The sequence below is a fragment of the Zingiber officinale genome, chromosome 2A (assembly GCF_018446385.1).
Source record: "Zingiber officinale cultivar Zhangliang chromosome 2A, Zo_v1.1, whole genome shotgun sequence".
NCBI classification, from domain to species: Eukaryota; Viridiplantae; Streptophyta; class Magnoliopsida; order Zingiberales; family Zingiberaceae; genus Zingiber; species Zingiber officinale.
In genome coordinates, this window is record NC_055988.1 from 18,540,743 (window position 1) to 18,606,146 (window position 65,404).

The 65,404-nt window shown below is 37.8% G+C and overlaps 5 protein-coding genes across 9 annotated transcripts in view; 3 read left to right on the forward strand and 2 right to left on the reverse strand.

Annotated features, from left to right (window-relative positions):
* The window catches only part of LOC122044435 (WUSCHEL-related homeobox 11-like), an 843-nt gene extending 301 nt beyond the window's left edge, over window positions 1-542 (forward strand). The window contains exon 1 of the mRNA XM_042604914.1: window positions 1-542. This exon is cut by the window's left edge and continues 301 nt beyond it. Within this exon, the coding sequence (XP_042460848.1) occupies window positions 1-385 (385 nt within the window). The 3' untranslated portion in view covers window positions 386-542.
* A 14,780-nt stretch (window positions 543-15,322) lies between these two features.
* LOC122044436 (NAC domain-containing protein 2-like) lies at window positions 15,323-16,601 on the reverse strand. The gene is made up of 3 exons (XM_042604916.1): window positions 16,357-16,601; window positions 15,973-16,283; window positions 15,323-15,877 (listed from the first exon to the last, which is right to left on the reverse strand). Exons 1-3 carry the CDS (start codon window positions 16,538-16,540, stop codon window positions 15,446-15,448), a joined length of 927 nt encoding a protein of 308 aa, XP_042460850.1. The 5' UTR covers window positions 16,541-16,601; the 3' UTR covers window positions 15,323-15,445.
* Window positions 16,602-19,146: 2,545 nt separating this feature from the next.
* Window positions 19,147-24,139, forward strand: LOC122040891 (INO80 complex subunit C-like). 3 transcript variants are annotated; one of them, XM_042600373.1, is made up of 4 exons: window positions 19,147-19,381; window positions 19,478-19,684; window positions 20,917-20,984; window positions 23,767-24,139. In XM_042600373.1, exons 2-4 carry the CDS (start codon window positions 19,510-19,512, stop codon window positions 23,896-23,898), a joined length of 375 nt encoding a protein of 124 aa, XP_042456307.1. In that variant the 5' UTR covers window positions 19,147-19,381; window positions 19,478-19,509; the 3' UTR covers window positions 23,899-24,139. The 3 variants fall into 3 exon arrangements, with proteins under 3 accessions (XP_042456307.1, XP_042456308.1, XP_042456309.1); XM_042600374.1 differs by having other exon boundaries at window positions 19,483-19,684; XM_042600375.1 differs by having other exon boundaries at window positions 19,151-19,305.
* A 765-nt stretch (window positions 24,140-24,904) lies between these two features.
* LOC122040892 lies at window positions 24,905-37,182 on the forward strand. Of its 3 annotated transcripts, none has more exons than XM_042600377.1 (5): window positions 24,905-25,536; window positions 25,609-25,690; window positions 32,198-32,325; window positions 34,702-35,058; window positions 35,141-37,182. In XM_042600377.1, exons 4-5 carry the CDS (start codon window positions 34,742-34,744, stop codon window positions 36,969-36,971), a joined length of 2,148 nt encoding a protein of 715 aa, XP_042456311.1. In that variant the 5' UTR covers window positions 24,905-25,536; window positions 25,609-25,690; window positions 32,198-32,325; window positions 34,702-34,741; the 3' UTR covers window positions 36,972-37,182. The 3 variants fall into 3 exon arrangements, with proteins under 3 accessions (XP_042456311.1, XP_042456310.1, XP_042456312.1); XM_042600376.1 differs by having other exon boundaries at window positions 25,609-25,684; window positions 34,699-35,058; XM_042600378.1 differs by lacking the exon at window positions 32,198-32,325 and having other exon boundaries at window positions 25,609-25,684.
* Window positions 37,183-59,334: 22,152 nt separating this feature from the next.
* Window positions 59,335-60,345, reverse strand: LOC122044437 (protein LURP-one-related 8-like). Its single transcript, XM_042604917.1, has 2 exons — window positions 60,025-60,345; window positions 59,335-59,893 (listed from the first exon to the last, which is right to left on the reverse strand). Exons 1-2 carry the CDS (start codon window positions 60,298-60,300, stop codon window positions 59,504-59,506), a joined length of 666 nt encoding a protein of 221 aa, XP_042460851.1. The 5' UTR covers window positions 60,301-60,345; the 3' UTR covers window positions 59,335-59,503.
* Between the last annotated feature and the right edge of the window lie 5,059 nt (window positions 60,346-65,404).

A 65,404-nucleotide genomic window follows, 5' to 3' on the forward strand; every position in this document is an offset into this window, starting at 1 on the left:
CTCACCGCCTTACTCCTCCTCCACTGCACGTTCCACTTCCGCCTCGCCGTCCTCCTCCTGGCCGGTCGCCGACGAGGACCTCTTGTCGATCTCTCACCGGATGGGAGGGTTCATGGAAGGCAATTATTCCATCTTCAACTGCACGAAGCAACCCGATCAGTATAGCCCAATTAATGAATCGATCGACAACACGATCACGGTGTTCATCAACGGGATGCGATGGGAAGCGCCGAGAGGGCCTTTAGACATGAGAGCCATGTTCGGCCAAAGCGCGGTGCTGGTGCATTCCTCTGGACAGCCGCTACCTGTCGATGAACATGGAATTCTGCTGCAGAGCCTGCAGATGGGCGAGAGCTACTTCCTGGTAAGATCACTACTGCTGTAGTCTGTAGACGTCTTCGATCGATGAATAAACTAATTCTGTTATAGCTTGTGCACCCGGAGGCTGGAGCATGTGTCTAGGCGCAGAAGGGATAATGGATTTGTACATTAATTTGTTCTCCAAATTGTCTTCTTATGCTTGTTTTGTATGGAGCGGTACGTACCAGTCAATTTCTCTATTATTATATTTAAAATGTAAGATAAATGATCTATTTTATTAAATTTAGATAATTATTTTTCACTACACACTATATCAACTATTTTAAAATTTTTATCATCCTTAATTTTTTTATTATTTTATTCTCTTTTTTCTATTTTTTTATTATTATATTTATGGAATGATTTTTAGATAGAGTAGTTGATGTGGATACTCTTAGGGTGCGTTTGGTTCGGGGTTATTCTTGATAACCTTGATTATCCATCCAAGGTTATCAATAAAAATCTTGTTTGATTTAGGTATTCGATGATTCCCGAGTAATGTTTCATGCCCGACACGTCAGTAAAAGGGTCATGCAGCTCGGCATCGAAAAATCTCATAAAACTAAGATTTTTCTTGATTCCGAGATTAACGAATTTTTTTTATCAAAAATACCCTTTGATAAGAAAAAACATGGAAAAAAGAGAAAAAATGTAAAAAAAAATATTTAAAAATAAAAAAAATGTTAATTTTTTTAATTTTTTTTTTAAAAATAATTTTAAAAAAAATTAAAATATATAAATTTTAAAAATAAAAAAATAAAAAATTAAAATTTTAGAAATTTTTTTAAAAAAATAACCCCGGAGGAATGGGTTAACTCCAGCTGGATTATTATATTTTTCGGTTGACTTGGACCACGTCAGTTGCTACTGGATCTATCTTCTTTAGTCGGATCGGGTGCACTTGCAGGGTGGAGATGGGATGATCCAAATTTTGACAAATCAACCCCTTCCTTGCCTTGATGAGCACTCCACTGCCTGGCTGAAACAGACCGACGGAAGGTTAGGAGGGAGCCAGGTGCACTTTGGCATGACCTCTTCGGACGTTAAAGTTAGAGTTCGAGAAATGAATGGAGAAAAGAACGGAGAATCATAGTAGAAATATTAGTTTTGCAGTTAAATTGAGCAAACTAGTCCCTTGCCTCCCTTTTCGTTGATATCAACGCCTTATATGCAGAAGAAGCTAAGGAGAAGAAGGGGCGTTTGTCTTGTATCGGCAGAGTTTTTTCTTCATGTTATGCCTTTTATTTCAAGCAGCTGTGTAATTCTAGGGTTTGTAACTAATGTAATCGACGCTTCCTTTTTCTCATTCGTAAAGGACGCCTTGTTTTCTACATTTGTAACTGTCATCCATTGATGTCTGCTTCATAATTAACTGACGCCTTCATGCTCATCCGCGGACAGAGCATCGTAGCTATATTGTTCGGGATTTTATAGTGTTCGGGACCATCACCCACTCAGGCTTGAGGATGCTCGGGCGCTATAGTATTCGGGTGCTAGTGCTCAATATCATCCCCACTCAAGCTCTAGCACTTAGGAACGCCACCCACTCGGGCTCGAGCATCACCCACTCGGGCTCAGGAATGCTACAGTACTCAAGCGCTATAGCAGCGTCTCCCACTCGAGCATAATACCACCAGCGCCACTAACACTCAAATTCCCCGTATCATACAAAAATTTTTTCAAGGAAACAGTTAGTGGCGAAATTGTTCAATTCGACACTAAGTCCAATTTTCTTGGATTGCACATAATGCTTTCTGATTGATCAACTAATCGATCGAGAAATCCGAATCAATCAGGTGATAAATCAGGATATCCGAATCGATTAGGTGATCGATCCAAATAAAGGGTTAGCGGTTCGCAAAACCACATAGTCTCTTATTAGAAAATATCGAATGTTAGCGGTGAATATGGAATTATCACCTCTAATCAATTTGGTTAGCGCCAAAAAGCTCTAACTCGCCACTAATAAATGATGTTAGTGCCAATGGGGTTAGCGACGAATCATGTTAAATTCGTCGCCAACCCTATTTTTTTTAAAACAGTTTTTGACTATTTAAAAAGCATATCCTGTATACAAATATACAACAATCACATAATACATAAATATATCTATATGCACATCAAATTCATAGTATATCAAAAATTTATAAATCCACAAAATACACAGCATTAACATTATCAAATTCACATATCTAATAACAAGTTCATCAAGTTCATAACATCATCAAGTTTATAAAACTAACAAGTTCATAATATCATCAAGTTACCAAAAGTTCACAACAAATGCATCTAAGATCGAGGAGGATGAGGTGGAGCTGAAGAGGAATCATCGATCAATGATTATAATGCTCCAAGTGTCAACCGGTTCCAAATTTGTTCAATATATCTGGTCTCGATTTCACTGATGCCAACTTAACTTGGGTTCTTGCTAATGTAACTCAGGTTTTTAATTTGTTAACTCTTTTGTTGTGTCTTGTAGTTGTTACTGGGTGGATTGAAGTTGTTCCCGCAAAGCTATGTTACTTGATCGAGATGAAGTGACATATGAAGAAGTTGACTTAATTGACTTTGATCCACTTCCAAGTCCTCTAATATAGCTAAAATGAGTACCGATGACCTATTAATGAACAATCAGAATAGATAGTGGAGTATTTGATTTTAAGTTGTCTAAATCAATGAAACAAGAAGCTACAATAATGAAAATAGTATCTATGATATAACTACTAATACATCAATATCATTTAATATGATTAAGCATAAGATATATCGCTAACCTGATCACAAACAGTATCAGCAATTTAGAGTGAATCAATGGCATTTTCTGAACTTCCTAAGGTTTGAACAAACTCATCATGAAATCTAACCATATCATCCTAGAAATAATAAACATGTTAAAAATATCATCAACATCTAATTATACAAGTTAAGAACAAATTCACTAAAAAATTCATAACATACATATGTAGTATGAGTCATCTCCTCAATTCACCATTTTGCCGAGCTATAATAACTTTCATTAAAGATGGAAATCTAATCTTTTCTTTGTGACTTATTGATGTGAAAAAATAACGTGTTAATATTTTAATATTAAATAATATACAATAACTATAAAATTAGCTCTTACACAATCATAATTATACTGAATGAATGATTTTGAACCTCCACGATGATTATTTGGGAGTTTCCCTCTATTTTCAACATTATCGCAAATCGTTTCTACAATACAATACAATACAATATATATATATATATAGAACAAATAAATAAATTGCTTCTTATATACAATGAGTTACCTGAAATACCTTTGATTCAAATAGAGTACACATGTAGTCCCAATTTTTTTGTCCTCACAAAACTCGATCGACATATGTTGTTAGTGCTCAACAGGAGGAGTTGCAATTGCTTCTTATAGTATCCATACATTTTAGTTCGATTGTCTCTATACCTTGAATTCATTAACCGGTCGGTCTCCTTTATGATCGACGATTCACCCTCCTGAAACTAATATTAAACGCAACCTGAAAAAATAAATTTATTTTGCAAGTGGTTAGTAATAAAGGAGTGGTTATAAAAATAAAACTTTAGTCCTACTTACTGATAATCTATCGTATATCATCCTTTTATTGTCGACAAGGACGTGCTTCCAACTTTTGGCTTGTAAAGTTGCAAACTTCGTTACTGACAGACCTAACTCAATCATAAAAGAAGCAGCGTTTGGGCCAATTGGATGCCCATCACTCTAACAAAATATAACAGGTAATTTACCCCGTTCATTGATATGAGGTTGTAGCAAATCAGAATGTGTGTCATGTGTCTCCCTAAATAGCGGTCGCCCAGTGTCTGCAAAAGTGTTAACAATTAACAAATAAAATACCTAAATAAATAGCAAACTAAATAAAACTTTTGTAAATAGCAAAAGTGTTAACAACTAACTACTAGGAGAACTACTATCATCAGGTGTCTCTACAACGGGTAGATGCTCAATCTTCTTGGGCGACATGACTATCACAAATTCATCAAATATAGATCAACAATTATGCATCAACATATATAGAAATCTATAAGTAATGAAACTTTTTTACATGAAGGAAAACATAAATATCATGTAAATAAAAATTATTCACTATCATCATCTAAAAGAAATAAATGATCATCTGTGTCACTATCAATTTCAGTATCTTCATCCTCATTATTAAGAAAATTTTGAGCATCCTTAGCCAACTCCACTTGATTATTTGATATATTTAAATGTTGATGTTCAACATCTAAACAAAGTTGGGAAATCTCTAAGTGTTCACCAACTATTGAAGTTGTTTCATTAGAAGATATATCTTGGTTACTCTTAATATTGTCACCATCTTTAGATATTTCATCAACTTCAGTTACTTCGTATATTTCTTGACGTTAAACATTTTTATACTACCTTCCAACGACCTCCACACTTTATGTCATTTATATAATAAACTTGGTTTTCTTGGTTGGCTAAAATCAATGGGTCATCAATGTACCATATTTTGGAAGTGTCAATACATAAGAGATCAAACTCTTTAATCATTGATTTTTTTTTTTGGATTACATCAGAACCATTTACACCAGAATAATTGTACTTTATACCTGAACTAGTAAAATAATTGAACAACATCTTTTAAGACTCCAAAGAAATCCAAATTTTCACCATCATCATATGATGGTACGCAAACCTTACTATTCTAAGTAGTTCTGCGAGAATCGCAAGATCTCGTATGATATCGAATACCATTTACAATACAAGCATCACACAGTTGGACTTCAATATTATGCCCCATTGTTAAATAGTACAACTCTTGTGTGATCTATGAATTTGATAAATTCTTTAATTTTATCATTCTAACCCTGAACCACAGTGGAAAATCTTTCTCATGATATTACAAAAGTTGATTTGCATCAACTTTATGTGACATAATTTGTAGATGTTCAATACATAAATAAATATTTAATTTACTATTTTTTATTGAAACATAAATAATAAAATTAATTAATGTAAAAACTTATTTCCAATATTGGTCAACTTCTTTACAATTGTTGAGAATATACCAATGTGCTTTCATATGCAAAGTAGGAGAAAATTTCAGATTATGTTGATTGTCAAACACTCTTGTTTATTGTGAGAAAACACTTAAATTTAATGTTATTGGTTGAATATATTTATTTCATTGTGGTCTACAGAATCTTGTCTCAATTTGACTCATATATAAAGAACTAAATGTCAATGTCTCATTTACAATATACCCCTCTGCAATAGATCCTTTAGGTATTGCTTTATTACGAACATATTTTTTTAGTTTGCCCAAATATCATTCAAAAGGATACATCTATCATGACGAAACATGTCCAACTAATATGGCTTGAGGGGGTAAATGAATTGTCAAATGAACCATAATGACAAAAAATGCCAAAGGAAATATGTGTTTCATCTTACACAATATCAAGACTATTTCCTTCTCCATTGTACATAAGTCCGCTATATTTAAAGATCTTGTAATTATCTTTTAAAAAATTACATAACTCAATCAGTACACTGCACATGTCATTTGGGAAAAATTTATGTACAACCACTGGAAGTAATCTTTGCAATAAGACATGACAGTCATGTGATTTTAGTCCATATAACTTTCCATCATTTACATTCACATTTCTAAATATATTAGAAGCATATCCATAAAGAAACTTCACAGATTTTAATAATTGACAAAATTCACCCTTTCTTCCAATGTCAACATGTAACTTGCATATAGTTTAATAAATTTGTCTCCAACTTTCTTTAAATGTAATTCCCTTCTGATCCCTATAACCTTCAAGCCTAATCTTGCTTTAAATGTATCTTTTGACTTTCCATCTATATTAAATAATTGTTGGGACCGAAATGTAGCTAGAGTGGGGGGGTGAATAGCTCGTCGCGTGCTTGTGGTCGGCGTTGCTTGTTTCTTCAAAGATGTGCAGTGGAAATATACAAGAAACAACACACACAACGCTAACAAGTAGATTTACTTGGTATCCACCTCCAAAGGAGGTGACTAGTCCAAGGATCCACACACTCACATACACCTCCACTAATGAACACTCCTTTTCGGTAACTACCGAAGGCGGACATACCCTACAAGTTCACACTACAAGAAGAAAGGGAAAGGATACACAAATACAAGCAAAAGCTTACAATGAGTATAGAAAACTCTAACCCTAGCTTTCTTCTTCAGTTGTAGATCCGCCTCTTGACTTGGAAAACCTCCAAGAATCTTCAAGAACTGGTGATCTGAACTCTGTGGAGAAGCTCTGGGAGCACAGTGAAGATCTGAGATGAATCAGTGAAGTTCTGCGTTGTCTATGTAGAAGGAATCGAGCGCCTGCAGCTAAATACGACGCTAACGGTCGGATCCCGATCGATTGGAATGCTCCCAATCGATCGGGGAGGCTTTGGATCGATCAGTGGATCGATCCAGAGTGCCTCTGTGCTCTGCGGGAAATGCCTAGATCGATCGGCCAATCGATCCAGCCTTTATCGCATAAAAACGCGTCACCCCAATTGATCCACTGATCGATCCAGAGGCATTCTGTGCACTCTGCGGCTTGCCCACTCGAGGCTTGTTGCGGGGACCTTCCCAATTGATCGGTCGATTGATTGGGCATCAGCCAATCGATCGGCTGATCGATCCAGACTTGGTTTTTGCCCAAAACCAAGCCCCAAGCCTCCAAACCAACATCCGGTCAATCCATGACCTGTTGGTTCATCATGCCTAGCATCCGGTCATCCTTGACCTGCTAGGACTCTCTCACCAAGTGTCTGGTCAATCCCTTTGATCTACTTGGACTTTTCCTCATCGTGTCAAGTATCCGGTCACTCCCTTGACCTACTTGGACTTTTCCCTTCTTGCCAGGTATCCGGTCAATCCTTTTGACCTACTTGGACTTTTCTTCATCGTGCCAAGTATCCGGTCACTCCCTTGACCTACATGGACTTTTCCCTTCTTGCCAGGTATCTGGTCAGTCCTTTTGATCTACTTGGACTTTTCTTCCTCGTGCCAAGTATCCGGTCAATCCCTTTGACCTACTTGGACTTTTCTTCCTCGTGCCAAGTATCACAAGATGTCTGGTCAACCTTAACCCATCTGGATTTTCCCGTGCCTGGCTTAACTCACCAGGACTTCCCTTTTGCCTAGCTTTATTCACTAGGACTTCTCTTCTGCCTATCTTCACTCACTAGGTCTTTCACCTGGCTTCACTCACTAAGATTTTCTCTCTGTCTGACTTCACTCACTAGGACTTTCACTTAGCTTCACTCAACAGGATTTCCTCACTGCCTAGCTTCACTCACCAGGACTTCCTTTGCCTAACCTCCAAGTTAGGACTTCCTAGTCAAGTATCTGGTCAACCTTGACCTACTTGACTCTTCTTCAACCAACCTGATCAGACCCTGATCAGAGGGGAATTGCACCAAACAATCTCCCCAAATGAACAGCTACACCTGCACTTGTCCATATCATCGAAGTCTTGTATTGTCAAACATTGAAACCCAAACCAAGACTAAAGCTTGGTCAACCAGGTCAACCTTGACCTGAGAGATATTGCACCAACAATCTCCCCCTTTTTGATGTTTGATAATACCTCATTTAAGTTAGGCTAATTCTCATAGCCTCAACTTCCTTCATGCCACTAGGTAATGAAGGCGTAAGTTAAACCCTACATTCTCCCACTAAGAAGGCAAATTCCCTCTTAGATAATGAAGATCTAACTTAAACCCTACATTCTCCCCCTATTGGCACACATCAACAAATTCACTTGTTAAAAAACTCTCCCCTTTGAGACTCTCCCCCTGAAGAGTTGTTCATCGTTGTTCACAACGTCACTCGTTGTGATCAACACGATAATGAAGGTCTCATACCCTTCATTATCCTTAACCCTACATTCTCCCCCAGTGTAGACAAATGCCCAACCTTGAGCATTTATAACTTAAACAATGAAGATATCCACTCTCCATTGTAATCCAATGCTCAACCTTGAGCATGTTCTTAAAAGAAGGTTAACCATCTTCCAAGGTTCATGAAAAATAGTTTTCATGTCTTTAAAGAGTACCTCCCCCTAAAGATATGGTCGTATCTTCTGTCATTGCACCAACAATGACTTGGAATCCCTAAACCTTTAGGAAACCCAAATTTAGAAGTTTTGAGGTTCAAAAAGTTCAAAATTTGAATCAAGCTCAACGTAAATTTCTACTTAGTCTCCTTTAACCAATCCATCTTTATTTTCAACATGAAAACACCCTTTTTATGTATACAAATGTATTTTTAAGGGTTTGGAATGGTTACCTAGACTAAAATAGGTTCAAAATGTTGGTTGCTACTCGGAAAACCTAATGGTTCCACTGTACAAAAATTTTGTACAAAGGCCTGAACCTTTTCCTAGCTACCATGTGTTATTTTAAATTAAACTTGGATCGCCTGCGGAACTTAACACGTTTGATCCAAAATTTAATCTATTTGTTCTTTTAGGTTTTGACTTGGATCTCCTGCGGAACTTAACATGTTCGATCCAAATCACCTAAGTTATTAATTCCATTAAATATTAATTTCCATAATTGGTTCCTAGTACTGACGTGGCGAGACACATGACCTTCTTGGATATGGGAGCAACCACCACCGACTGACAAAACCTTTTAAGGAAAGCTAATATTTAATTTCTTAAAATAACTTTAGGTCAACCGAAAAGAACAATCAAATCACAAGGAAAAGAAAAAATAAAAGAACACTACATCGAAAGCAAATTCGAAACACTAAAATCGTATGCCTGAAAATAAGATAATTTGTAATTAAGTCCAAAATCAAGACAATGCATGAAATGTGATGTAAATCTAGGTTTTATCTATGAACATAACATCAAACCATGCATAAATGAATCAAAATAATACAATAAAATCATGATTATCAACCCTTACTTACATCCATATCAATTAGTAATATATATCTATCATTCCGTGTGTTATGGTTTGACTTAGACACAGATTGAGCACAAAGTCTGATTAAAATTTGAATAGACAAAGTCAATATTTAAGTTTTTGGTCAAACTAGATGTCTTTTGTCCGTATGGTAATATTGAGACTAAACATTGACAATTATGAATATAATAGAAATACAAGATGAGTGTCCTATTCCATCTCTAAGCTCGATGAGTACTAAGAATTATTGAAGGTACAAACTCTTAATTTAAAGAGTGATGTTGCGGCCCATAGAGGGTGCCACGTGGCGTAAAGAAGGCAGTATAATAGGTGAAATGGAGCCCACCATCGGTCATATAGAGTACTGGTCAGGCATTGGGTCCCCGCTTAGGTATACGAGGTATCAGTCAGGGTAGCCACAACACCAGTCAAGATATCTGAGACACCGCTCGGGCATATAAAAAATTCAAAACCTTACCTAGCCAAGGAAAATAGATCGCCGCCACCTACATTAAATACCTAGCACCGCCTACATTAAAAGCTCATCGTTGGCCTTAAATGCTTGAGAAGAGGAATTGCTTAAAGAAGTAAAATGATAGTCTTTCTCATTTATCATTGTTTTATTAATAGCTTCATTAAAAGCTCAGAAGAAGACAAAACAAAGATCCCTTGTGATAAATGTAGTATTATTAAATGAAAAGAAGATGAAAGGTCTGAGAGGAAATGTATAAAAGGATAGTAATAGAAAAAAGAAAGGGGCTCTTTGAATTCAAGACATTTATTCTATTTTCTTCTTTCAAAACTTTACCATCTATGCATCTCTAAGGGTAGTCGCTATAGTAGTAGTCTATTCCCTTGCCAGCGCACCGACGAGTCAACCTCGAGGATCTTAGAGCCTGATCAAATTGACACAATCTGTGGGAACTCTATACCAGAACTGAGATACTCATGCAGGACACCGAACATGTTACTCTGACTCAAGCGGAGCTAGCCAAAATTGTAGCGGATGCTGTGAAAGATGCCTTAGGGCAACATCAAGTAAATCAAGTACAATCAACAATAAGTAAATCAAATGCAACAACCGCAAGTAACAGTGCCTTAAGAGTGAACAAATCTATCTCCACCTGTACCTCCCACGTAAGTGGAGTAGTCCCACTTATCCCAACTGACATCAAGGCAGAATGGGGACTCGGGAATACACTCAGTTAGGAAGCTTGAGGGTGCCCAATCAGTTGAGTCATCTGATGGGAATACTCCTCCCCACAACACCGCCTGGCCGAAGCAACAATGAAAGGTTGATCAGGAAACTCGGTTATTTCACCTTTCAGCACCGATATCCTAGAAGATCTTCTACCTCATCATTATCGACCGCCTGCTACCGGAGAATACCATTGGCCCACGGATCCTAAGGACCATATCTACAAATTTAAAAACATGTCACAATTGCATCGGTTTTCAGATGGAGTAAAGTGTAGAGTATTCTTAATTACATTCTCAGGACCAACACAAAGATGGTTCTCCTAACTCCCATTAAATTTCATTCACTCATCTGAAGAATTTCAGACTATATTGCTACATGACTTTGCCAGCAGTAGGAGGTATCACAAAACCTCCATGAATCTCTTTGCATTGAAATAGAAGTTGAAGGAGACGCTGACCATATCTACAAATTTAAAAACATGTCACAATTGCATCGGTTTTCAGATGGAGTAAAGTGTAGAGTATTCTTAATTACATTCTCAGGACCAACACAAAGATGGTTCTCCTAACTCCCATTAAATTTCATTCACTCATCTGAAGAATTTCAGACTATATTGCTACATGACTTTGCCAGCAGTAGGAGGTATCACAAAACCTCCATGAATCTCTTTGCATTGAAATAGAAGTTGAAGGAGACGCTGAAAGATTATATTCAGAGGTTTAATAGGATGGCGCAGGTTGTTCCTTCAGTCACCTTAGAAATACTTATGAGTGTCTTCTCATAATGCCTTTTGGAGGGAGATTCTTTCAGATCTATAGTGAGAAAGCCTTCAACTAATTTTGATAACTTACTTGGCCGCTTAGTCAAATATGTGAATGTGGAAGATGTTCAATTCGCTCGAAGAAAAGATCTTGTAATTCCAAGTCAATCCAAAGTTTAGCTCGAGCGGAAAGCACCTCCTCTTCATGTGAGAGCAAAAGAATCTCATTTATACAAATAGAGGGATCCTCGACCAGAATGAGTTATTCAAAATATAGAGCCAGTCTCCCCGACTCAACATGTAGTTCCTCAACCTCCAAGCAAAGAGTGTTTTTACACTTACCATTAGTCTCGAAGTCATGCCATTGAAGACTGCTATACCTACAAGAATTAATAGAAATGAGTTGTTGCTCAAACATAGCGTAGAAATGCAAGGTATGTTCCCTCTTGGTCTAATGAATCCAGTTAGGATAGCAGCTGATCGACATAGAAGGAGCAACAAGAGCAGGAGCCCCAAAATGAGCCTGATAAAAAAAGACCTTCATTTTGAATGATAGAGGTACAGTTGAAGCACATGCCGAAAGTATCTCTAAGGGTCATAGACACTCGGGGTTCTTCTTGTACTTATCAAGCGGCGGTGGTTCAGCAGTTCCTTCTCCATCCGAGTGGGAAAGTAAAGGGAGTCGATGACTTTAAGTAGAAAAACTCACTCTTCTAAGCTTTATGGGACAAGAGCTTGTCTTCCAAAAACTTACACCCTACACGGGACATGAAGTAGATAGAAGGCTCCTAACTTGACTCTCTTCGGATGAAAAAAGTAATGGAAAAAGGTGGGGGTAAGAGAAATGTCATACTAAAGGAAAATCACTGCGATTCCACATAGAATCTTGATAGCATTCGACACCAATTGGTACAGTAAGATACTGAAGTATGAACAAACATCTCTGAAAAATTTAGGGATAGGAAAGCAAAGGCCACTTTTGACTTGACCATAAAAAATGATGGTGAAACCTGGAGGAGGCATTTATGTTATTTGGTCTCCTCTTAGTATTCAGATTACGTAATCAGTAGAAATACCATAACTTATCCTAAGTTCTCCTCTAAGTCTTCTAGTGGCAAATGAGTGAATGGTTTTATACCAAGGAGCAAAAGCCATGGAAATTACAGTAATACACGAGGAAGTCTAGGGCTAAAGGGAGACTAAATACTGGGAGTTAGAAAAGAGAACTTACAAGAAAATGAGGGAATACAGAAGATGAGAGGGCGAAATCACTGGAGTTTGCAGAGAGGACAATGCCACAGGCAGTAAAAAAAGTGAGGAAGAGGACAAACACCCTAACCCTAATATACCTTTGATCGCTCAACACTAGCCGTTGGATCAAGAGTGCCACAACAGGCGGGATTTATTTGAGGTTGTTAGATAAGGCGCAAACATACAAAAACATCCACTACATCATCATCCGCATTTGCGATTTCAAACCGTAGTCCGTCACATCACTTGATGTAACCTTGACCCGTCATGCAACGACTCATAAAGCTATTGGTTCAGTGAGGTAAGCACATCATCAATCATGGCACTTGTTATTAAATGAGCTCCGCGACTCATAACTGCAAAGATCTCTCGGGTTATTCGGTAATAAAAGGAGAACGCGATAATCATGACTTTTTGACTAAGTCAAATCTCCAGTCAGTCCGACTTACACCTCTTTCTACTGGACTAAAAGGAGAGGCTTGTGATGTGACGGTCCGCAGAAGGTGCCATGTGGCGTAAAAAAGGTAGTTTAACGGGTGAGGTGGCAGCCACCATTCGGTCATATAGAGTACTAGTCAGGCGCTAGGTCTTTGCTCGGGAATATGAGGTACTAGTCGAGGTAGCTGCAGTATCGGTCAAGATATCTGAGACACCACTCGGGCATATAAAAAAAAAAATCCAAAACCTTACTTGGCTAAGGAAAGTAGAGCGACGCCTCCTACATTAAATGCTTAGCGCCACCTACATTAAAAGCTCATCATTTGGCCTTAAATGTGTGAAAAGAGAAATAGCCAAAAGAAGCAAAATGATAGTTTTTCTCATTTGTCATGGTTTTATTAATAGCTTCTTTAAAAGCTCGGAAGGAGACAAAATGGAATATTCCTTATGATAAATGCAGTATCATTAAACGAAAAGAAGGTGAAAGGTATGAGAGGAAATATATAAAAAGATAGTAATAGAAAAAAGAAAGGGGCTCTCTGAATTTAGGAGACTTCTTCTGTTTTCTTCTTTCAAAACTCTACCATCTATGCATCTCCAAGGGTAGTCGCTACAGAGTAGTCTACTCCCTTGCCAATGCACCGACGAGTCTACCTTAATGATCTCAGAGCAGAATCAAAGAGTATTGCTAACCACAAAAAGGAGATGATTAAACCTAATTGCAAGGGAAAAACTAATATTCTGACAACTCAAACAAAGCTCGATTGAACAATTAGTTATAGATCATAGTTGTAACTTAATCATGAGCAAATTTATTGATGTTGCATTCGCAAAGTATGAAAAGTGTAATATGTTGGTGACTATCTAAGGAGGATTTAGGAGCAAGAATAGGGAGACACGAGAAGCACTTAAATGAGAAAGTTGCAACATATGTTGAGGAAGTTTTTGTTGATTGTGTATTGATACGGCGAGTAAGGTGCAGAGATGGGTTCGATCTCAAGAAAGTCAGTTGAAATGGCGGTCAAAGTCAAGAAGAGGTCAACTCTCGGGTCGTATCGATATCATGCCAAAATAAGTCCAATGTCACCACCAAGTGCTCTAGTCGATCACACCAAAAGGTCGATCGGACATGCTTGGCTGGACCGAACTCTATATTCAAATATAGCGGTCGAATGCAAAATGAACCCCTCGACATAAAGTTCGACCATACATATTGTCCGAGCAGATTCCAAATCCCCAATATAAACTTGGTCGGCTCAAAGGCCAGTCGAACCTTAGGGGCTCAACTCTCCACTTCTTCAAATGCAAGACTCTCAATTTACATCCGTTCGACCTTAACGCCAGTCGAACTTATAAGGATCAGCTAGCCACTCATGGGCATAACCCTCAGCTTACATCCGCTTGCCCCCAGCATTGGTCGAACATCCAGGGCCCAATTCCCCACGTGAGCATGACTCCGAGTCTACAGCTGGTCGACCCAAAGCCGATCGGACTCTCTCTAGAAGACAACATTGTCAGAGCATCGTGAAAAACCTGTTAGAGAATGAATATGTCATTACTATGACATATGCATGCAATGGAGTCTTCCTCGGCCTATAGGAAGACTGTCATACATACTCCACCACCCGACATACTCTGACACCAGATATTCCCTGCCGCTTCATTAATGTAGAGATTATATGAGACATTATAAAAAAGGGTCCTCTTCATTGGCCAGGTATGCACATGAATGCATACGCATCTGCACACTCGCACATTTACACTGTTGTTTTACTGTTCATCGTCTTCTCCATTTCGTTCGGTTATTGTTCTGACTTGAACGTGAAAGTGTCTGTGCCAGGGACCCCTTTCCTAACTCTTACTCTAATGTTTCTATTGACTCTGTCTATAATGTGCATAGGTCCGTATCTCTTAGCTCCAGAATCATTTTGCATCATTTTCTTTCCGTTCAAAGTCTTATTTCAATTAACATATAAATTACCTCGTTGTCACCCCTAGCCATGCATCATCTCCTTTATTTTCAGTGAAGAGAATGTATGATTGAACAAAATCCTTAGCTAGTGTAAATCGACTCTTTTGGAAATTAGTAACATGGGAAATTGAGTTTCCTCTTTTGTTGTTGATGGTTTAATGAATAAGTTGGTGATTAATTTCTTCCAAAATAAAATCAAGTAATCTCCAATAATTCTTTTATTCTTTTATTTTATTTTATCTCCACACATTTGAATATGGCAACTCCTCGATCTCTTCGTTGAGTTGTTTATGTTTTTATTTTAATAAATCCTTCTTTTTTTTTGTGTGTGTTCTACGCATAGACAAGGAGATGCATACAGAACCACCCAAAATATTATAACAACAGCTTTATATCCTATAAATTATCTATTATTTATTTCAGTTTTTAATTTGATTCAAATTAAATCCCTATTAATTCCTCTGCTCTAGCGGAGCAGCCGCAAAACTTCTCTACTGCTTAGTGGAAGCCCAAATGCGATCGATCGATAAACGGCTGCTCCAAGAAGCTCGAGCTGTTGCATTCCAATAACCGTTCCACGAAGTTAGCGCCGTACGCAGATTCACAGTTTTGTGCTCTCTCCGACGGCTGAAAGATCCTTCCGCCGCCGTCCCAATAACCTCCTATCGTCGTCCTCTGCCGCTTCGTCGAGCTCTCGCTGTAATCGCCGGCGACCAGCACAGATGGATTCGTCGGCGGCGCTTGCCTTGGAGCAGCAAAGTCGGCGATCCCATTGATTTTCTCGGGCGAGTAGTCTTTCAAGCTCCACGAGCTGACGAATTCGTCCAAATAGGTGTTCAGTGCTTCTTCCTGGCCCGTCGTCGCCGGCGTAGCCGCTGCCTGGAGGCGATCGTTCTTCTTGTAAATCCGGCACAGCACCCAATCGTCCAGCTGCATGCGTTTCCAATTCAATTATGCGATATAATCGAGGAAATTAATGGAAATTTATTACGAAGATGTGTAGATTGTATTAATTAATCATGTACCCTCATGGAGGAGTCTCTGAGTGGTCTCGTGGGCTTGTAGCTGTTGCGGCCGTGTGCGTCGGCGAGGCGGTACTCGTGCATGATCCAATCGGTCTTGACTCCCTTGGGCGGCCTCCCCATGTAGAACACCAGCGCCTTCTTCACCGCGAGAGGCTTCTCATTCCCTTTGCCCGATCTACAGATCGGCTTGTCGGTCCCGGTCGCCTTCCAGTACCCGGACACCGCCGCTCTGTTCGGCCGGAACCCGTTCGGGTATTTGCGTTCGCGCGGGCTGAAGAAGTACCACTCCCGCTCGCCGTACGTCGCCTTGGCTGCAAAGGAAGGAGAGTTCAACGTGAGGCCTACCGGAATATCGTCGAACACGCTGCGCGCCGAATTACTAACCGGGAAGCTCCCAGGGGTCGTACTTGTAGATGTCGACCTCGGCGATGATGGAGAGGGGAGACGGGGTAGCCGCGGCGGCGGAGGCGAACCGGGCGCGGAGGTAGTGGAGTACCAGCTCCTCGTCTGTGGGGTGGAAGCGGAACCCCGGCGGCAGCACTACCGAGTTCGACGGCGGCGGCGGCATAGCAATTGCTGCGCTCAGAGAGGAAGGAGGAGGGGCGGGTTTGAAATTTCTCAAGAATCGAGGGGGAGGAAGCTTTTATCGCTGCCTTTTTTTGTCGTTTAGTGGAGAATAATCCCATAACACTTGTCGACCGACGGAGCTACTTACGATCGACCCGACTCCGGTTCGGTTCAACACTGGAATAATAAGTCGATTAGTCATCAAAGCATTCCTCCTATCGTATACAAAGTCCATCATCCATGTACGTAGAATGTTAGCTCTCAAGTCTCATTGGCTGCACGTGTAGGCCAGATGCATGCATGCATGTATCAAATGTAGTGATCTCATGCCACCTTTTGTTTGATCATAGATTGATCAGTGTGGTTCTTATCCGAATCTTTGGAGGAAAAAAAAGGAATGTGGACTGTTGTGATAAGGTTATTTAGTGCATGTCATTGGCTATAGTTTGGATGGTTTGACAAGTTAGTGACCAGATGATTTGCTATGGATGGTTTAAAGAATGGAGTGGTGCTCGTGTAAGTGCAAGTGAATAATGAATTGGTGAGAGGTGTCGTTCCTGAGCTCCACAAATCTTCTAACTACTTCGAAACAAAGTTTGTCACGCATGCATGTGTGGTGGATGGACTGTCTATGATCCATTTAGCAGTCATCTTCGTAGGAGTTGGATAAGGATGTCGGTCACACGCGTCTATATGGTAAAAGATGATTTGTTCATCCCAAATACTTTTCATCGTCGACTCGCAGCGATATAAAGGACAGGCAGTCAAACACGTACATGATGCTTGTAATGTTGTGATTGCTAAGTAAAGTTCTGTTCAGAATTAGTTAACCAAATTGGATGGATAGCTTTTTTGTTGATCGTTTGAAAATAAGATAAATAATATCTAATGAGAGAAATAAACAAATAATGTATTTTTTTTTTAATGTGGTTCGAAAATTTCGATTCCTACTCCACAACACAGGACGTTTCAAATTTTCAATGGGTTATATAATCCTGATAGCATTATTATCATTCTCCTTTTCAGATTCTTTTTAAAAGTGAGGAAACCTTTAATTTATTTATACTTCTTCCTATAGCAACACCACAATCCAAAAATACAAATAAATACCCTAAAATAATAACTCAAACCAAACTTGAATTTGATCAATTTCAAATTATAATTTGATTTTACTCAAATCAAGGTCCGATCGACGGGAATAAGCTCGAATTTCATTTCAAATCGAACTTTGAATCGAATTTGAATATATATGACATCAATTTTTAAGTTGATGTCAAATATTAATATTTTTATATTATTTGATTTGATTAGATTTGTTTACCCTCTAGACTCATGCCACACTTCACTTGCCCAAAAATCAATTGCTTAGAATCAACCTTTATTTTTGTTAGGAATTCCAAACTTACATAATATTCGGTCACTCTTAATTTATTAGGATTTTTTCTCATATCAAACATCTAGTTCTTCATTTTCCATGACCGCTACAAACAATTTGGGTGGACTATCCATCGACTACATGACTTCTAATTTTTCATGACATGTTAGTATTACTTCCTTGCTAACAACTAATAGTGGCATTCAATTTGTTGGCCCTTAAACGGGTTGATGAGAATGCTAGAGATAAACATAATCATCTTTTACTATCATAATATTGACACTCAATTACTAAATGCCCAACTAACCTTCTTGATTTATCTCTTACTAACTCCCTATTAGATTTTCAATGGCTAAGTATGCAAGAATATCTCCAACGGAGGATATTTGGAGAGGATATTTCTCAAAATATCTCTCATCTCAAATATCCTCTATTGTGGAGGATATTTGAGGGGTGATTAGAAGTAACCGGGCATAAATTTGTACCCAGTGATTTTCTTCTTGTGAGGTTCACCAAAATGGTGGGTGTCATTGTTTTTTATTTTTTTTTTAATTTAATTAAATCTTGTGGACCCCACAAATACTAGGATATTTGGGAGAAATATCCTTAGCCATTATGAAAGTTGGGATATTTGAATAATAGAATATTTAAAGAATGATATAAAAGTGGAGGTCACTAATACTTGGAAGAAATATCCCTAGCAATTATGGATGCTCTAATAAGCCTTAACTTACTTGACAAGTCACTCAACTAATAACTATATCAATTAAACATCAAAATGAACTTGATCAACCTTTGATTAAGGATGATTGCGCCAACATTAATAACTTACACATCTCTTAATGATAAAGAATTATTAAATAAACCCCACCCCCTTTTATTTGATATTCACCTAAATGAGATATTTGATATTCCTCACCTTTAGTGAAGGTTTAGTATTCCTCAGGCTCTATAACCTTAAGTAAAGGTTCGATATTCGTAAGTCTCATGATACTGTCCTCACCATAAAAAAACTATAATGTCATCGGAAAAAAACAAATCTGTTATCTTAACGACAGTTCTTGAGAGTTAACTCTTATCAACTACATCAGAATATCATATACCCATCGCCTGCATTTGCTACACGCCGTGGACTATAATGTCATCATCAAAACGAATTATATAATTATTGACGTGTTTTTGAAATTACTGAAATATCGGGGTGTGGTCCGAGAAAAAAATATATTTTGGAATGGCGAGGCAAGTTTCAGGCGCATCATTTCTTGCGGTGCGGTTAGAGAAATTTGGCTAGAGGAGACAACTTCGGAAGTACGCTCTTGCCCCTTCGTCTTCAATCCCTAATCTGTTTTTTCGTCGCCCGAAGCAGCCGACGCCGGCGAAACTTCGTCGAGGTCACTTCCGCTCCCATATCTTTGTCCAGTGGAAAGCAACCGTGCTCTTTGCGGTTCCTACCTTCAAAGATACGCGGTCCTCAATTTCTTCTTTCTTCGCTTTGTGTTTGATCCTCTATCTTGGTCGAGTCGGTTGGTGATTTTGTGTTTTAATCCTTTTTTTGTTTCTTAGATTAGGACCTGCATTGTAAGGAGGAGGAGAAGATGGAGCCAGAGGTTGCGAGCTCGGAGATGGTGCTGCCAGTGGTTCTGCCCTTCAAGCGGGTGCAGATGTCTGACAAATATCCAAAAGGGCAGTCGAGAGGCCGCCAATGGAAGCATCTCAAGCAGATCCTCCAAGCAGAGAATTATGCATCCCTCCCTGCCGACGAACCCAACTGTCCGACCTTCGTCCTACAACCTTGCTTTCTTCACCTATTTTCTTTTTAATAATATTTCGTTTGCCTTGTTTGAAAGCATCTATATTGATTTTTTTTTTTTTTTAACATCTAATTCACCAATCTGAAGACACAAAACAAGGCTAGGGCTAGAAGATTCTTAATGTTGTTTAGTCAAAATTTTAGTTTATGTTGTGCTTGTCAGAGCTGTTTTCTCTTACCAACGCCCTAAATTTGGAGTATAGATTCTTTATATTGGGTAGGATAATGAGTATTGATGTGTAAGACATAGGGAAAATGAATAGGAGTGCTTGTAGAAGGGGGAAGGAAGTTGATATACATCTGTGAGACTTTTTTAGTAATTTCTTTTGGGAATTTCATGTCATCTTTGCTAGATTGACATGTTACAAGAGATGATACCTTTGAGAAAGTAAGGCTAGGGAGCTACGAGAACATCAAGGGACACATGCAATGACTCTAGTTAGATCATTTGAAGAGAACTGGAAGTTATATTGTTGCTTTGACTGTTTTGATTGGAATAATGTGTAAAATAGTTAGGATATAGACTCCTTGTGAATAGAAATGGTGTTGACTTGGAGTATTGCAGTTTTAGCATAAAATTGTCTAGCTACTTCAATAAGGGGGAAAGCTTATAATGTCTGCATCAGATGGAATAAAAACTCTGCCTAGAAGGTTATTGATTGAATGCTGATCAATGCTTGTCAAACACAGCATGAAAGATGATGGTGCTGTTTACAACAATAAAATTATTGGCACAATATTTTACACCAATTAATGCTATTTTCATGAATCATGTTGAGGAATCAGATATAATGGTTGTAGTAGATTCAATTAGAGTTCATATTAGATTCTTGTAAATAGGATCTCAGTTACTATGGCAAGATAAAAATTATAAATTTATCTAGCCCTTGATAGAAAATATGGATGATCTAGATTGGTTAAGTTGATCACAAATATGCAAGCCTACCCCACCTAGTGGGATAAGGCTTGGTTGTTGTTGTATTTATTGGTAGATAATGATTGGTGGTGATCAATTGATTGTTTAGAACTGCAACACTTTGATTTGAATGATTGTAGAGAAATTGGATTCAGTTTTCTTATCATTTTATTTCAGCAATCAAAATTCATTTTATGAAACCAAAACTTAAGCGTATTAAAATCATTTATCTTTCTATTCAGTTGATTTTTATGACATTTATATTTTTTTTTTCAGATTTAAGCATTGAGTCACCTCCTTCTATGTACCCATCAAAGAAATATTGTGATATAACAGGATTCGAGGTAAATACTCTTATCTAGTTGCTGATCTAGGCACTTTCTATGCAGTTAATTATTCCAAGCATTTATTTTATACCCTAATAAACCTCACAATGTGTTAATTAGGATATTGCAAAATTTATCATCCGCAAAAAACGTGTTCTTTAACTGACTTGCTATGTCACTCACTAAAACTCTAAAAAATGTTACCAACACAAATGGGGTTAGCCCCACAATTGAGTAAGGTTTCCCTGAGTCAAGATCAAAGCATGGTTATTGTATAAATGTCATGTTTGAACCTATTAATAATAAGCATGAAGGTTAAAGAGTAAAGCAATAGTGGTGCAGTAGATACAACAACAACCAAACCTTATTTCAATAGGTAGGGAATAGTGGTGCAGTAGATACAACACAAGTGACCCATTAAGAATGACCTACACTCCTTACCTCCCAAAGTGTGCCATGAATTCACCATTGTCCTTGTTGGACAGTGAGCAGTGTGCTACGAATTCACTATTGTCCTCGTTGGATGGTGAGTTTTGTTGTTGTCTTGTCTGACAACTCAGATTCCACTAAAGAACTACCACACAACACATGCTACCAGTTTTGTCTCTCACATCTTGAGAGCTAAACAAGTTTTCAGCTATTCCAGAATAAGAGTACAATAATGATCTTCGAGAACAAGATGATATAGCAAATAAAGGAGAAAATTTCAGTTTTTTATGCTAAATAAATTGCTAAAGTTATGGGACAATGGATGGATGGCCAATTTTCCAACCTATTTTTGGGTTCGATTGTCTCTAATGTTATTTCTGTTTATATATACACAATACTTGACAATAGCATAGGTGATTAAATTATTTGTTCAGGTAATTAACCATAATTAATTGACAGTCTTATAATTATCAGAACCATTTTACTAATCAACTAATTAATTAATTAGGGTTAACACATTAACTAGTTCAATTTAATTCAGAAGATTAATTTTACAATCTAATTGAATAAATTTTCATCAGTTCAACTTAATCCATCGAGTTAATTTTACAAGCAAATGTAATAAATTAATAAAGTTGTTAGTCAAGTCTAATTCTGTTAATAAACAACAGATTTATCCAATAAATAACATACAATAATTCATGGAGGACATTAGTCAAAATAAACTAATCAAGCATATTAGTTAATGAAATACAAGTATTTTGTTTAATTAAATCCAAAGCTAAGTATTTTAGATTAATTAGTCAGAATTTTTGTTCTTAACCACAAACCTTATGTGCATTTAAAAAGAAATATATATTTTTTAATGTTTTTAGTTCGCCAAAAAAAATCTTATAGTTAATTAATTGAGACCTTAACAGTTTAGATAATTGGTCTGAGACTTTATACAAACTCAGTCTACCAGATGAAAAAAAATCTTATGTTTTATGAAACATTTTTTTCTAAAATCAATTCAAAACTAGCGTTGTCCAAATTAGTTGATTAAGCTAATTGAATAAGTTAGTTAACAATGACCAAGGAAAATATTAGAATTGATTTGATGAGACACCTGTGACCAAAGTTCTAACTAACCAATCAAAATATGAAAATTGATTTGATGAGACATCTGTACAATCTACATGCGTAAAGGGAATAACATTTGAGTGAATTCAACCCATGACATATAATTGGAAATCTAACAATCAAACCACTGTACTATAATTAAATATTTTACTTAGCATAACTAAAAATGAATATCTCTCTTTATTTTATTTTTATATCCTATTCTTGAGGATTCTTATTGTTCCAAACTCCTTTTGCTTCATGATATAGGAGACTAGTACAGGTAGTATGTGTTATGTGGTCAGTTTTTAGAATGTGAATTGCAGACATCTAGTGAGGAATGGTGAATTTGTAGCACATTGTGGCATATGTGCATAGCGCTCTGTAGAAGTGCAGGAGTTTCATCATGAGCCACTTGCTTCTTGGGTTTGCAATATATTCTCTCATATCCATTGTATTCATGTTTTGTATGTAATGATCTACTATTTCTTTGCTCTTCCTCCATATTAATTCTTAATTCCTTTTACTTAATCTCTATCATCTATTTACTTTGAGAAATCCTAGTGTCATGTTTCCGACCTCTATTACCTTAATATTTTTTTTCCTGGATTCTATTGAGTTGCCTAGAGAGTTAACTATAAAGAAGAGCAAATTGTCTCTGAGTAAATATTTTGCTCTGATGACTTATTTTTAGACGCTGTTAAGATTTTCTAAGTTTTGCATTTTAAATAATTCTCTTCTCATTGATTATGATCTCTAAGTATGCATATTTTATGTGGATGATAATTATTGTAATATTCTAATGATACACATTCTGAGGAGTGTTGGGTTGTGAGAATATATTCACAAAATTGATTATTGATCTCATTTAATTAACTAGGGATTAATTGTTCTTCTTATTTGTGAATGATGTAATTTTCTTTGGCACCTCTGCAAAATTCCATGTGTCAATGGTATGTGAGATGAGGGGATTTTGGTGTACACACAATCGATGGTTCAGTCTTGATGGCTAATTTTTATCCAGCAATTCTGCTGAAGTCGGTGTTAATTTAATAAGGTTATGAAGGTTATATTACTTTTCCTTGCTCAAAAGGTGATGATCAATACAATAGATGCTCGATATTCTTGCTTCTGCACTGTTTCACGCATAGCCTCTTCATGTAAACTTTCTTTGCTCTTTTTTTTTGGCTTGAGCTTCTATTACCTTCCAATGCCGTAGAATTTATCTTACGAATTTAGTTTTAACTAGACGGTGAGACTGTCCATGCAGGCACACTACGTTGACCCAAGGACGACCCTACGCTATGCAAATCCTGGTGTCTTCAAGCGCATTCGAGGGCTCACTGATGACCAGATACAAAGATACCTGGCTTTGAGGAATGCAGTCATCGTTTTAAGATAACTATCAAGAGGCATATCCCGATCTTACACTGGTATTCAAAAGCCTTAGTTGCCTATTATGTCCACCGCTGCTTTGCTTTCTTGTAGTTGCACAACTAATGCAGATCAATGCTTGGGAACCCAAATTATTATAAGATTTTGAAGCTTTCTCAGTTGACCTTGCTGGAATTTGCTGTATCGGATGCTGTTGTAACCTTTTAATTTAATTAATGGATATGGGGAAACGCCTCCAATAAACAGCATCCTTAAATATGCTTAATATTCGTCTTTCAACAATTATCTTAACAATTTTTGATTAAGATTTGAGTTTATATATATATAGACACCGCCATCTGGTGTTCAATTTGGACACCACCGAGAGGCATTCACGGTGATTTTATTTATTTAAAGTGTTTTTATTATGTCAATAAGTTTTTATTTTTAGTGCTTAGGGGTTCGGTTTGATTTTACGAAAATTTTATATCTGTTGTCAGAGTAAGTGTTTACAATGAACGATTTATTAGTCTAGTATTTTTAGATATTCATCTATTATAAAAAATTTATGACTTTTCTTATATTGGCATTGAGACTTAATTCTTATATGTTTAGAAAATTGAGAAGAGTTGTACACTAGGCACACCTTTTTATTGGACTTTACTAGATTAAAGTGTCTTACAAACTATTCAAAACTTAATTCAACTAATTTAACATATTATAAATATATTTGAATGCAAATTTGAAGAAACACTGTTATTGACCACATGTACATGTCTGTAATTTATGTAACAATCATATTATATTTTTCTAGTACAAATAAGTCCTGAGCAAAAGAATTCATGGATATTTTTTTTTCTGATTCATTCCCAATTAAAATTTGAACGAGAACAAATCTCAAAAAAAACAAAAAACATTTTATCGAGAACAAGATTTGAGGTTCAATCTAAGGCGCGCGAAATGGAAACCTGTCGGATGAACCGCTCTGAACCATGAGCTCAACTGAACCAGGCCCGGTTTATTTGAAATTCTAGGGCTAGGGTTGCTGGTTATGCTTGGCTGTGGATTCCAGGAAACGGCAGCCACCCGTGCGCTGCTCTTCCTCTCGTCCTCGCGAGTTGCTCGCCGGCGGGTGACAACTCCGGCCTTCAATCGGCGATAGAAAACAAAGGAGAGTGTTACGACGGCCGTGATTAAGCTGCAGGGTGACATCTGAACCCCACGCTTAATTTTCTCATGACTCTGCGCAGTTACTTCCGATCCCCTCCTCCCTTCCTCCCGTCGAGTTCGGTTGTTGGTAGCCTCCTTCAACTATAACTTCGATATCTTGCGTGGGGACGAAGAGACTTGCGAGCATTTTAGGTCGAAGTTCCATCCCCTGGGCTTGGGCATCAGCGGCCGCAACTTCTCCTCTTTCCTGACGACTCGTAACACTGGTGACGGAATCATTTTTCTCTGTATATAGAAAAGAAAGCTTTGATTCTCCTCTGTCTGTGAGCTTCAGCGAGGGATTATGGGCGAGGATCTGTGAAATTCAGCAATAGTGTAACCTCCTCGTCGTCAATCCGCAGCGAGTGCCCCCTTCGGCTAGATCTGAGTAGTGCTCGACTTCCCTGGTCGGTTTTAGGAACTGCAGCAACTGTAGAGCCAAAATCTTATACCTGAGGTAGGATCGCTTCTATCTTGTTGTGCGTGAATTATGTGGCTGTTGTTAGTTCTTATTGGAGTTTTGTGTTAGGACTGTTCGGAGCCAATAGAGTTCCAACAACAGTGAAGCTTCATATTTGATAGCCCTACATCGTACTTCAACGCAGGCATTGGTCTTTTCCTCCTTTGATTGAATTGTGCTTTGTTCATTACTAAATAATATGATCAATTTGCTTTTCCAGTGATATGTTGATGAATATTGTTAATTCTTTAGTGATCTTCAACTTTTGCTAGAGATTGTTATTGGTAGTTCTCCTTGTACTCTTTTTAGAGTCTATTATTGGTGTTTCTTACAAATGACCAAATTCTAACTACGAGAAAGTTAATGGACGGTTGTCCTTTCATTCATTCCAAATTAAAGGGGTACGCCATTAATACTTGAATGAACCATATGAGTGAATTTCATTCTGAAGATAAAAGGGCAGTGGCTTCTAGCCTAGTAGTCATGTATTGATATCTGGTTCATCTTAAGAGTTGCTGGACCTTATGTTTGGCTCAAGTAATACGATGAGGTTTACTAGTTGGCGAGTGAAGTTGGTGTTGAGGATAACTGGTGTGTACTTTACCCTTTGTGTATATGGATTTGAGTGGTAGTATGTTTAGAGAAGTGTCTATTGGCCTGATTGTTGCTTAAAAACTCTAATCTGATAAATAAACTCTCTTTATTTTTTTTTTTGTGGTTTGTGTGTGCATTTCCAAATTTGTTGGTTTCAATGTTTATATTCCTTTGTGACTAGTTTTATAGGGCTAATGATATTGACATATAGTTTAGATCATGAGATTATGCCTTTTGAGTTGATAGATGCTTGTTATTCTAGATAACACATACCATTAGTTTGCTTATGCCAAACTTTTATATGCTCATTAAGCTAGTTGATCCACATCATACTATATGACATTTGTCATACATTGGTTAAGTTGTTCATTCATTTTTTTTTATTTTTTTTTATCATATTATGCCATCATTGGAGTAACTTACAAAATATCACGATAGTCAAAATTGTGATTTGAACCTTAGGATCCTCCAATCCAAACGAAGTCAAAAGATTCAGATTCCAAGTATGATGTCAATTGGTCTAGGATTTTAGGATCCTACGATTTGATCCTAGATCTTCGTATCATTCCTAGATTGGATCTTGGGACCAACAATTTGACTAAAATATATTTATAATATTTTATTATTTGACATTTACTAATATCTTCGCAAATAACTTTTTTTGTGTCATATCATTTGTGAAAAAATTCAATAATATAAGATTCTTGTTGAGTCTTAAGTGGATGAACTCTTTTTAATCATTATTATCTTCCATCATATAATTATGATCTGCCTTAGAGAAGTTGCATATTTCAATATAAGATGAAATATTAAAAATTATATTGTATTTTTCATATATTTACTATATGAAAATTGTATTGAAATATTTAAAATATTCGTATTAATACTATATATTGTAAACCAATAGATATAATAAATTATAAACATCAAATATATTTTTGAATATTCTTACTAAATTATAGCATTTTATGGTCTTACGATTTAGATCTATGAACCTCTTCCCATTCCTAAGTAGGATCTTAATGTTGACAACCTTGCAAATATTGTATAATGAAAAGTTTTCAAAAATATTTGAAACTAATAAAAATAAAATATTAGAATGAAGGGTAGCCTGGTGCACAAAGATTTCGCCAATGCGGGCCCCAGGGAAGGGTCGGATCATAGTGGGTCAATTGTACACCGTCTTACCTTGCATTTTTGTAAGAGGTTGTTTCTGATGGTGACAACCTTGCATTCTTGAGTAGGATCTTGATGTTGACAACCTTGCAAAATATTATATAATGAAAAGTTTTCAAAAATATTTGAAATTAAAAAAAATAAAATATTTATTGAATTTAGTAAAATGTTGTAAATGAATAGAAGTTAGTATAATATAAAATATTTATTATAATAAAATATTTGAGAAAATTAATAATCATTGTAAATTAATAAAAAAATAAAAAATTACGAGATGGACCATTTATATTTTCTTTTCTCTATTAAATTCTTTCCTTATATTTTCAATAAAAGTACTCCCACCATATCAAAGACGTTATATTAATCTTGTATTCACTAAAATATTATGCAATCTATATAGAAATCACAACAAGTTGACTCATTGTATCACACTGAGGAAATGATTGGGCTGATTTTCAATCTTTCACCTATTCAGTGTAAAAAAAAATCATACCATTGGCTATCCTAAGCATTACATATGAAAAAATTACCTCTATTAGAGGTATATGAAGTAGATGACTATAACATACCAATGAGGCTTACCTACATGAGTTATGGCCTCTATGATGAAGGCTAAGTGGGAGACTAGATTTTAAGGTTTGAGAGGAAGAAGTTGCGGAGGAGAAAGTTGCAATCTCAGTATATTGGAGTCAGTGATCTTCTACCTATGGGCAGACAGAATTTTTTGTCTCTGTTCTTGACTTGTCAATTGTAGAGCTTGTGTGTAGGCGAGTTTTGTGGTATTGCTTCGTAAGAAATGAAAATTTAGTCACATGATTTCATGATGGAGGTAATTTCACATTTTAGGCATACTGATTTCCATCTTTATGGAGCGGTTTGTGATGGTGTATTGCAACATCTATTTTAGTAGGATTGATCGAACTGGTGATGTCTTAGTTAATGTTGTTTTCAATAAATATTACTAGAGCTGTCTAGACCTTGACAATTTTACCACCTAAAATTAGGGTCTAAAGTTCATAAATAATGTGTTGCATTCAATTATTCCTATATCAGATTGGAAGCACAATTAGGTTTGTTTGAGAATATGTAGAACATAATATGAATAAGAAAGAGAGATTGATGAAAAAAAAAATCAAAGTCGTCAATTTCATATTCAAGCTTCATTAGATGAGTCATGTCAAGGTTCATATCATGGATCACTTTGGTGATTCTGTGAATCATGAACATAAATAATTAAATGTTATTATTTTACAATTTTTTTTGTAAAAATGTCTTATTTAACACCATAGTATGATTGCCACAAACATATGAATTCTTAAAGAATTAAAGACTTTTTTAGATTAATGTCACCAAAATCCACTTTTGAAATATAAAAAAGTAACTAATATAAGAAATACATGAATCACAATTGCCCTATTTCCTCTCCAATTGATATCTCATTATCCTCCTCATCATCTATCATAATCATTTCTTCTTATTTTGTTTTCCTCTTTGGTTTCTTAATAGTTTCTTTCTCAACAACTTTAACCTTTTCCTTTTCCTTTTCCTTTTCCTTTGTTATCATTGTTTACATTTAAATTTTAAAGATGATTATAAAAATAAACATTTTTATAAGTTCTAAATACTTAAAATAAGTTCATCATTATCTATACACCTCTCATTCTAAACTTTGAATCCATTGAAGCATCTTTTGGAAGACAAGATTCTTCAACTTTATTATTCTACTCATCATCTGTTTCTATACTTGACAAACTAATTAGATCATATGGATCTCCTTTCTCTTTCTCTTGAACTATTTTTGTCTCAAGTTCAATTGAAGATTATATTTCATGAACACAAATGCATTAAATACTCAATTAATTTATTTCTAGAATGGGTATGCTCAAAAAGTACTCTGTTTTTTTTCCACCTGGAAGCACTACATGATAGAGTACCACGGAAAGTAGTTGAAGTATATGATATTCTTCACCATAACTCTTATATGACGTTTTCACCATCACTCTTGTATGACATTCTTCACCATAACTCTTATATGTGATTTTACCATCACTCTTGTATGAGATTCTTCACCATAACTCTTATATGACATTTTTCACCATAACTTTTCCACCAAAAAATTGTAGAAATGCTAAATCATAAAAAATTATTCTAAACGATGAGAAATAATTTTACATACCTGATTGTTTTCTATCATTTGTTGGTATTTCCATGCTCATGCCAACTATCCCTTCTCCTCTTATTCCTGTCTCTACATCTAGGTATGTTCTCTCTATCTTGTACAAATCAATATTAATATTTGTAAGGATTAATGTTTGGCTTATAATGAAACCTATAAGTTAAAATTTTAGAGTATGTTTGATATTATGAATAAAATATCATAGTAGATGGAAAAAAGAAAGTAGCATTGAATTAAAAATGGATACTGAGGATTATATAGTAGGCTACTGCATGCTTAAAAATTGATATACAAATTCAATGCCATCGAAGTTCTTTACAATTTGTTCGTATGCTCTACCCAAACTAAATGCATCTCATAGTCGTTCTGGCCTCACCATTCACAAGTTGAAACACTTTCACAAGGGGAGTCGCACATTCCAAACAAAACTTCATTGCTTTTCTTGAATCTTTAATCCCATGGCATTACATCTTACTTTTTCACTTTATATTGGCTTGCAAAGGAAGTTTAACTCATAATTCAGAAGCAAACATAGATCTAATTACAATTTTCTTTTCCATCTTTGTTTTTATATACTGCAGTATGCCATGGTAATTCTGGTTTCTACATGTCTTGCCATATCACCTCCCTTATCAAATTCTTATGCAAATTGAGAACCAAGGTGTGACGTAAATAAACATTGTGATTTGCTTTGCTTTTGTAATAGTATAAAATGTTGGAATTTTACTAACTTCAGCACAATCAAATTTAAATAGTGCAGCACAAGGAGACAAAAACAATTTTTTTTCCTTCTAACGATCTTCCAAGTGCTATTCCAATTAGATGCATTGTCTGTTACAACTGAGCAACATTTTGTTTACTTATATCTTCCAGTATGTATGGAGTAACTGAATATCTTGTTCACACCTTTAACTGCATTTGATGTATCAATGGATCTAAAAAAAAACCTACACTTGGACTATTATGCAGAAAATTTGTTAAGCGACTTACAAGTCCATTTGTGAGACATATAGTGCACCTTGTCTTCTACTGGATCCAAGTTTAGGATTTTCAAGATTTTCATTGATCAAATATTCTTTCTTTAGATTATGCTAATAGTAATGTTTATAGGTGCTGAAGAAAAATTATATGATGATGATGACAAGAGTTACATGTTAAAGGATTGTGATAACAATCATTTACTGAAAATGAGTCTATCCAACCGCCACTTTCATCACTTCTATCATGTTGTCCAATAGAATGAACAACATTTAAATGAAAAAAAGGTGCTTGCAGATGCATAAGCTAGGGAAGCACACACTATACATGCCAAAACCTTGGGGAGGGACGGTACTGTTGTATCCAAAGTTGCTATGATTGGATGACGTTACAGGAATCTTCAAGAATAGATTAAAAAAAAAAACTGGCTTTCTAAAACTTTTTGCTTTGATTCTTTTGAATTTTGAGATTAGTCAAGGGTATAATGCTCATCCCGCTTACTTTAGAGAGTGAAAAAGTATTATCTAAACAAATGACCATCCTATTTTAAATAAAAATATAGGCTTGATAATTGCAAATGAAATTTTGCTTATGAGGGCATATATAATAGAAAATCTAGTATCTTGATATGGTGGAGGAAAATCATGGAAGTGACTGGTCAATTATCATGGCTGAGAACCCGTTTAGACAATGATATTTGCATTATGCCTTGTTGAATAAGTTGTATCATTCTCATTTGGATGTGGAGAAGTGAGTTGACTATCCTCCCTGTGAGAGAGAAGAATCTTGAATGCCAAGGATATAATGAGAATCATTGTGTTGGACAATGGTTCCACTAATGCTGTTGGTTGAACACATTTATGGAGGACTATGCAGTGAGTGATGAAAATGTGACGAGAACAAATAAACAAGAGGAGGCAGGGGCATGACAATACTGGGCTATGACTTGTGTATCCAATGTCTCTAACCAAGAGAGCTTAGCTCAAGACCCAAGTCAATTCTCATAGTGTTCATTGTATATTTTTAATTGTGATTATGCCCAAGCATGCAATCTAAGAGATAAATGCGGCATTAAGCCCTATTACGTCTATGCACTGTGACACCCTTAACATAGTATGTCGAGTCTATTTTTTCATTGAACACCATCTATTCACTTTTTTTTTGTGTCTACGATTCCAATTGATCCCTTTCTTGGACATGAAGTCTTATTTATATCGCTTGATGGATTTTTTTTTACTACTAATAAATGAATTTCTAAGAAATAAATTGTGTATCGTTATTATCACCATCACCAATCTTTGTTGCTGCCAACTATTTAGGATTGAGTATATATGGACTTTCCCTATTGATCGCATGGTTTTCAATATAGCTACTGATGTTGAATGTTATGAAATTTTAGGTATTGACCATATTGAACTAGTGGGATCAGAATGGGCAGAAAAATTAAACATTTTTCAAAATAATGAAAAAATAATAAAACAACAAAGAATATGTATCTTATATTTGATGAATGAGATATCCAAATACATTGGCAAAAAAACCAGAGAATAATGTATCTTATATTTCATTAAATACCAGTATTGTAGAAGTAAAATTTCTTAAATTTTCATTCTTTATAAATCAATACAATCATTTCTTTATATCAAGCTAAATGCTCCTTCTGTATGATACTCCAGAATGATACTTTGGTATGCAGTTTTTGCATCATTTGCATTTAATTGTTTTATGTATTAGATCTTCACTCCGCCGGTCCTAAGCTCACAACAATCACCTTGTGTAATTTTGTTGGTGGAAGTAGAGGCTCAATTCTCTTGGAATCAGGTGTCTTTCAACAGAAAATATTCCCAGCTTGGATCGTTCAGGTAGGCGACAAATAAATCGATTTTGAAAAATCATTGACTCCTTGCTACCTTGATATGATGCCATAGATTTTCTGTCACAAATCTAAGCAATTTTTGCTATTCCTACAATTGAATGGTCCCTCTCAGGTGGCTGAAAATCAACCTTGATTGAATTGGCTACTATCGATCTTGATCCAACTCTGCCGATCCCAATTCAATCTCCGCTATTTGTGTTTTTCCTTATAATTGGATGATCCTTCAAGACATGGCTGATGAATTAACCTTGATATAATAGGCTATAACCAAGCTTGATCTAACTTGGTCAATCTCTTTTGGGATTGAGTTTGAAACCATGCTCCATTGAACTTGTAAAATTGTATTACTGATAATATTCAAGATCAATGAAATGCTTTTTATTATATTAATTAGAATTTTCCTTAGTCTCACACAACAAATTACTCCTTTGACATTGATTTAATTACTTTAGCTATAGAACTTATTAGTTATCTTTGAACATGTTTATACTATCACAATCTCTTTCCTCATTTTATCATATATACGAGCGACACCCAATTGCTCTTGGATAATTTTTGACTTTATCCTTTCTACCAACTCTTTCCATTTCTATTGCATTAATTATTTGTGTTATGCACTAATGGATCAATGCTCTTAATTCATGAAGTCACTTGCTTAGGTTTCAAGGTGTTAGGCATCAACTCGCTGTATAGTGCATAGGAAGGTATCAACTACAACAGTGCGTAGGAGCTAGAGGGATATGTAGTCAATATTTTAAAAATGAAAAAAAATCTAAGAATATTAATATTAGTAAAAAAAAACTGATGTATGTCCAACAAAGCATACTAGTCAATTCATCTGATTCATAATTCTATTAGGAAAAAAAATAATACAACCATCATCTAATGTGCAACACATAATATAATAATGTAGGATATTTATGTTTATTAGTAATGCATATAATTAACCTCTATAGTGTTTATCACTTGCAAAACAAATGCTTAAGTTAACATTGACAAGCTAAGTACTAGCACATTAACAAATTGGTTTAGTATTTCATAATCATAAAAATTGATCCTTCTTGTTTTTTTTTTGAGAAAATCGTCAAAAATTTCTTCATTAGTTTCTGGATCATCAATTGAACTAAATCATTTTCTTCTCCTTTAAGTTGGATTAATAGCTCGCCCATCTTGCATATGCATCCAGCTGGCCTATATAAGGCTCGAACCGCCTAAACAGATTGCATATCACATATTTGATGCAGTTTTTTGGCTTTCAAATTCCTCGGCAACCACATATGAGTTCACTTGGACCATTTTTAGCTATATTCTGTCCTATTAATGTCATTCATCAATATCGCCTTTAAATCGACATTAGTTTAAGAGATCTATCCTTCTCATTGATAGAAATTTCTTATTCATCTATCTTAATTGTTTCCTTAATTCTTTCTTATCATTGAAACTATATTTTATTTATTTAGTTACTGATCTAATTTTTAAGTTTGTAATGTTTTTCATTTTTTGAATTTAATTTATTTACACTCATATATTATTATAATATTGTCTGTAAATAATATATATAAAGGGCAAATAATATGCAACATGGAGCTTGATCTTGAATTCAATTGTGTAGCTTGTCTAGTATTATCACAATAACATATGCAAATCATTCTGCCCCTTTTTTGTTAATTGTTTGTTATCTATGGTTGATCTTTCAGATGCAAAACCAAATTGATTCAAATTGATTTACAAAATATTTGTTGTCTCTTAATCTCCTCCCATTAAGCTTTTCTGCAAATTTCATGGTATGACTTATGAACTTTACTCCAATGTAATTATGACATTGTGTACAACTTAATTCTTATAAATAAATGCAAAAATATTTCCTGTTATTTATCATATATCTTCATAATTTCTAATTTTTTTAGAACATTATTAAAATTTTTTTATCTTAGCACCATTGGATCTTCTGAAATTCAACAGGAATGTTATCACCTACACTTTTATTCCATTTTCCATGAAAACATCTTTATCCTCATTCAATTTAAGAATACTTGCAAATATATGATTTCTAAACTATTATATTTGGCGTCCTTAAAACCAAGTTTTATGTAGACGGTTTATTATATTGTTTATAAAAGAATGTTACCTTTCCTTCACCAACAAGAACTTTTTGTATTTCCTCTTTTATGGATCTAAAAAATTACCTAAATCTCTACAATTTCTCGATCTTTTGCAAAATAATAAATGACGGCCTCTCATTTTTTTTGGATTGTCATTGAATTTTTAATAATATTCTTTTTAAATGGATACTGATTTTTTCTCTTTATGCTAATTAAATTCAACCATGGTCTGATTCACTTTATGCTACTTTTTCCAGCAGTTACTCAGATTTCTGAAATAACAGTAGAATTATCCACATAATGGCAAGTGAGAAAATTTTAACTGTTTGCCAATCTGGAGGTGAATTTGTAAGAAATACTGATGGATCCATGTCTTATTCCGGTGGTGAAGCACATGCAATTGATATTGACAGTGAAATGTCTCTGGAAGATTTGAAGTCAGAAATAGCGTCTATGTTTAACTTCAATGATGAACCTTTCTCAATTAAGTACTTCCTGCCAAGAAACAAACGGACTCCCATAACAATATCCAATGATAAAGACTTGAAGCGCATGATTGCTTATCATGCAAATTCAGATACAACTGACATTTATGTCACAAAGATCAGCGAAAGCAGGTATTTTATTTTATTTTTCAATGTGTTCTGGGTTTTATTGCAAACGTTTTAACCATGTCATGTGATTCAAAACTCTTTGTAGGATAATTAGGAGCGATGTAGCTGATTCAGGTACCTTGATTAATGCTGACATTACACCACTAGCCAACTTTAATGAAGCGAAGCGGATAAAGGTATGCAGCGATTGGGACAATTTAATCACTGGTGTGGGGCAGGTATTCTCTACTTCAAAGGATTTCCGTGACGCATTGCACAAGTATGCCATTGCTCATAGTTTCATGTATAAACTTGTTAAAAATGACCAATCTCGTGTGACTGCTGAGTGCACTGTTGAGGATTGCCCATGGAGAATACATGCATCTAGGTCATCAGCCAAACAAAAATTCATGATTAAGAAAATAAATCCTACTCACACATGTGGAAAGGAACTTACTAAAGAAAGTCATAAGCTTGCATCTCAAAGATGGGTGGCTAGTGTTATAAAAGACAAGCTGCGAGAGATACCTAACTATAAGCCGAAGGACATAGCAAATGATCTTGAACGAGAATATGGACTCAGTTTGAATTACTCACAAGCTTGGCGTGGGAAATCTATTGCCAAGAAAGAGCTTTACAACCCATTTGAGGAGGCTTGCAATCAACTTTCGTGGTTCTGCGAGAGAATAATAGAGACCAACCCAGGTAGTGTTGCAACACTGCACAAATCAGATGATTTAAGATTTCGTTTTTTTGTTGCCTTTCATGCCTCACTATATGGTTTTGAGCATGGTTGCCGCCCTCTTCTTTTTCTTGATACTTTCTCACTGAAAGCAAATAGACATTTGAAGTTTTTAGCTGCAACTGCTGTTGATGGCGAGAACGATATATATCCAGTTGCTTTCTCAGTTGTAGATATTGAGAATAATGAGACGTGGCATTGGTTTTTGGAACAGCTCAAGTCTTCTTTTACTCTATCCCGTGCTATAACCTTCATATCAAATGATCAAAATGGCATGGAAGAGGAGTTGTCCAAGGTGTTTGAGGACAGCTTTCATTGTTACAGTGAGCAATACCTCATTGAAAATTTTCAGAAAGCGATGGAGAGCTCCTGGTCACAAGAAGTGAAGGATAAAATGATTGATCATCTTAAAAGTTCTATTTATGCTTATACAGCGGACGAGTTCAATGATTGCATAGAAAACATCAGGAGTGAGTCGAAAGAACTTGCTGAATGGGTACTGGGCACCAAACCTGAGACCTGGTCTGATGCTTTCTTCAAGGGATTGAGATATGGGAAATACTCATCTGTTGCTGTGGAGAAATACAATGACTGGCTGTCAGTAAGATCTGAACCATCAGTGCTCCAGATAGTTGATACTCTGAGGTGTAGCTTGATGGAAATGATGTATAGTCGCCGTGTCTCCTGTAATACGTGGACTGAGGCTCTTGTACCCTCTGCCAATCAGAAGGTGCAGGAGGACATGATCAGAGCCCATTCTTTTGCATTAGTGCGTCCAACTGGGACTGTATTTGAGGTAAGTGACGAATCAACTAATGTCGTCAACACTGAAACCAAGGAATGCACATGCAGAAGGTGGCAGGTGAGCGGCTTGCCTTGTATCCATGCTCTTGCTGTAATGGAGCACACTAATGGATGCATAGATGAGTACTGTTCCAAATACTTTTCAAGTGAGTGCTATCGCATAGCTTACTCATTGTCCATCAACCCCATACCTGATGTTGGTATGCCGGTTTGCTCTGACCCTTTTCATATTCCGGGTGCATGTTCCCTCCGTGCACGCCGGCTTGCTGGCCGACCAAAAGAAAAGCCAGAAGAACCAAGGATTGCAATTAAAAGACCTCTTCGTTGCAGCAAGTGCCAAGCCATTGGCCACAACAAGAGGACATGTGAAACAGAAACACAGTCTGTGTAACCATGTAGCTTTGCAGTTGATGTACATTTTCTATGTTTCATTTGGAAAAATGGAGTTCACTTATTGTAAATGTACTAATGGAATTTGTGATGCTTAGACACGGTAGGAATTGATATTTTGGTCTCTTCCGGTTCTTTCTTTACCAGCCCGAAGGCTTGTAGCTTCCAAAAATATTTAGCTTTTGCTAATATCAAGTGTAGTTGATTGACAAGTGACGACGTGTTTCTCATTTGAAGGATGCATACTGTTGTTATGTAGAACTTGGATTACTTTTAATAGCAGTCTATTGTCGTTATCTTCTGGGAATAGATGCATCATGCTTATAAGATCAATTACTTAGCATAAGGAAATTAACTTCTTAGTTGTGAAGGTCCTTTTCTTCCTAGTATTGTCTTATTTGAATGTCTAGTCGTCTGATAACTATCAATGCTAAAAATATTCTCTTCATGAATTGATGTGGTGGAATCTTACGACTGTGTCCTCTGTGGTCAAAAGTCGTGTTGAGTTATTAGTCAAAGTTAAGTTACGGTTGATTAAACTTGACCTAAAGGGAATTATACTGTCTAGATGAGATAAAGGGTTTGATCGAATTGATCAAACCTACTCAACGTATTCATCCCATTCCTGATCGGAGATAAGACAAGTACTTAGATTTGGCTTCAGTCGTCCATCTCATTCCTGACTAGGCTTTGAACATGACAATATCCTCTCGGACATCATCCATATCTCAAGCTCCAAATCTTGACATCCTCCATATCTTGGTTTCAATCGTTGACATTATCTATGTCTCAGCCTCAGATCCCGACATCATCCAGGTCTCGGACTCAGTCGTTGACATTGCTACTATCTTGCCCTCGGATCCTAACATCATGTATGTCTCAATCTCATATTCCAAACACCATCCATGTCTTAGTCTCAAATCTTGGCATCCTCCCACCACTTTAGTCGCCCACGCCCCCCATGCTTTGGCTTTAGATTCCAACATCATGTCTCGGTGACGACATCATACCTAGCTTGACCTCAATGGTCGACATCATCCCGGTTTCAACCTCATCTACTGACGTCATCTCGAACTCGGTCTCAGATGCCAATGCCATCTTGAACTCAGCCTCAGATGTCGACACCATCCCGACCTTGGTCCTTGCCACCGACTTTGTCTAGGACTTGGTCTCAGATCCCAACATCCCCTTGTCTCAGCCTAAGTTGTTGATTTCGTCTATTCTCAAGGCCACTCAATATTGATCTCAGGGAGATAATAGCCGTGGAGAATACTAATAGGGAAATTACCACAAAGCCCGAGGAGATGGTACAAGAATTCATGAGATATTTCCAGTCTCATTTTGGGGTGCAGGTGGACCGTGCTCTAGTCCAAGCAGACTGTATCCAATTTGGGAGGGTACTTTTAGCAGATTAGCAAGTACAACTTACGAGAATTCCTATTAAAGAAGAAAATAAGGAGCTCTTTTTGACATTGGAGACTTTAAGACACTTGGGCCAAACAGATACGATTCCAAATTCTATAAGCAAACCTGGAATATAGTCAAGCAGATTCCATCACAATCGTATTGGAATTCTTCTCAAATGGTCAGTTACTCAAATCATGGAACCATACATGATTTCTCTAGTACCCAAAACAACACATGCAAGCAAAGTACAAGACTATAGACCCATCTCCTATTACACAGTATTTTATAAGGTCATATCCAAGCTCCTTGCTAATAGATTAGTTGATGTTATGGAGCATTTTCTATACCCTGCTCAGATAACTTTTGTCAAATGACACATCATTTCAGATAATATCCACTTGGTAGAAGTAGATCTATAGAAGGTCTTTGACTTAATACACTGTGATTTTCTTCAGGAGCACTACAGTTTCTTGTCATATTCATCACATGGATCAGATAATGCATCACCACCACCTCCTTCTCTATAATGATAAATAACATTATGCATGATTTCTTCAGAGGTGGTAGAGGACTTAGGTATGGAAATTCTCTCTTCCGTACCTATTTGGCCTATGCATGGAAGATCTCTCTTGATTCTTGCAAAACGGTTTTCACTTCAAACCTAAATGTGAGAATTTTAGGATAATACATTTGGTGTATGCATATGACGTTTACTCTTGTCATGTGGAGATGTGTCTTTAGTTGACTACCTATCACAATTTACTCAAATGATTGACTTTATAGCCAACCTAGATAAATCCAATATTTAAATGGCAAGGATAGATATTCTCACTCGAGAATAGCTGCTTACTATCACGAGGTTCCAAGTAGGGGATATGCCTTTCAAATATCTAGAGATCCCTATAGCCTCTTAGAAGTTGAAGATCTTAGACTATAAACACTGATGAACTCTCACCCACTGGATCAATTCATGGCCAAAGAACACCCTATCTTTTGGGAAGACCTAGTTCATATTATCAATCCTTCAGGGTGCAGAATGCTATTAGATGTCTATATTGCTCCTACCCTGTGGAGTTATAGAGCGTATATACAGTATATGTATATCCTTCATGTGGACTACCAAAAGCCCTCCTATAGCATGGATAAAATTATGTTGGTCTAAGAAAGAACGTGGTCTTGGCTTGAAGGACTTAACAGACTGGAACATAGCTCTTTTTGGCTAAAGTTCTCTGATGTACACAAGACAAGTAAGACATACTATACATACGATGGGTACACAAACCATTCATACTTACAACATGGGGCGTATGAGAGTGACAAGTCAGAGGACTCCCTACTCATCAAGAAGGTATTGCACATTAGAGATAGTATCTTGCCCACTGTAGATAACCTAGAAGCTACAAGGCATACCCTAGCTATATGGTTCAGTCAAAGGAAAGGGGGTGTCTAGAGAGCTTATGATCATTTTAGAGGCATTATGTCCAAGAAGCCATGAGTGAAGACGGTTTTGTAGAAGTATCTTCAACCAAGCTATGCATTTACTTTATGGATGTTAGCACATGATATACTTCCTACACGAGCTAGATGGGAATACCTTGAGGATAGACGATACACTTTCTACCGACAAAAGGAGGAGATACTAGATCATGTGTTTTTCAGATGTGGTTCTATCAGCCAACTTTGGGGGAGAGTTAAAGCATGACTACAGATGCATCCTGAGATGACTACATATCGGTGTATGCTATGGATTTTTAAACTCCAATACTGGAGAACCTTTGCCCTGATTAGGGCACGTCATATTGTCATGTTAGCTTTAGTGCATCATATTTGAAGGGCAAAGAACCATGGCATGCTTGAGGGGATGCGATTTGAGACAGAGTTGATCTTCAAAAAGATCCAGATTTATGTCTACATGACCCTTGATGTCTACTCGGATTAGGTACTTAAGCAAGGATGATGTATTTGAGGGGTCTAAAGTTTTTTAGTTATTTCCCTATTACACATATACATTCATAGATCCCCCTAGGAGCATGCATTGTACTACACATATATATTAGTTAGGATTGTGAGGGCATGCATTTTGGTTGTCCTATGTATGAGATTGTATATTTGGTAGTATAATGATAGAAAGCATTCATTTTGTGTTGATAGAAAGCATGTATATAGATAGACCTTGACAGAACCATTGACAATTTTGGGAGCTTTCATTCTGCATATAGATCGAGTTTTGTAGTGTCTCAGTGATCTACTGGGTCTCGGTAACTATTCGGCTGAATCGTTTGGATTAGCATGAGTAGTTGGCCTAGGTTGTAATAGTAGTCGAGTCCTCATAAGGTATTTTGGTACATCAATTATATAGAGGTTTGTCAGACATACATTTTCCTTCTATAGATTATATAGAACTAGGGGACTACTTTGAATTGACACATCATCAATCTTAAGTAAATGCCCTTGTAAAAAAAATCATCATTTTGTGCTTAGTACCTGATTCGGAGGCATTAGCAGCATGGGATGCCACATGGAGGGATTCATGCAGAGGCAAGTGGATATTGTTGGAGCAATCCCAATGGTCCGCGGAACCATGTGTTTTGGTGTTTGGGCAAAGGGTTTAAGTTAGGTTTACCCTTGTTATTTGATATGTGTACTTGAGTTGTGCAGGACTACAGGTGACACATGTGACTCAGGTTGATGGCTTCGGGTCCGGTGAAGGATGGAGCATCCGAGGGACCGTGGACAAGGCAGCAAGGACAATGGCCGAGGGAAGCGACTTCGAGGCATACGCGAAGGATGGCATTGGAGACAAGCCGCGGGCTTGGATGCATCCGAGGGACGAGAGCCAAAGGAAGTGGGCTTGAAGACAAAAGGTCAAGGCTGTAAAGAAGAGTCAAATGAGTCGTGAGGGTACGAGTGCATGAGAGATTGCACTCGGAGTAAAATTCTAGTTTTAGGGTTTTACTGTAGCGCATTGTAGCAGTTACTGTAGCGCACTGTAGCAGTCGACTGGTGATGGATCAGTCGACTGATGCACTGTAGCAGAGCCGTTGAGAGAGTCGTTGGGCTGGCACCAGTCGACTGGTAACAGGCAAATCATGTTCTGATTTGTTCCAAGCTCTATAAGAAGGAGGTTGGTATGGCCGGCCAAGGCGACGAAATTAGACTTGATTAAGGTCTAATTAGTAGTCTACAAGTGCTCAAGAGTTTTCCTTGTGTCCAAGAGGTCTTGGTGAGTTTGTGGTGAGGTTTCTCCACCCACAAGGAGTTTGAGCTAGCCGGAGGTCTTCTGGGGAGTAATCCACCGACGGATAGGGATCGTCCACCTTACGAACACGCCGTGGAGTAGGAGCTTTATCTCCGAACCATGTAAATGATCGTGTAGCTTGGTTTGCATTCTTTCTTGTCTTGTATTTTGTTTAGCTTGTTTATTTTTGTATTATTCCGCTGCGCAAGCTAACAACGTAGGAAGCGAACGATTTGGGTGAGCCGCTATTCACCCCCCTCTAGCGAACATCAAGGTCCCAACAATTGATATCAGAGCGAGGGCGCTCTTCTACGGACTAACCGCCAAGAGAGCAAGAAGCTAGAGGAAGAAGAAGATGGAGTCCGAAGGACCGCTCGGATGGGATATCCGAATTCCACCTCCGTACGACAAAGAAGGCTTCAATTATTGGAGGAAGCGGTTGGAGACATGGTTCCAAATGGATTGGAACCAATGGGTTGTCTTGAGTGACCCATTTGAAGCTCCTACGGACAAGAAGGGTAAACGCCTCCGACCTCGGCTTTGGACCGAAGAGCAACGGGAACAAGAGGAGGCCGATAAGAAGGTAACAAAAATCTTGTTAAATATATTACCTTCTAACATCCTTTTGAGTGTAGGTGAATACACAAGTGCATGTGATCTTTGGAAAAAGATCATTGTCCATCATGAGAACCCTACACAAATCCAAGAAGAGGAGAAGCCCAAGGAGAAGGGCTCATTGGTCCAAGAAGAGAAGGACCAATCGAATGTTGACATAAGTTCAACATTCGAGGAGGAGAAGGAAGATGAGGAGGTATCATCCACATCTTCAAGGGAGGAAGAAGTGGAATCATCCACATCTTCAAGTGAAGAGGAAGAAGAGAAATTCGAGGAAGAGGAGATCTTGGAAGCTCAACCCTCCACCTCAACTACCAAGAAGAGCACAAAGGACCGCATCAAATGTTTTGAGTGTGGTAAGATGGGGCACTACAAGAGTAGGTGCCCTTCACTCAAGAAGGTAAAGGAGGTAAACCCTAAACTCACTAAAGTTAATTTAGAAACTAATGTGAGTTGTAGGAAGAAGAAGAAGGAGAAGAAGCACATTAGGTGCTTTACATGTGGTGAGTGGGGTCACTACCACACAAAGTGCCCAAGGAAAGGAGAGCTCATGAAATTGGCGTACTTGAAGAAGTGGGAGAAGAAGGGAGCTTCCAATGTAAAAACCAAGGTATCATTTAATGAATTCATTCCGTTGACACATGATAAAAAGCATGCTAGAAACAACTCTTATCATCTTAATGTTATTTATCATGAGAATAGGAGGCATGATAACCTTAAGGATAAATATATTCCTCCTCATGCTAGATTTGCCACACCTAAGGTTAGGAAGGTAAATAACAACTTAGGCAATAACACCAAGGATTTTAGATATATGCCTAAAAATAGAAATGCTCAAGGATTCAATGAAAAACCAAAATCTAAGGATTTATGGGGTGAAAATCAAGTCTTGAGGACAAGACTTGATAATTTAGAAAGGACCTTAACAAGAATGGAAAATATTCTTAGGGGTCAAAATGAGTATAACCTAGGAAAAGCTAGACAAGAGCCATCCAATGGTTATAGAGGTTTGGGATACAAACCTAAAGCCAAGAAGGATGTGACTTCCTTTCATAGGGTTCCATATAGTTATGGGACCAACCCTAGGTTTAGAGGTCAAGTTAAAGATACTAGGGAAGGAATCCTTAAGAGTATTTTTTGCAAGACCAATGTGACTAAGACTTCTAAGAAGTCCAACAAAGTCACAAAGAAGGTCACAAGGGAGGTCATCCCTAAAGTTGATCTAATAAAGGTGACTAAGGCTCCAAAAAGGCCTAATAAAGTCACAAATAAGGTTACAAAGGGAGTTAACCCTAGAAGTAACCTAGTGGAAGTGACCAAGGCTTCTAAGAAGCCAAGAAAGGTCTTTAGGAAGGTATCTAGGGAAGTCATCCCTAGTGAGTACCTAGAGCATCCAAGGAGCACCAATAGGTTGTGGGTTCCTAGGAGCATATTCTCGACACCCTAGATGGGTTTAGAGAGTGTCAACTCCAATTGGAAAGGTAGTTAACCCAACCTTGGGAAAGTTGACACTTGAGAGCATTTTCAAGGTGATTGTTAACCTTTGAAAATGAAAAGGATGATAAGTGTTACTCTTTGAAAGAGTAAAATGTGTCAAAATTTGAGGAGTTAAATCTAATTTAAATTGACACACTAGAGAGAAGCAAAAGTAATGCCAAATTTGGAATTCGACATTTTCTTATGGAATTAAGGGAAATGTAAACCTTAATCCAAATTGTCACTCTTGGAAAAGAGTAACATGTGGCAAATCTTAAGGAATTATGTTTGAATTAAATTGACGCAATGTGGAAAAACATAAGAAATACCAAATTGAGATTTTGGTATCTTCTTAGAGTAATTAAAGAAAAATCTAGGTCATAATGTAAGATGTTCACTCTTTGGAAGAGTGAAATGTGTCAAACTTTGAGGTTTTGAACTTAATTTAAATTGACACATTTAGAAAAGGATAAGAAATGCCAAGTTGGGGTTTTGATATTTTCTTAAAAGGTAAAAGGCAAATCTAAGTTTTAATTTGATTTCATTTACTCTTGGAAAGAGTAAAATGTGTCATACTTTGAGAAATTTGTTTAAGTTAAAATGGCACAAATTTAGAAAGGAAAAATAAATGTCAAAATTAGGTTTTGGCATTTTCATGGAAAATCATGGGCAATTTAGGGTTAAATTTTGAGTTAGCTAGGGTTAAGAGTACTTAGATAGGTAATCTAGGTAAATTTTATTTATGCTAACTTGCCATGTTTTGTTTGCCTATCATATGTCATGACATCATATTTATATTTAGCATTCATATTTTATTATGAAAAATACAAAAATACCATGTCATGTCATACATACATCATGTAGCTATAGCTTGCTTTTCATTTTGAAAATTGCTTATTTTGATGTATGCCATGTAACATCATGCATTACTTTAATTCCTTTGTTATTTAAGGACAAATGACATCTATTATAAATGGTAAATATCCCAACAAGAGAGATTATATCAAGTGGCATCCTAGATGGATGATCATGATTTTTACAATGCCTAGATAGAGATGCATGATCCCTTAGTTTAGGGCAAGACCAAATATACATCTCACAAAGAACTATAAGGTGACTTGTATGTGTTTTAATACACGTTAGATACAAGTAAGATGTTAAGATGGTGAACTAAACTCAAGATGTTGATCTAGTGCATCTTGTTGAGTTTTAGGTTCATCAAAACACATAGTTATGTGTCTTCCAATCATTGGGAAAGCTAATGTACAAGTCATGTGCATTGAGCCCAAAGAACGTGGTTGGATATTGGTTTTAAAAATGATTTCAAAATACTTTTGAAAAACCTTGGTGAAGACTATCTTTTGATAGTAATCATCATTGGAAAGTTAGATACAAACTAGGAGAAAACATTGAAATTTTCAAGAGTTTTCAAATTTGTGTCAATCTTTGAAAAATAGGAAGTATTTTCATAGAAAATTATTTTTCCTTGATAAAGTATACTCTAAATAATGTCTACATGAGTTTTCATGATGAAAACAAGTATGGATTGGTTAAGAAAAACCAAAGTGAAGTTTCGGTCGAGGTTTAGTTTCATTATTAAATTTTGAACCTCAAAACTTCGAGTTTTGGTTTTCCTAATTATTTAGAAATCCCAAGTCATTGTTGGTGCAATGATGGAAGTTTGACCATATTTTTAGGGGGAGTTAGGCTTTGGAAACATAAAAATCTTTTCCAAGACCAAAAGGAGGTCAAGTGTTAAGGTAGCACATGACATTGGTATGAGAGGTGTTACCAAGGACAAGAGAGAGTCATCCAAGGCTAATAAAAAGGAATATGCTAGGGTAGCATATAATTATAGCAAGGATGAGGTGTCCAAGATTAAGGACAAGAAGAAATTAATCAAAGACAAGGTGTCTAAGGTTAAGAATGTGAGTTTAGTAGGCCAAGTGTCATCCGAGGTGCATCGAAGTGACCTAGCCATAGTGGATGAGTCACCAAGAGAGGTGACTAAGGTTAAGATTCCTAAGGATAGGAAGAGCTTTTAGGACCCATGATAGATGGATTATCAAATGTGCCAAGTGATTAAGAGACAAACTTAAGTCTCTAACCTAGTGGGTTGGCATAATAGGGATGTGTTTCATGCATGAAAATATGACATTGGGGGTCATATTGCATAAAAATTATCTTTTGATGTATAGATGTCATATAAACCCATGCTATGGAAGTATTGTGATTTAGTATGGGCAGATACATCAAGAGGAAGCCAAAACTAGGACTTTAGGTCAATATTCAATTGAACTTTTTAGCTAGTTTTGAATTTTGTGTCAATCTTGGGATCTGTGATAAATATATTTTTATATATATTTTTCTCAAGTAGACAAGGGTACAATAGACCTCTCCACAAAATTTGGAGATTTTTGGAGGTCTAAGGAATTTCTGGTGTATTTCTGAAGTTGGCCTGAAAAGGCTGATTTTTACAGAAATAGGGTGTCAGTCGACTAGTGCAGATACCAGTCGACTGGTAACAATATTTTTGAGCACAGAATGTTTCTGTAAGCTCATTTTTATGAGAGCAGTCGACTGGTGCCAAGACCAGTCGACTGGTAACAGTAGATTTCGACTACAGAATGTTTCTGTAAGGTTCTGTCGAAGGGGGCAGTCGACTGGCACTTAGGGCAGTCGACTGATACCAGCCTACACGTGTTTTTCAACGTTGTTCTTGACCGTGTCAACTCGTTTAAATGTATGAGATCCATGGGAGATAAATACATGAGTTTAGTGTCAATTTGGATGACATGTTTTCAACAATTGGGATATTGTTGGAGCTCTTTTTGATGTATGGCAAAGGGGGAGAATTTTAGGTTTAAGTGGAAAACCTGTACACCTTTGCAAGAAATCCTAGCTCGAGGGGGAGCATAGGTGAAGGGAGAGCGATTGTTTAGGCAAATGGGGAGAAGTTTACCATTGTGGGAAATCCTAGCTCAGGGGAGAGCTTAGGTGAAGGGGGAGCCTAGGGATTTAGGTTCCATTATTTATGCATGAGTTGATTTGCATATTTATTTGCATATGTATTACATTTATGTTTCCCTAACTTAAACAGGTTGCCAAACATCAAAAAGGGGGAGATTGTTTAAGCAATCTAGGTGCCCTAGGTTTTGATGGTTGGACAAAGGTTTAAGTTAGGTTTTTTGTTGTATTTGATATGCATTGTGAGTGTGCAGGATACAGGTACAACAAGGAAAGTACAAGTGTGATCTTGACAAAGGAGGAAAGTCCAAGAATGAGTCTTGGCGGTGTAAGTCCAAGCATGTAGTCTTGACATCGTAAGTCCATTCGGCATTATAAGTCCAAGTGTGTAGCCTTGGCATCGTAAGTCCATTCGGCGGAGTAAGTCCAAGTGTATAGCCTTGACATCGTAAGTCCATTGTATTAGCATGTTTATTTGCTATTTGTTTTTCCTAACTTAAACGTATTGCCAAACACCAAAAAGGGGGAGATTGTTGGAGCAATCCCAATGGTCCGCGGGACCATGTGTTTTGGTGTTTGGGCAAAGGGTTTAAGTTAGGTTTACCCTTGTTATTTGATATGTGTACTTGAGTTGTACAGGACTGCAGGTGACACATGTGACTCAGGTTGATGGCTTCGGGTCCGGTGAAGGATGGAGCATCCGAGGGACCGTGGACAAGGCAGCAAGGACAATGGCCGAGGGAAGCGACTTCGAGGCATACGTGAAGGATGACATTGGAGACAAGCCGCGGGCTTGGATGCATCCGAGGGACGAGAGCCAAAGGAAGTGGGCTTGAAGGCAAAAGGTCAACGCTGCAAAGAAGAGTCAAATGAGTCGTGAGGGTACGAGTGCATGAGAGATTGCACTCGGAGTAAAATTCTAGTTTTAGGGTTTTACTATAGCGGCACTGTAGCAGTTAATGCAGCGCACTGTAGCAGTTACTGTAGCGCACTGTAGCAGTCGACTGGTGATGGATCAGTCGACTGATGCACTGTAGTAGAGCCGTTGGGCTGGCACCAGTCGACTGGTGCAAGGACCAGTCGACTGGTAATGGGCAAATCAGGTTCTGATTTGTTCCAAGCTCTATAAGAAGGAGGTTGATATGGCCGGCCAAGGCGACGAAATTAGACTTGGTTAAGGTCTAATTAGTAGTCTACAAGTGCTCAAGAGTTTTCCTTATGTCCAAGAGGTCTTGGTGAGTTTGTGGTGAGGTTTCTCCACCCACAAAGAGTTTGAGCTAGCCGGAGGTCTTCCAGGGAGTAATCCACCGACGGATAGGGATCGTCCACCTTACAGACACGCCGTGGAGTAGGAGCTTTATCTCCGAACCATGTAAATGATCGTGTAGCTTGGTTTGCATTCTTTCTTGTCTTGTATTTTGTTTAGCTTGTTTATTTTTGTATTATTCCGCTGCGCAAGCTAACAACGTAGGAAGCGAACGATTTGGGTGAGCCGCTATTCACCCCCCTCTAGCGAACATCAAGGTCCCAACAATGAGGCACCCTACTACACTTTGCAAAGGTGGATTATAAAATGTGGTCGACGAGCTATACCTCCTCTTCAAACACATTCAGACTCAGACACTTTAGATACATAGAGACCACTCCAGAGATAGCGGAGATGTACACTGAGGCTGGAATAGATATACTGATGGACATCTAGAATAGAGAACTGTCTTGGATGGAGCACTCTTCTAGGAGAATCTCGTCGGCATGGATGGAGTTTCATTAGACATCTATTATGTGAGAGTGTATACTGTGGGCAGTGAGGCCTGAGAACACATGAGAGGGACTGCATTTTGTGGTGTGGGAGGTGAAGGCGCTGGAATTCCGTTCTGTTTAAATTTTTCTGTACAAAAAATTATACAAATACAGAACTTTTCCTAGCAACCCGCATGTTTGATCAGACATGTGTTTGATCAATCAAGCAAGTTCTTGATGGATCAAAGCACACCTTGATCGAAGTACAAGATCACTGGTCTCTTGTGTTGGTATTCAAAATCGATACAAAGAAAACTGAACTAATTATGCAGCGGAATGAAAGAACTAGTTGTATCTTTTCTTTGTAGCTAAAAACCTCTTGATCTTCTGCCGTATTCCTCTTCTCTTCTTGGACGTCGTGTGATCGACGATATACCAAGACAACACCACCCTCATTCTCTTCTCGATTTCCAAACCGCCGGCTACAAAAGGAGACTCTAAGATGGGGCACCTTCTAATCTTCTTCCTCTTCTTCAAGCCGCTGACCACCAATGTATTGCTAGGATGGGGTGCCGGCCCTAGCTAGGAGGAGGGGGGTTAACCCTAGGCAAAGAGGAGGGGGCCACCCCTAAGTGGAGAAGGTGGTGCTGGCCACCAAGGAGGGAGGAGATGAGGGGCGCCGACCCTAGGCAAGGGGAAAGGGCCGCCGACCACAAGGAAGAAAAGATGTGAGGGAAAATTAGAAAGCCACCACATATTCTTTTTTATAGGCTTGTAGTCGGTTACAAAGAAAGAAAAATAATACAATTCTGTTTAGAAAAAATCTCTCTTTCTATAACCGAATTCCGTTTAGAAAAAATCTCTCTTTCTATAACGAAGTTAAACCAAGCTAAGTTAAACAAAAATAAGTTAAGTTAAACCAAACCAAGTTAAGTTAAACTAAATCATGTTAAACTAAATCTAGTTAAACCAAACCAAGTTATGAATGGGTGTATGCGAGACCTTATATAGAGGCTACAACAGGGACCTAAAGGAGGAATTGGTTTAGGCCTCCTGATGGGTCTGGGCTTCCTGTGTTCGGCCTGAACACCCAACCCAAGTCTATCAATAATAACTCATACCACTAAAGAGTTATTATTGAACTACCGTACCAATCACATATTACAATATGTGCTTCTTATTATTATGAGTGCGTTAAACTCCCTGTGTTTAAGATATCGTATGTCCGTTAATTAATTAATTTACTGACAACCCAATTAATTAACATCTGATTCTAAGAGTAGTACCACTCAACTTTATTATCATGTCGGAGTAAGTCTACCTGTAGGGTTTACATGATAATCCTTATGAGTTCCTCAAGGGGACATCATCAGTCTAAATAATTAGGACATAGATTCCTTCTATAATCAACAACACACCATATAAATAATACTATCTCCCAACTCATCGGGCCTATTAATTTAACGAATAAATCTCATTCATTGATAAGTTAAAGAAATAAATACTAAGTATACGTGCTTGTTATATATCGGGATTAAGAGGGCACACATCTATAATAACAGCGGTTATGTTTTTTTATGTAGTCAGTATAAATTGAACAACCTCAAATGATCCTGCTCAATACACACATAGTGTACTAGTGTAATTTTATAGTCAAGACAGCCTAATATCAAATTACACTACAATCGCTCCAATGGTTTGTCCCAATCCATCTTGGTTGCGAGCTACTATTTATAATTTATAAGGAACCGATAACATGATCTTCTATGTGACACCACACACCATGTTATTTACAATATAAATTAAATAGACAATACATTGACATATATAGAAATATAAAATGCAGACATTTGACTAAGGTGATTCTCATTTCAAAATATTTCAAAACAGATGTTCATACAAAAGCTAGGCTTATAGTATACATCCCTACAGGAGGTATGTATGAGAGTGAGAGAGAGAGAGAGAGAGAGAATGCTGATGATGAGAATGCATAGGTGAATAGATCCACTTTGGAATAATGTAACTAGTTCGCAATAAACGACTCACAGTAAAGATACTCTAAATTCATTTATAGTTGGGGTTTCACCAAAAAACTTAAGACAGTGAATAGATCCACCAGAAAAAGTCTATCTAGTCTGTAATAAATGACTCATAGAAAAGACACATCAAATCCGTTGATAGATGATCACTTGCTAAAAGTGACTAGGGGATGATGGGTCAGGTACAGTTAGAGATGTCATATGCTGATAGAGGCTAAGGATCGTGGATCCATGGTGCAAGCATACCCATACATATCTTTAGCTTGCCAGAGGATACCAGAGGACCCAAATCCCTGGAGGATGAAGGATAGACATAGAAGATGCTTGGTTACATGTGGCATTGAGGCACCTTCAGGAGGTGGCTGTTTTGTTATTGACGACAGATACCGATCGATGCTTGATCCCTCGTGGCCATATAAAGGATGGATAATTGACCGTAGTATTTCTGATATGGGATACACAGAGAGTGAGAGTGATGGTACACATGTGAGCACTTGTACATCATACCTTAGACACCTTTTTAGATATGACACTTCATAAGATATGACATAAGCAAGGATCTTGGGATTTTTTTATACAGTTTTGTTTTTTTCTTTGATAATATAAATTTACCTTTTCATAAAAAAACATCGACCTCATTTCCTCATCTTTAGATTAGGCTCACACCCTACGTTGGTCCATTGAAAACGCGTAGGGTGTAAATGTGTAGCATAACCACCTCAATGATGAGATTGTTTCTCTCAAGAGATGTGAACAACAACTATGAATATTTCAAAACATGTGACATAGGGTAAATGGAGAAGTAGTTATGCAGTTGTCAGATCTAGTCTTCTGGTTGCCCTAATTCGGACACGTGACATTTAGTGAATGGAGAGGCAACTAATAGTTGTAGGGTCTGATCCCTTCACTAATTCATACGAGGATGATGAAGGATAATGCAGTTTCTAATCTGGAGATACTCTTCTGATAGCAATATAAACCCTAGAGAAGTTAAGTGCAAAAATGGGCTGGACTCTCTCTCATACTCTCTTTGGCTACATCATACTCTTGCACTTTCTTCTTTTTCCTCCCCTAGCTTCATACCTCAAGAAAACTCTAACTTGAGCATCGAAGTAGCCTGCTAGAATCCCTCCCCGGTGACATTCTAACCCTTTGTTGTGTAAGTACCTTGGGGTAGTTTTAATGTAATCAACTAAGTTAGGTTAGGTCATGTTTATGTTTGATGCCTTGCATTTAAGTGTCCAGGAACTTAGAAGCACAATAAGTTGAGCGGAAGATGCAGCGGATGAGAAGGATGGCACGAGAAAGGAGCCAACGGGCTCAGTGCATCCGAAGGACGAAAAGCTACAGAAGAGTACACTGGTAGACGAGAAGGACAGGCGCGATATTTCAGAGGGACGAGAAGCCGGAGTGAAAATTTACTAGAGGAGAAGGCCGAAAGATAGGTTTGGGTGAGCCCAATTTCATATGGCCAAAATTACCCACACGAAGTTGCTGGAGTTTGCCAGCAACTACTGGAGGAAGGCGCCTTCGATCCCTTATGGAAGGCGCCTTCGTGCATGTTGAAGGCGCCTTCAATGACTGTTAGCCGAAGATAATGCTTATCTTCGGCGATAAAACTTGTCTCAGTGAAGGCACCTTAGACCATCTTGGAGACGCATTCAAACCACAGATAAGATTTTCCAAGAGCTATAAAAAATCCCTTAGATCTAGGAATTAAACAACAACTGAACTATAAATCTTGTACTCATTTTTCTAGTCTTTTATAAGCTTAAAAGTGTGTAAGAGGTTACTCCATCTTTAACAAAGGAGTTTTCTAGTGGAACTTTCTTCAACGTATTGGCTAACCAGATCAAATCAAAGTTTTACTAAAATCGAATCAACCGAATCAAATTAAAAATCGGTTATTTTGGTTAATACCGAATCAACTGAATTTGTTTAAAAACAATAAAAAGAATTTATATAAAATAATGCCAAATTAACCAAATGCTCACCTCTAGGCTCAGACTCAGTCACCGACTTCGTCTATCCTCAAGATCATTCAACATTGACCTCATTTCCTCATACTCGAATCAGACCCACACCCTGCGTTGGTCCACTAAAATGTGTAGGGTGCATGTGGATAAGGAAGAAGCATAACCACCTCAATAATGAGACCTTTTCTCTTGGGAGATGCGGACAATAACTACAAATATTCCAAAACACGTGGCACCATGTGAATGGATAACTAGTTATGTGATTGTCAGATCTGGTCTCCTGGTTGTCCTACTTCAAACACATAGCATTTGGTGAATGGTGAGGCAACTAACGGTTGTTAGATCTGGCCCCCTTACACATGAAGATGATGAAGGAGAATGCAATGTCTGACGTGGAGATACTCTTCCGATAGTTATATAAACCCTAGAGAAGGTAAGTGCAAAAAGGGTTGGACTTATTGGGAGATTGTTGGTGTAATCATTAACCAGGTCAAGGTTGACCAGTTTGACTAAGCTCTGTTGGTGCAGGAAGCATCCAACGATTGAATCTATGTTTTGATTATGTCAAAGGGTTCAAGTTAAGTTGTGTTGTTATCTAATGTGCTTGAATGAGTTTGCAAGAAAGTCTTAACTACGGTTAGGCAGGTGAAAAATCCTAAGAGGTGGTAACCTTAGGTCCTAGGGGGTGGTAACCCTAGGTGGAGAAAAAACCCTAGAGGGTGGTAACCCTAGGTCCTAGGGGATGGTAACCCTAGGTGGAGGAGAAATCCTAAGGGGGTAATCTTTGGTCCTAGGGGGTGGTAACCCTAGATGGAGAAAAATCCTAGGGGGCGGTAACCCTAGGTCCTAGGGGGTGGTAACCCTAGATGGAGAAAAATCCTAGGGGGCGGTAACCCTAGGTCCTAGGGGGTGATAACCCTAGGTGGAGAAAAACCTTAGGGGGCGGTAACCCTAGGTCCTAGGGGGTGGTAACCCTAGGCAGAAAGTCCAGTCGGTTTGGAAGACCGGACTGGCATTAGGTAATTTCTTCTGAGGGGAGTAGGTGAGGACGCATTCCCCGGAAGAGGGATCAGTAGGTGTCGTTTCGACCTAGGATTTCTGGTCAGAAATTCGAAGTCAAAACTGGACGGTCCAGAGACTGTTAATACTTTATTTATATATGTGTTGACATTGTCTTGCAAGGCATGCTGTTGTTTTGGGACTAACATGTCTTGCAGATACAAAAGGAACAAGCTAAGCCTCAGATGAACAGTGTCCAAGGCGCCTGCATTCTTTTAAAAAGCTTTTACTGTTATCGAAGACCGGACTGACATCAGGTAATCTCTCCTGAGAGGAGTAGGTGAGGACGCGTTCCCCGGAAGAGGGAACAGTTGGCGTCGGTTCGACCTAGGGTTTTCGGTCGAAAATTCGAAGTTAAAACCGGACAGTCCAGAGATTGTTAATATTTTATTTATATATGTGCTGACATTGTCTTGCAGGGCATGCTGTTGTTTTGGGACTAACATGTTTTGCAGGTACAAAAGGAATAAGCTAAGCCTTGGATGAACAGTGTCCGAGGCGCCTCCATGGAGCTTGTAAGCGCCTCGGGTGCAAAGCAGAAGTTGGTTGCGAAGAGGAGCTGGAGGCGCCATGGACCAGGGATTGGAGGCGCCTAAGAAGCTTGGAGGCGCCTTGGACTGGCCATGGAGGCGCCTCAAGCAAGATAAGCGACGAAAAATTCAGCACTCATCCACGTGGCTGACTCGGCAGGGTTGAGGCGCCTTGATTGGGGTTTGAGGCACCTCAAGCAGGCTATTTAAGGAAGGGTTCGAGCGGTAGTTGGGAATAACCTTCCAAGCAAACCTTACGCAACCAGCTGCTAACGAGAAATTTCGACAAAGCCACAACTTGACGCCGATGACCCGGAGCCCCGATTCTACTATTTCTTGTTTGTCGTCGATAAATTTTACTACTATTGATTGTACTTCATTTGTAAATATTTTAACGATATTATAGTTGTTGCCCAACGTAAATGCTCAACGAGCGTGGGCCTTGGAGTAGGAGTCGCCACAGGCTCCGAACCAAGTAAATAACTTGTGTTCGCGTTGTTTTTGTTTATTCCGCTGCTTGTTACTCGTTGTTTTACGAATCCGAAACGTGTGAAAGCTGTTAGAGTGTATACTAAAAGCCTAGCTTTTGGTATAAATATTTATCTAGAAATAAGAATCACATTGGTCAAATGTCTACATTTATGATAAATGTAGTTGCTCAATTAATTTATATTGTAGATAACATGGTGTGTGGTGTCACATACAGAAGATCATGTTATCGGTTCCTTATAAATTATAAACAATAGCTCACGACCAAGATGGAAAGGAACAAACCATTGGAAGGTCGTAGTGTAATTAGGTATTAGTTTATCTTAACTATATAATTACACTAGTACACTTAGAGTGTATTGAGTAGGACCAGTTGAGGTCGTTCCTTTTATACTGACTTTATAAAGGAACAAAGACCTCAGTTATTATGGAAGTGTGAGCTCTTAATCCTAATATAATAACAAGCACATATATTTGATATTTATTTCTTTAATTTATCAATGGGTGAGATTTAGTTCGATAAATCAATAAGCCCGATAAGTTGGGAAATGATATCACTTATAGTGTGTGTTGTTGATTATAGAAGGAAACTGTGTCCTAGTGATCTAGGTTGAAAATGTCCCCAAAAGGAGCTCATAAGGATTGTCATGTTAAACCCTGCAGGTGGACTTAGTCCGACATGACGATGAAGTTGAGTGGTACTACTCTTGGAGCTAGATATTAATTAAGTGAGTTGTCAGTAACTTACTTAATTAGTGGACATTTGTTATCTTAAACACAGGGAGACTAACACACTCATAATAAGAAGGAGCCCAAAAATGTAATTTGGGATTGGTGCGGTAGTTCAATAATAGTTCTTTAGTGGAATGAATTATTATTGATAAAATTAAGTTGTGTGTTCGGGGCGAACACGGGATGCTTAATTTTATCAGGAGACCAAAACCAATTCCTCCTCTCGGTCCCTATCGTAGCCTCTAGTATATAGAGATTTATACCCACCGTATACCCACCTTCTTACCCATCCAATGGGGTCGGCCAAGCTAGCTTGGAACCCAAGCTAGGGTCGGCCAAGACTAAGTGGATGAGCCATGTAGGTGGCCGGCCAAAGCTTGGGTCCCAAGCTTAGGTGGCCGGCCACTAGAATATTAAAAAGGATTTTTATTAAAATTATTTCTTATGTGGATATCATGATTTTAAAAGAGAGTTTAAAAATTAAAAATTTCCTTTTATAACTTTCTACAAAAGATTAAGAGAAGAGATTAATCTCTTTCCTTATTTGTAGTTTAAAAGGATGGTTTTAATTTTTGGTAAAAACTTTCCTTATTTGTAAATTATCTACATGTTTAAAAGAGAGTTTAAAATTTGAAATCTTTCCTTATTTGTTGTTTAAAGGAGGATTTTAAATTTTAAGAAAACTTTCCTTTTTAACCATGTTCATGATTTAAAAGAGAGTTTAAAATTAAATATTCTCTTTTATAAGTTTCTACAAAAGATTAAGAAAAGATTTGATATCTTTCCTTATTTGTAGATTAAAAGAGATTTTAATTTTTAGAGATAACTTTCTTTTTATCCACATGTTAAAAGAAAGATTTTAATTTATTAAATTTCCTTTTTATAAACCAATCATGAAGGGATAAAATTATTGGAGAAATTTTATAAATTTCCGAAAGCAAATAAGGAAATTTTAATTGGTGTTTAAAATTTTATTTGCTTGGAAGTTTATTGTTGTGGCCGCCCATTAAAATTTGAAAAGGAAAAATTGTTTTAATTAAATAAATTTTCCTTTTCATTGACAAAAGAATTAAGGAAGTTTTTATTAAAATTTCCTTATTTGTCAAGACCAAGGATTATAAAAGAGGGGGTAGAGGAGACTTCAAGGCTAACGATTCTATTCTATTTTTCTTCCTCTTTTCTTCCTTGGGTGTGGCCGGCCCTTTGTTTTCTCTCCTCTCCTTTGTGTGGTCGAAACCTTCTCATGGTGGAGATAGCTTTGGTGGCTGGATCTAAGAATGAGAAGAAAGAGAGAAAAGAAGCCTCTTTTCTAGCATCCCTTAGAGTATGGTGGTGGTGGCCGAACCTCTTCATCCTAGAAGAAGTTTTGATGGCCGAAATTTGCAAGGAAGAAGAAGGTGCTTGGTGGTTCTCATCTCGGAAGATCGTTGCCCACACAACGTCCGAGGTTAGAAGAGGAATACAGTAGAAGATCAAGAGGTCTTTCTAAAAGGTATAACTAGTAATTTTTCTTTCCGCATCATACTAGTTATTTTTGGAAATAATACCAAATACAAGAGGCTTATGTTCTAGTATTTCGAATATGTTTTTCGAAGTTGTGTTCTTTTGTTTTATTCTTCCTTGTGATTTGATTGTTCTTTTCGGTTAACCTAAAGTTATTTTAGGAAATTAAATATTAGATTTCCATAAAAGGTTTTGTCTAGTCGGTGGTGGTTGCTCCCATATCCAAGAAGGTCATGTGCCTCGCCACGTCAGTACTGGGAACAAATTATGGAAATTAATATTTAATGGAATTAATAACTTAAGGTGATTTGGGTTGAACGTGTTAAGTTTCGCAGGAGACCCAAGTCAAAACCTAAAAGAACGAATAGATTAAGTTTTGGATCAAACGTGTTAAGTTCCGCAGGCGATCCAAAATTTAATTTAAAAGAACACATGGTAACTAGGAAAAGGTTCAGACCTTTGTACAAAATTTTTGTACAGTGGAACCTCTAGGTTTTCCGAGTAGCAACCAACAAAAGCCACGAGCGCTATTCCCCCCCCCCCCCCCCCCTCTAGCGCATCTTGATCCAATATGCTCGAGTAGATTCGAGCTTGATTTTGACATTTGGATAATATGTTGTGGATAATATGTTGCGGAAAATATGTTGTGGACAACATGTTTGGACAATATATTATTGGACAATATGTGAGAAAGGTCAAGTAGGTCAAGGAGGACCGATACTTGACTAGTAAAGTCCTAACTGGATGTTAGGCAAGACAAGTCCTAATTGGAGGTTAGGCAAGTAAGTCCTAACCCGAGGGTTAGACAACAGAAAAATCCAAGTGGGGCAGGGAGGACTACATGTTAGCAAGGAAAGTCTAAGTAGGTCAAGGAGGATCACACGTTGGCAAGGAAAGTTCTAACTACGGTTAGGCAAAAGAAAGTCCAATTGGGTTAAAGAGGACCGCACGTTGGCAAAGGAAAGTCTAAGTGAGTCAAGGAAGATCACACGTTGGTAAAGGAAATTCTTTACTGTGGTTAGAAAAGTAAAGTTCAAGTGGATCAAGGAGGATCACATATTGACAAAGGAAAGCCCTAACTGCGGTTAGGCAAAGGGAAATCCAAGTGGATCAAGGGGGACCGCACGTTGGGCAAGCTAAAGTCCTAACTACAGTTAAGCAAGAGGAAAATCTAAATAGGTCAAAGAGGGCCGCACTTGGTGATTAGAAGTCTAACGGGGGTTGACAAAATCCAAATGGGTCAAAAGGTTGACTGAATACTTGGTGAAGAAGTTCCAATAGGTTGCGGTTGACCAGAGATTGTGAAAGGGAACCTTAGATTTGGGTTAAGCAAGTTACGTTGGGTAATTGATCAGGTGATCAATTGAGACCTGTGCCAATCGAGCAGAGCGCATCTCTTCGCAAAGTGCATAGTGAATTGATAAAGTGATCGATTCACCCTAAACCCAATCAATCAAGTGATCGATTGGAAGTTGGTTTTCACGAAGCACAGTGTATTGCATTATACTGAATCGATTGGGAAGAATTCCAATCGATTGAGGATATTGCGAGAGGCTTAATCGATTAAGCTTGGTCGCGAACGAACAGAGAGCTTCTGAATTGATTAGGTGATCGATTGAAGCTGCTTGATCGATTGAGTAATTGATAGGGAGAAGCTTACGAGTGAAGAGAGGGTTTCATAATCGATTGGGTGATTGATTAAGTAGGTCTATAATTGATTGGTTAATTGATTAAGTGACTAAGAAAAGAGCCGTTGTGAGGTTTGGACGGCTGGATGTGCTCGGATTAGGGTAAGACCAATCGATTGAGAGTCCTAATCTATAGAATATAAAGGCGATGCCGAAAATTCAAACACAACAACTTCTTCTCCAATTCTTTCCGCCAATTTTTGAAGGTTCTTGGAACAAATGCATTTCCAAACATCAAGAAGCGATCCACAACAACAAGAGATCAAAAGCAGAGGTTCCTCATTGTAGTATTCATTTATTTGTTCTTATTTTATCTTTTGTTATATTTCTCGTGAATTTTTGTGTTGGAGTTTGTACAAAACTTCTCTGTCTCCTAAAAGGAGGATTTCATAGTGTATTGTGAATGAGGAGAGTGAACCCTTGGATTAGTCATCTCAAAAAGATGGATATCAAGTAAAATCAAGGATGTTAAAATTTACTTTGATGTTAGAGTTTACTTTTAATTTTTCACTGTAACAAATGATTGACAAAACAATTGAAACTAATCACCCTCTAACTAGTCGACGTGTCCTAACGGGACTCTCTCTCACACTCTCTTCGACTATATCATACTCCCACTTTCTTCTTCCTCCATTAGATTTATATCTCAAGTTAAAGTACTTTAACTTGAACGTTGAAATAGTCTATCAAAATTCCTCCTTAATGATATTGTAACCTTCTATTGAACCACTCTTCAGGCCCTCTCATCTTCTACACCTATAATCTCCGGAGAGCATCCACGTCAAACCCATTCACTGACTGATAGCTCGACTATCTACGTCATTTAGCCGGAGCGTAGACCCGGACTACTGCTACAAATTTTTTGGTTTTGATGCCCAACAACATCACATCTAGACCTTTGATCATCACGCACAAAATTTGATGTTTCATCTTTCTAATATATGAACAAGCACAACAAATACAAATACGAAAGAAAACACTGCCCCAACTCCTTTAGGTTGCAGGAACGACAACCTCATTCATTCATCTCCTGATACCATGGACGCCGAGAGTCGACATGCTTTAACATGGATATCAATCAAACGCCTTGCCAATTTTCAGCAACGGTGATCGAGACCCAAACATCTGTTCGAGGAGCATCACAATGGTCATCGCCACTGAGGCATCAAATCCTGGCTGCACGACCAGGTGGAAGACGTCGAGCCCGAAAGAAACGCCCTTGGCCGGCTCCTTCCTCTTGATCTCCGCCATTGGCCTTCGCTCACCGTCGAGGACGGCGCAGCGGCGCTGCGAGTAGGACCCTTCGATCTTGTAGGCGCGGCGCGACTTGGCGCCGGAGGCACAGGGAGTGACCCGAGCCAGTGCTCCGGAATGGAGAGGGTTAACGTCCCTCTTCACCACGAACCGAGGATCGGCATCGTCCTCTCCTTCGTAGATCATCCACTGCTCTCCTAGGCTTAACTTCTGCACAGGAGGAGTCCCAAGCACCAGAGCAATTGATGTTAGGGATCTGATTTCAGAAAAAAAAAAATCGTCGGGAATCAACGAGGAATTGGGGGAGAAAACCTAGCCCTTTTTGAGGGAATAACGCATACCTTTCTTCGGATCGTTAGCAGCGGCTTGCCGGCGCCGTCCATCAGCACCACCTCCTTCTTGCTCCCGGAAGCGTAGTTATCGACTCTGAACGCCAAGTTCCCCTTGGCATCAAACACCGCGAACCCATTCCCGTTGAAGAGGAGCGACCGCCGCCACACGGTCAGCAGCACAGAGGCTGCCGCCCCGGCCTCCCCCGGCGCCGGTTCCGCGATCTCGATGCAGGATACCGCACCAGGCTCACCCAGATCGACGCCTTTAGGGTGCACCCTCGCCATCGCCGCCGGCACTGCTCGAGAAGACGAGGCAAAGTTAGCTGGTTCTGAATCGGGAAGAGGGCACCTCGTTTCGTCATTTATACCCCCAAACGGTCCCAGACGATCCGAATTGCGTCACCCCCGCAACATCCTCTAACTTACCCATTTTCGTACCCGCGTCGCCGCTCAGATTGGGCCCACAAAGATTCACTTCGAGCCCAATCACAAGCATCTGCCGGAAGTGTGTACCGAGTAGTTCACCGATTGGATTTTACTCGATGAAGAAAGCGACTTCGATAATAACGAAGATATTTAAAACGAATAAACATCATTTTCTAAAATACATAAACCGAATTTTTAAAATTTATTATTATTATTTAAAAAATAAAAAATAGGGTGGACGGCGGTATGCTACTAGCCGAAGTGTAGAGGAATTGGTGGCTCAGCATTAGCCGCGTGGCGGAAGGATAACGGCGGTTGGTAGGTGCGATTTAAATCAAGGATCCTATTGGCGAACAGAGCGGATTAAGATGTATTTGTTGGTTGATTATTATGTTTACACTATAATAACTGGAATTATTGGCTTAATTAGGTGCAGAAGAGGAAGAGTCAAGTCAAGCATTAGTACGAGCAAAAATAATTACATAAAAATAATTTTAAAATTTTTAAAAATAGTTTTATATTCATATAGTCCAATTATTTCTTGGTCTTGTGATGGGACTTGTTTTCGCTGCGTTCTTGTTTGTTTCATAAAGACAACAAAGACAAAAAAATTAATGCTGTGATTTTCCGATAAGAAAGAGGAAGATGAATTCAGTTTTCTGGAAAGTTCCGGAGAAGCTAGCAGGTCATCCTTATCAAGAATTAGAGCCCTTTATTCTGTAATTTTTAATGAGATGGCAATGGATAAAGTTAGGAGGTTAAATATGTTAAGTAGAGTTAAATTGTATGATGTTTAAGTTTGATTGATAATTTAATTCATTTAAATTAAGTTGAATTTAAAATGAATTAAGTTGTTAAAATGATTGTTTAAGTTTAATTTGATTATTTTTTATGAGTTTGAATTTAATTGGTTTAAGTTTAATTTGAGTTTAATTTATTTAAATATTATCGAGCTCTTAATTAAAGTTTATTTGATTATTTGAAATTTTTATATTTTAAGTTTATATAATTTGATCCTATCCGAACCAGGAGTCAATGAACGCTAGGGACGTGGCGCTCCCTGCTGGACCCTCGAGCGCTCCGGCGAACCTGTAACAAAATCGAGCCGGGAGGGGTGTCCCGGCGACGGCCCTCCGACGCTCAAGTCAGGCGAGGAAATAGCAAAGAAGTGGCTTTTAAGTAGAAGACTCGTGTACCTCCGGTGAAGAAATGAAGACCTTATATAGACCTCTCGAAGAAGCCTGGGCGCGCCAATCAAAGCAACCATCTACTTTTGACCATGCCCAGGTATGGGTCTGTCAGAAGGGCCATGCCCAGATATGGATTTGTCAGGAAGACGTTCATGAGGCCATACTGCTACTGTATCAACCTTTCTATGATGTGACGGCAAGATCCTCCATCGTGCGATCTTGTATACGGCCTAATCATCAGACATGCTTCTGCTGATATCCCATATCCCGAGCCGAGCGCATAGGCCGCTCGGTCACCTTTGTACCCTCGCCCTTATCTTGGCCGAACGGATAACCCGCTCGGCCCTTTGGTCCCAGCCGAGTGGACTCCTGCTCGGCCCTTCGATCCTCCTGCCTTGGCGTCGGAAACCCAAGCCCATGGATGAGTTATCTCTAGCTCCGCTCGGACCATTACCCGCTTGGCCAGCCCTCCATCCGTCCTTAGGCTGGGACCCTTCAGAAGGTGGGCCCCCCATTCTTACCGTCGGATCATAATTGATTATTAAATTTGATAATACAAATTTATTTATTCATTATAAAATTTTATTTGTTTATTTAATATGTTGATAAGAGTTTATTGATAACATGATTCACAAATATTATTCATCAATATTGTTTATAAATGTTGTTCATGAATATTGTTCATTAACATTTAATACGAACATTAACGAGCTAAATATATATATATATTTAAACTTATTTATTTAATTTAACAAGTTATTCAAATTTATTTAATTAATTAATTTTATATGTATTGAATGAACATAAACTAATTTTTTACGGAGCTGAATATTAAATTTATTTATAAAAATTTAGTTCCTTTATCATCCTAAATAAAGTGTGTCAGGTATAAGATTGTAATAACAGCAACTTTCTTAGGGCAGTAATCTTTTTTTTTTTCACCCTAGTTCTCATTTCAATATTTGTAATCAAATTCTCTATTTTTTTAAAAAAAAATAAAATTACAATAATATTTATTTTTCTCTTGAATGTAAATAAATTATGCAAGGTGACAAGTGAAATTTATCGGTACTGTTGTTTATGCTTTTATCTTTTATCTTTTCCCTTTTTTTCCTTTTACTTTTGAACATAAACACAACTTTATTGAATCATGAGATTGCTAGATGACATTCAAATAATGGTATGAGGTAGTTTGGCATATGATTAGAAGAAATCATATGCACTGAGAAACACATTTATAAATGTTATGATGCATGATGCAATCTTTTAGGATTAGGAATTGATATATAGATAGGAGTTAGCATGATTCAATTATGTAATTTATATCTTGTAATTAGCACATGTTTATCCTATTTTATGACTTGTATGTTTTTAAATTATGTCATGATTATTTGCAAGTTAAGCAATTGGTATTAATGATGATGATAACAATTGATATCTTTGTCAATTGGGAATGTCATAGTGCATGAATACTTTAGATAAGGATGAATTTCAAAATAATCTTGTTACAATTCAAGGTTGACTTGTTTTGCCTATTTACATATATAGAAATAAGTGAATGGTTAGAATAATGATTTAGATTTAAGATGTTTGATGTGATTCATCTAATTGAACCAAGTATCATTTACACAAATGAATTATGGAATCATCAATCATGGGGAAAACTTATATAGAAGTCCTATGCATATAGCTTAAAAATTCATGATAGAAAATTACTTTTTAAAATAATTTAAGGAATAATTCTTGAAATTTTGATACCTATATGATCCTGTTCGAAAACGGGAGGGTTGAAAGCTGGGGATGTGACTACTATGTTGACTGAATTTAGACCGCGCCCCACTCTGCAAAAGCAACGTCAGTGCCGAGCCAGGGAAGGGGTCCCCGGCGTTGATCATCCGACTTTCAAGTTAGTCACTGGAAGAGTAGAAGGAAGCGGAGTAATAATAACGCAAACGCAAACAGTAATAACGTGTACCTCCGCTAGTGATAGACCTCCCTTTATATAGAGCCCTGGTGGGTGACGTGTACGCTCCTCGAGGCATGAGCACATTCTCTAATATGTCTTATGAAGGGATCTGTCAGGAAAGTACCTCTGACACCATACCTTAACACGACATTCATATCCCTGACAAGACAGTAGAAACTTCCGTCGTACGATCCGCCTGTCGACCATACCTCGTGTCAACGACACTATATCCTAGAAAGATATTGAGAGATACGAAAATGGTCCCGCTGCTTGGCCGAGTGGGGTAGCCGCTCGGCTAGGACATTTTTTGCTCCGTTGATGGTCAATCTCTGTTGCTTAGCCGAGCAGGGTAGTCACTCGACCCTAATTACCCCGACCGACCGCTGTAGGTGTCCTTCTCTCGACCATCATAGGCAAGCCTTTTGACACCTTGGCGTTGACCACCTTCACTTTGACCTCCACCTCGATAGTTGACCCGTGCCGAGTGGGCCCCTCACCTCTATCGTAGCATTACAAGTCTCCCCCTCAAGTCTAGTCAAAGGAGGTTGCAAGTCCGACTGACTGGACCAGTAAAATCTTCAGTGGCTTCCACGTTCGATTAGACCAGATACGCTTGTTGTTGCAACGGGGCCGGTAAGAGGGGAGGGGTGAATTGCCTGCAAATATAGAATACCCTCCTCAAGACTTTTCAACTCAAAAATTAATAGCAACAATAAAATGTAAAATAGTAGTAATAAAAGAGAGATAAGAAATTTAACTTGGTTACAACCCAGGGGTTGTTAATCCAAGACAGTCGAACAACTCTACTAGAATGTCTCCTTCACTGTAGGCGGAAAAGTCTTTTTTACACACTAAGAATACTTAGAAGTTGCTAGGAACTTAATACAGAGTTGATTGAATAATTTCCTAGCTTCAGGGGCCTTTATATAGCTCCTGAAAATTCTATCTCGGATCTTGAGGGCGCCTCCAAAGGGGTTGAGGGCGCCTACAAGAGGTTTGACCGGATAAAACTCTATCCATTTACAAACGGCCACTTTGGCCAGGTCGAAGGCACCTCCAATAGGCTTGAAGGTGCCTTGGACTGGTTGAAGGCGCCTTCAAGCCAATGAAGGCGCCTCCAACATTGCAGGCAGCGCAGGCGCCTTTAGCCCTCCGTTGAAGGCGCCTCCAGCTAGCTTTTCAGCTCCTTTTGTCTTGTTTTCTTCTTCCGAGGCTTCGATTGAATGCGTAATTGTGGCCAACCGAAATAAGGCTCACCCGAACCTAATTTCCGATCTTCTTCTCGAGCAGACTTCCGACTTGGCTTCTCATCCCTCGAATGCCGCGCACGTTCTTCTAGTCCACCGGTGTACTCTTCCGCAGCTCTCTCGTCCTTTGGACGCACCGAGCCCGTCGGCTCCCTTCCCGTGTCGTCCTTCTCGCTAGCTGCGTCTTCCGCTTGACTTCCTGCGCTTCTAAGCTCCTATACACTTGACACATGGATCAAATAACAAGCAGGATCTAACCTAACTTGGTTGATCACATCAAAACAACCACGAGGTCCAACAATCTCCCCATTTTTGATGTGCATCAACCCAAGTTCAAGTTAGGGGGAAAAAATAGACAAACAGTAATTTATAGAAAAGACTAAACTAACAGTTTAAGCATAAAGATTGCAATAAACCCAGCTAACAGAAATTTTTAATTTTTAACTCTCCTAACTTGTTCCTATCCCCCCCCTCCTCCCTTTGAGCACAGCAAAAAATGGGAACATAACTATCAAGTAGAAGTTTTCAAAATAATTTCTAAGTTAAAAATAATTTTAAAT

Excerpts from the sequence above, each read along its gene's own strand:
- LOC122044437 (XM_042604917.1), bottom strand. The coding sequence starts at position 60,300 with ATGGCGAGGGTGCACCCTAAAGGCGTCGATCTGGGTGAGCCTGGTGCG. Across the intron at positions 59,894-60,024 it reads TGCTAACGATCCGAAGAAAG|AAGTTAAGCCTAGGAGAGCA; the intron begins GTATGCGTTATT and ends CCTCCTGTGCAG.
- LOC122044436 (XM_042604916.1), bottom strand. The coding sequence starts at position 16,540 with ATGCCGCCGCCGCCGTCGAACTCGGTAGTGCTGCCGCCGGGGTTCCGC. Across the intron at positions 16,284-16,356 it reads CGACCCCTGGGAGCTTCCCG|CCAAGGCGACGTACGGCGAG; the intron begins GTTAGTAATTCG and ends CTTCCTTTGCAG. Across the intron at positions 15,878-15,972 it reads TCAGAGACTCCTCCATGAGG|CTGGACGATTGGGTGCTGTG; the intron begins GTACATGATTAA and ends AAACGCATGCAG.
- LOC122040892 (XM_042600377.1), top strand. The coding sequence starts at position 34,742 with ATGGCAAGTGAGAAAATTTTAACTGTTTGCCAATCTGGAGGTGAATTT. Across the intron at positions 35,059-35,140 it reads ACAAAGATCAGCGAAAGCAG|GATAATTAGGAGCGATGTAG; the intron begins GTATTTTATTTT and ends AACTCTTTGTAG.
- LOC122040891 (XM_042600373.1), top strand. The coding sequence starts at position 19,510 with ATGGAGCCAGAGGTTGCGAGCTCGGAGATGGTGCTGCCAGTGGTTCTG. Across the intron at positions 19,685-20,916 it reads CCCTGCCGACGAACCCAACT|ATTTAAGCATTGAGTCACCT; the intron begins GTCCGACCTTCG and ends TTTTTTTTTCAG. Across the intron at positions 20,985-23,766 it reads GTGATATAACAGGATTCGAG|GCACACTACGTTGACCCAAG; the intron begins GTAAATACTCTT and ends CTGTCCATGCAG.